The sequence below is a fragment of the Dysidea avara genome, chromosome 4 (genome assembly GCF_963678975.1).
Source record: "Dysidea avara chromosome 4, odDysAvar1.4, whole genome shotgun sequence".
NCBI classification, from domain to species: domain Eukaryota; kingdom Metazoa; phylum Porifera; class Demospongiae; order Dictyoceratida; family Dysideidae; genus Dysidea; species Dysidea avara.
This window is the reverse complement of record NC_089275.1, coordinates 6,873,655-6,945,743: the sequence shown is the minus strand read 5'-3', so window position 1 is coordinate 6,945,743 and position 72,089 is coordinate 6,873,655. Positions and strand designations below refer to the sequence as shown.

At 37.5% G+C, this 72,089-nt stretch overlaps 6 protein-coding genes across 17 annotated transcripts; 2 read left to right on the top strand and 4 right to left on the bottom strand.

Moving 5' to 3' along the window:
- Window positions 1-11,203: 11,203 nt before the first annotated feature.
- LOC136253023 (uncharacterized) lies at window positions 11,204-24,993 on the bottom strand. The gene is made up of 7 exons (XM_066045608.1): window positions 24,851-24,993; window positions 21,573-21,613; window positions 18,109-18,685; window positions 17,420-17,586; window positions 15,988-16,618; window positions 13,104-14,970; window positions 11,204-12,160 (listed from the first exon to the last, which is right to left on the bottom strand). The coding sequence occupies exons 2-7, from the start codon at window positions 21,585-21,587 to the stop codon at window positions 11,581-11,583; spliced, it is 3,837 nt and encodes a 1,278-aa protein (XP_065901680.1). The 5' UTR covers window positions 21,588-21,613; window positions 24,851-24,993; the 3' UTR covers window positions 11,204-11,580.
- Window positions 24,994-25,049: 56 nt separating this feature from the next.
- Window positions 25,050-26,732, top strand: LOC136253022 (TNF receptor-associated factor 4-like). Its single transcript, XM_066045605.1, has one exon. The coding sequence runs from the start codon at window positions 25,198-25,200 to the stop codon at window positions 26,590-26,592; it is 1,395 nt and encodes a 464-aa protein (XP_065901677.1). The 5' UTR covers window positions 25,050-25,197; the 3' UTR covers window positions 26,593-26,732.
- A 4,165-nt stretch (window positions 26,733-30,897) lies between these two features.
- On the top strand, window positions 30,898-32,564 carry LOC136252963 (TNF receptor-associated factor 4-like). The gene has a single exon (XM_066045547.1). The coding sequence runs from the start codon at window positions 31,060-31,062 to the stop codon at window positions 32,467-32,469; it is 1,410 nt and encodes a 469-aa protein (XP_065901619.1). The 5' UTR covers window positions 30,898-31,059; the 3' UTR covers window positions 32,470-32,564.
- Window positions 32,565-40,151: 7,587 nt separating this feature from the next.
- On the bottom strand, window positions 40,152-46,795 carry LOC136253035 (TNF receptor-associated factor 4-like). The gene is made up of 2 exons (XM_066045619.1): window positions 46,682-46,795; window positions 40,152-41,666 (listed from the first exon to the last, which is right to left on the bottom strand). The coding sequence occupies exon 2, from the start codon at window positions 41,629-41,631 to the stop codon at window positions 40,276-40,278; it is 1,356 nt and encodes a 451-aa protein (XP_065901691.1). The 5' UTR covers window positions 41,632-41,666; window positions 46,682-46,795; the 3' UTR covers window positions 40,152-40,275.
- A 9,492-nt stretch (window positions 46,796-56,287) lies between these two features.
- LOC136253330 (NACHT, LRR and PYD domains-containing protein 3-like) lies at window positions 56,288-59,948 on the bottom strand. 5 transcript variants are annotated; one of them, XM_066045978.1, is made up of 10 exons: window positions 59,834-59,948; window positions 59,479-59,773; window positions 59,138-59,428; window positions 57,657-59,084; window positions 57,405-57,545; window positions 56,906-57,312; window positions 56,778-56,855; window positions 56,640-56,721; window positions 56,553-56,586; window positions 56,288-56,493 (listed from the first exon to the last, which is right to left on the bottom strand). In XM_066045978.1, exons 2-10 carry the CDS (start codon window positions 59,759-59,761, stop codon window positions 56,460-56,462), a joined length of 2,778 nt encoding a protein of 925 aa, XP_065902050.1. In that variant the 5' UTR covers window positions 59,762-59,773; window positions 59,834-59,948; the 3' UTR covers window positions 56,288-56,459. The 5 variants fall into 5 exon arrangements, with proteins under 5 accessions (XP_065902050.1, XP_065902047.1, XP_065902049.1 ...); XM_066045975.1 differs by having other exon boundaries at window positions 59,479-59,797; window positions 59,844-59,948; XM_066045977.1 differs by having other exon boundaries at window positions 59,844-59,948.
- Window positions 59,949-67,763: 7,815 nt separating this feature from the next.
- LOC136253239 (NACHT, LRR and PYD domains-containing protein 3-like) lies at window positions 67,764-71,668 on the bottom strand. Of its 8 annotated transcripts, none has more exons than XM_066045866.1 (10): window positions 71,290-71,668; window positions 70,937-71,231; window positions 70,598-70,888; window positions 69,117-70,544; window positions 68,865-69,005; window positions 68,357-68,763; window positions 68,238-68,306; window positions 68,110-68,188; window positions 68,022-68,061; window positions 67,764-67,970 (listed from the first exon to the last, which is right to left on the bottom strand). In XM_066045866.1, exons 2-10 carry the CDS (start codon window positions 71,217-71,219, stop codon window positions 67,937-67,939), a joined length of 2,772 nt encoding a protein of 923 aa, XP_065901938.1. In that variant the 5' UTR covers window positions 71,220-71,231; window positions 71,290-71,668; the 3' UTR covers window positions 67,764-67,936. The 8 variants fall into 8 exon arrangements, with proteins under 8 accessions (XP_065901938.1, XP_065901942.1, XP_065901941.1 ...); XM_066045870.1 differs by having other exon boundaries at window positions 68,110-68,179; window positions 71,290-71,667; XM_066045869.1 differs by having other exon boundaries at window positions 68,028-68,061; window positions 71,290-71,665.
- Between the last annotated feature and the right edge of the window lie 421 nt (window positions 71,669-72,089).

The window sequence follows — 72,089 nt, the reverse complement described above, 5'->3', positions numbered from 1 at the left end:
ATTTCCTCCAACAATTTTAGGTTATCAGATAAAATCATTCATGGCAAAGGTGCAATGGTTTCATAAAAGCTAACACAAACTACACTAAACATACAGGTATATTATGCTGTTCTAAACTTGACAGCAATGAAGACAATGTTATAGGTTAGGGATTGTGCCTGTTTATTATGATGAGCAAACAATAAAGTCCAGCAAACAGTAACTTATTATACATGCATGAAAATAATTATAATAAATTACTCAGGATGAAAATTTGAAACACAAGTTATAGCTACATTGAGATAGTGGTGCAATTAGCTACAGATATTCCATTTGCTACACAATACCATAAAGAAGTGCACTAGTTATACCTAAAATACGCCACATCAAAAATTATGAATTAAGACATATCAAACAACATGATGTCCAATATGAATGGCTGACAATGTACATAGTTAAGTATTTTATTCAAATAGTGAAAATATGATGAAACAAATAGCAGTCACCACCCTCTTATAATGTCTAATTGGTATTCATACTAGTGAATAATACTGAAACTTCCCACATTTCTAATATGAAGCTGGGCAGTTCTCCTAAATAATAACACTACTGCTACCAACAAGAATTAATAGTAGAGGTATATAATAAGGATTACGACATGCAGGAAGGAGGTCGAGGATAGCAAAATGTCAAAATTGGCACACTAGTACATAAAATTATATAGTTACGTGACACATGCAGATTTAAAACCAACAGAAACTTGTACATTACTGTACATCACAACAGTCTAGGCTAGCTTCAGTGGCTTGAGTCACATGTACCCATAAAACTGATCATGAAATGTATATGTATGTCTGGCTTTCACTGTGTTTACAACATGGACTGATAATCAACACGGAACTCACACCAAAGTGTTAAATGATGCACACTAATCCTTCCTGTTATAATAAAGTCACTGAAGTGCTGCAATAACACTGATGTGACTTCAAAATTTCATTAGTGTAAGGATTTAATAGCATGTTGACTTGCCAAGTCATCAGTCTAACTGTTCACTACGATATTCAACAATTTGAAAAAATGTCTCTTATAATAGATCACCTTATAGCACTGTAGTGTAGTTTGTAATGTTTGCAAAGAACATGTAGATCACTGTCGCAAAGAAATTAATTGTAGATTTAATGTATGCATACATACTGGGAAAAGGTGAAAACGCAAATGAGTTAATCTTCTGTAGTATAACTTAGGCTACACATTATATTAGTAAGAAGAAAATGTCCTGACTGCCTGGCAGACTCCTGTAAGCGTTTGAGCGTTAATCAGATGGCTGCAGGTTTGAGGCCGCCCAGGTCCATCATGGATTTTTTCTTCTTTCTCCTACTTTTCAAACATACTTAGTGAAGTTAATATAAACATCTTAGGCCTTTATAAGGCCTTCTGGTATACAGGCTCTTCCTTTACCAAGTACTTTAATCATAATAATCAATCATAATCATAATTAACACTTTAGGTGTCATAATTATTATAGTGACTGCACTACATCTGTATACGTGTGGTAGGCATAATGTAGTCACACTATGAAGTATTTCGATTGCTTTTATGCAATTGGGGTGAAAAATCAAGTTGTGCCAAGGGTTGAATATCTATAATGGATGTTAACTGCTATTTCTTGCTACTGAAATACTGTGGCAGCTACAAGTTTTTGCTGTGGTAATTTGTCAATACAGCAAAACCATAAATGCTACTGAGCTAAAAATTAATTTAAAAAGGAGTTTCAGTAAAAACCACAGATCCGCCACTAAGTCGTGCACTGCCAGGGATGGGGGTCCTATTTAGGTATCTAAGTTTATAGGGATGGGGGTCCTATTTAGGTATCTAAGTTTATATGCCAGGATCCTAACACACCATGGTTTGGCAGCACAAAAGCTACGAGTGAGTAACTGCAAATCTTTATGGATATAGCTATTATGACACTGTGATGTTTTGTGTGGTGCTGATTGTGGTTATATTTAATTTACCACCACACTTGGTTATAAATGAACACCTCTCAAATGGAAACCATAATAAAGACATAGCAGACATGTCCATGCATATTGAGAAAAATTGTAAGGCTTATACACAGCATTAGGAATGACAAGTTCAGTACAGTTCATAATGAGACAGAACATTTCACAAAATTAATGCAAAACAGCTGGTAAGGCATGTATCTTAATTGAAAACAGTCTTGGGCAAGAAGCAATTTAATACCACTGTAGGTTGCCTCCAAGACTATTATCTCATCACCTATATGTATCACACTAAGTAAACGGGAAGCATATTGGTTGTATGTACATGTTTTCTGAGAGATATTCATGGCAGTACCAACTGCAGTAAATAACTACAAGAGTTAGTGTAGAAATAATGACACACAAAGAAACAAAAAGTGGGAATGTAGGGATATTGGTTGCAGAACTGACTAAAACGTGACCCAAAACCAGTCTTGTGTAGCCTTTCCAGATACCCACACCTGACAGCTGATAATTTCTCATGTCTTTATTGAATCTACACACATGAAACTTTTCTAATGTTAGTGCTTTGCAACAGCTTCACACAGTCAGAGTGTCAAATTACTACCTTATTCACAGCACAAGTTATGATTTGTCAAGTCATGCATGCCATGCCATTTGAAAAGGATATAGCTGCAACTGGTTTTGCTAAACATGCATGGTTGCAAATGTAGATAACTATACTCAACATAAGGCAATATAGTTTACTTTTAGTGAAACACAACATCCTATACTATAGCACACGACTTCTGTAACAGAACTATACAATAATAATAATGCTAGCTAGTTTATGAAAACTTAATGTCTGTTTATACCTTATAGTAGCCCTTCAATGTTGCTCTCTTTATAAAATTTGAATCTGCCAACATCAAAATTCACCTTTACCACATGTGCCTTTTTGTATCAAACGGTATAGTTATTTTATGTGTTATTGTGCATGGTAGCTATTGCATTTGGCACTGCCATAATTAAACTTGGTGAGCTAGCTAGCGAACTAGCTGGCATCTTGTGTAGTTGTACTGCAGTAGTTCGTGAGTTAATTAGTTAAAGTAGAATTATAATTATGTACAAATAAAAGCATCAACATTATTTTTTTTTTAATTTGGTAGTTAGCTGTACATAGCTATTGCTGCCAGCAGTTGTATAGTGCAACTTTCTATTCAGTTGATAAAATGCATGTACAATATCATAATCAGCATTATTGTATTGTCCTCATGTACACATTAAAGTCAAACCCCACCCCCCATAGGTCCACTTGTACTACCGGGGGATAACACATTCATATCTGCCCCTGGGGTTACAGTAGTAGTTGGTTTTTCTTTTTCTTTTTTTTTTTGACTTGTATAGTTGCATGTGTATTTGTGTCAATTGCAATTGGCAGTGTTTGTTTGTTGTGTATGGAGCCAAAATGATCAGAACTGTTGACAGTTGCTGTACAGGTACATAGCTTTATCAGAATAGCAAAACTTGTTCATGCACGATGTATAGAGCAGACCTATGAAGCCAGTATTTGGTACAATATTTAACTAAACACTTGTATATTACATTAATACCAAAACAGCCAAAAAGCTGCGGTATAAAAGGGTGCAGCCCTCCAAAAATGAAGGTGGCGGCCAAGAAATGGCTGCAATGATGCTAAATGATACCAATCATTTTTAATGATGATGGTATAATCCTTAAAATGATTGGTATTAGCATCGCTGTCACCTAACTTTTTTTCACTGTGGCCATTTTGGAGGGCTGTGCCCTTTATTCACAGCTTGGCTGTTTTGGTATAGATATTTTTTTTCTAGTTGTAAGCCCCATGGCCAGCCTATATGAGGCTTCCCTTTAACTTATATTTTTCTTTACTATAGGAAAGATCGAAGACTATTTGTGTGAATCTATAATTGTATTTATTGTAAATTTGAAACTGAATAAAATGACTATATATATCATGTAGCTAGTAGGGTGACCTGCACAAATGAACCCTGCATGTACTAAAAGTTTTAGTTTAGTTCTACTAGCTGTAAGCAATTATTAGTGGTTCTTAAACTTAAAAACAACATGCACTTATAAAGTATAGCTCTGATCTAGTTTTAAAATAGCTAATCTGTAAATTGAATAATTACAATAAAGTATGATATTCTCAGCACCAGTTCTATAACTGATACTTACTCAATTGCAGGTACTATAATGCTAACAAAAATTTTTCAGCCTTGGATCCTAGAGCTAACATAGTTTCTAACATTATAGAACTGATACTAACTAAAATTGTTTTAAATAATGAATACTAGAAGTGATAGCTACTAACTAAAAACTAGAACTAATAGTAGTTTTAAACAACAAACTGCAAATATATTAACAAAACATGTTAATTAAGGTATAAATGTTAAGGATAATTATAACTATTTATATGGTACAGTAGTTTTTAACACTACGGCAAAGCATAATATTATTATGTACTGTATTATATGAAAGCATTATTTCTGTCATGAACTAGAACAATACGTTTGTACTAGAAAAACACTAATTGAATAAGATGTACTTTGAAGGCGCATATCTATATAGTGTTGGGAGTAACGCGCTACATAATATTATTACTTTTGTGGTAACTAAGTAATAATATGAAATACGCTATAAAAACAGGTAATATAATTCAAGTTGCTTTACTTACAAATGTAACGCGTTACCTAAGTAATATAGTTACTGTAACGAATCTAAATTACATAATAGTATTACTGCAAATAATGAAGTTACTAATCTTGTTAGTAATCCACTGAGTAACGCCTAGCCACAACGAAGTAATGAAGACTACTGAATGAGGCTTATTCACCAGCTTCTTACTTATAATCAAGATTTGCACATTGTCCAACAATGCAATTGTGTCACGTGATAAGGTGGTAGTTTCAAATGTGACAGCTTAAGGCTGTGGGCACAAAGTAATATAATATGTAATATTATAACAGTTACTTTATTTTATTGGTAATATGTAACTGTAACTAAATAGTTCAACTGCAAGTAATATGTAATATGTAACTAGTTACTTTTAAAAAGTAACTTGCCCATCACTGGCTATATACTTAGCTATTGACGTATTCATTATTAATTTATACAGTGTCAACTTTGCAAACGAATTAAGACTTTACACAGGGGAGGGGGAGAATCAATACAATTACATCATACCTTATAAAATTACAAGTTTACTGACCGTATATGAGTAGGTTTTTAGAGTGGTTGATGACAGTATTGGTTTGATATAATTTGGCAGGTTGTTCCAGATTTTACAGGCGTATGAGTAAGGTATCAGTTTCATAGGCGTAGCAAAATATTTTAGATAGGGGGCTCTGTTCCATGCAAGGTAGTTGTAAAGCACAGTCAGCATGTGAAGCATGATTTCTCTAGGGGGGTCTGGAGGGCATACCCCTACAGGAAATTTTTGAAGATTTAGCCTTTTCAGCTGAGGGTAAGTTTACACACTGACTGTTCTATTAGAGTATTTCGATCTTATTGCAAACTTAAAAAAAAAAACTAAAAGCAAAAAAAATGATTGTGTGTGTGAGGGGGGTGCTACGCGTAGGAGTTCTTGCAAATGGGATTGCACATGCATTGTTCACATCAGACCTGGTTGTTATATATGCCAGTGGTGGTGGGTACTATTGCTGTTAGGCCACTCCAAATTGACTTCCTGTTTCTCGTCCTGGCTAAACAAACTTTGCCATGCGGGCGGGTGGAAAATTCCATTATTCCATTATACTAACTACTATATACCCATGTACATAGTTACAGACTGTTTTTTCATGTCTGCTACATAGCTACAAGGTGGACAATTCATGTCAACATGGATAAAGTTGCTAGTAAATTAGTCCGATTAACCGTCATGCTTACCTGCTTCGTAAGAATCCAGACTAAAACAATCACGTGGTACACAGAATACGTCAATTTACGGAATAATGGAATTTTCTGCCTTGGCTAAAATACCATGCGGGCAGAGGACGAGAAACAGGAAATCAATTTGGAGTGGCCTTATAATATAGCTATGAGACTGTAGCGCTATATGTTCCTGTATGTAATCACCTGGGTCACCTATCAGCCTAGCTGCATGCAGTACCCATGATGATGCATATTAATAATAATCTCAGTGATGGCTAAGCGCAGGGCCGCCCAGAGAAATTAAGGGGCCCAGGGCAAAGAGTTAAAGTGGGGCCCCAGAGGCAAGGAGGTTTCCATTCTGAATCACAACTTCACCCAAGCTGTAAGTTGAAGTCCAAAAAAAAAAAAAAAAGGTCACAACCTGCTGACATGACAATAACTACCCCTCACCAACCATATCTATAAGCTTTTGCACTGCTCCTCTGAAGAATACTGTGACTGCTCTATTAGAGTATTAGAGTATATCGATCTTTTTAATAGATTTCCAACTAAATTAAATAATTAACATTCCATACATTCATTGGTATGACAAATATCGTGCATTTTTCCAGGGTCATTTTAGTGCAAACCCCACCTCAATCAGTGGTTCCTATCAAAAGGTATAAGGAAAAGAAGTTGACAGTGTGATGATTTTTGTCTACAGCATTTTCCCTGCTTTTTATGTATATTGCATGGCACCAAACACAATATTCAAAGTATCATAAATCTAGATAGGAAACTAATAACGACATGAATTTTTACCACATATCTATTTTATGAAGAACAGCATATGAACTAAGTAAAACCTCTCAAAAGTGACCACTTCTTTGTAGACTGACCACTCAGAATACTACATGAATAAAGCAAGTGATTCACAGATAAAACTGTGTGTATTGTGTAATACTAAGTATACACAGGTACCTAATGCATTTTCAGGGATAAATAACTAGAAAAATCAGTAATATTTTATAACATGGCAAGTACTAGAATCACAAGTCACAATTAACACATACTTCGGAAACATGACAATCAGATAACACAATGTAAGAGCAACATTATTTTTAAAATAGATTTGTTTGGACACTGCTCAGCTTTATTTGTCACATTATAAGCAGTAAGGATGATAATTATTATATAACACAATGACATCATTATACTACCAAGAGAAATTATAAATAGTTTCTGATCAAAATTACAATCACTGAAGCTGCTATAAAATGGATCAAAAACAGCAGTAAATACACCAGAATATAACAACAGGTAAGTGTGAAGCCATGTAAGGTTGGTATCACATGCCAGTCTCCACTTTTGAAAAGATTATGCTCAACCTTGAACCTTATTTTGCAATTCCGCGCAAGACAACAAACTGCTCACCTTCAAACTATACTTGCATCGATGCAGGGGGATGCCTTGAAGCCCAGGGTGATTGTAATGCTGAATTCTGAGCAGTGCTAGATGGCGATTTACCTTTAAAAGGGCCATATTTCCATCGCAATCCAACATTAATCGTCCTCCAATCAAAAAACACATGGCAAAATCGAAATCAGCATATACGGTTTGCCCAGAACCACTTTCTTCGTCCTCATCAGCAGCAGATTCAAGCGGAAACACTCGGAAACTTCGGCTATCACAGGTGCCACATTCTTCCAATTAGAATTACGTACGCAATTATTTGTATGGGCTCCCTATGGGGATTTTTATTTCTCAAACTTTGATTTGCTGTATTTCAATAAATACCTCATGGATTTTAATCCAGTAAAGTGCATTACAAAGTACGAAGCATTGGCTACCATTTACTGGAACGGAAGCTTGTGAAATGTTTATTGAAGGTGTATAATTTAAGTAGCAAAAATATGTGTGAAAAATTGGTAGGTTGGAAATCGCTACTTTTAAACAGGTATTCAAGGGGTCTTTCGTGGGGCCTTCTGGGGCCCCTTTCAGGCTGGGGCCCGGGGCAAAATGCCTCAGTTGCCCCCCCTGTGGGCGGCCCTGGCTAAGCGGATTCAACTCAAATTTGGAATAGGTGCCAGTAGCCACAGTTTCCACATGCAGCGTTCGGGCACTATTGAGCTACGGATTCGTAATAACTGAACGCAATTGTCTGTCGCCCGCCAGCACTGCATGGCTGTACTTGGCCGTACGACGCACGACACAGACACCATTGGGTGCATGACTTGACGTGGCGTCATCATACCGCGTATCATGAGGTCATTTTATTGTCAGGAACGCATGCGTCATATTACTATTATCAAAAGAAAGGGTCACGAGACAGGTGTACACAGGGACGCACAGTTCATAGAATATAAAACGATTTCTTGCTGGCATGACCTTCAGAACGCTGTAGCTAGTTTTAATTGATACTTGACAACTTCGAGAGCGTTATGGACTTCGACACAGTGGTAGTTTCGTTAGATGTTCACTATGACGAAAACAGCAATTCTTATTCTCTTTACAAACCCCAGCCACCGCTACACAAAGACGGCAACAGCGTGTGTCACGGGCCAGGCGGATACGATGAGTACCAATTCATTGATTCACGCGGACTGTTTAGCACGCTGCTTCCAACGATAAAGGACATGATGTTGTGCAAAATATGTCACTTAATCAGCAGGGATCCTTACCTTAGCTGTTGCTGCGGACACACGTTTTGTAAATCTTGCCTCGACGTTTTACAAGCGACTGCTGGTGATTCATACGTGATGTGTCCTATGTGCAGGGAGAAAGATTTCCAGACGGTTAAAAACAAGCAGGTGGATAGGGCCATCAAGAGTCTTCGTGTATCATGCACTAACTCAAGGACTGGTTGCAATTGGCAGGGAGAACTGAACTATATCAAGGCTCATCTTGTGAGCTGTCAGTTTGAGAAGGTGGCTTGCAATGAATGTCGCTATACAATGGAACAAGGACATCTTGATTATCATCTAAAGAATGAATGCCAAGGTCCCAAATTGATGCACCCAGTATTCTGGCAAAAAAGTTCTTAGCTTATTTAACATGATAGCTAAAGAGCATATACGCATGCTATCTTCACATTGAGAGAACAGAAGAAGCTCTAGCCATGTAGTTATGTGCGTAAAACATTAAGATGCTGCACTGAGAACATTATAATTGAAAAGTTATAATGTATGTATATGTTGCATGTATGATATTATTTGCGATCTTATAGTAATCTGCAGTATGTATAGCTAGTATATGTACGTGTTGAACTGAATCCTCAAAAACATTTAATAACTCATGGATGCGTGTGTTTGAGCTCAAACTTTGCTCAGTCTATGATAGGTAAACCATACTCATTCATCCCTTGGGACATGTGGATAAAGACATGCAATTACACACGATCTTGAAATTTGGCACACTTGTAGTATACTGCGGTGGCTTGACCTGCTAAAAACCTTTTCGTTCAAAAGTCTGACATAACATTTACAGCCAATCAAAATCTCCACCATACATTTCCTATGGGGAAGCCACAAAAGTGCAGTGTCCATTGTAGTCTTTCCCGAACTTGCAATGAAACCAAATTGTACGTCTCTGTTCTTGACACATTTGCTGTCACCATTAACTATCTTGTTGGCTGAAATGTTTACTCTCTTGAGAAAAAATCCACTTTTCATTTTTAGCTGTTTTTCAGGATTCAGCTCAATTTGTACATACTATAGCATGTGTAACAAGTGTATACTGTACATTTGTACTGCTTATAGCACATCATAAGGAAATGTGGGCCGATTCGGCCAAATACAGTATAAGGTTTTGAACAAAATCCAATTATACAAGTATGCATGCAGTTTCACTATGGAATGGATAGATATAGGCAGCTATATGAAAAGTTACATCACCAATTCATGCTACTATGCATGTGTGTACAAAAAATGAACATAGAAATGACCAAACTATATGCTATATAGACATATACATGCTACACACACCCACTATGCATGTATAATCTAACTATATCTGCCACACAACTAAGCCAGATACATGTATGTGGTTGAAGGAAAAATTAATATCAGTGTGGGTACGATGCATATTATGAGGGAAATGTATAACAATTTCCTTATCCTTCGCAGCACATGTGCAGGAATTACCTCCAACCTTCTAGGTTATCAGATAAAATCATTCATGGCAAAAAAACCCAATGGTTTCATAAAAGCTAACAAACACGAACCACTGAACACAGTATAATATACAGCAAAACCATGTGCACTATAATCGATTAATCCGACACTCATTAGTATAAGAAAGTTGTGTTGCTTTAGCAAGGATGTCGGATTATTGAGGTAGTATTACATAGAAAAAGTCTTTATGGGATACAAAATAATTTCAGATTATATAGGTATTCTGGATTACAGAGGTGTCAGATTAATGGTTTCAGTGTACTGTTCTAAACTTGAAAGTGACAAGTTCTTAATATTTAATGCATACTATTGCTGATGCATGCATAATAAACAGGCACAATCTCTATCCTACATTGTTTACAAAATCATCAAAATTAATGATGTTTTAGCTGTGTGCCCATCCTCAGTTTAACCAGACCTACAAGTGGTTACAACTACTACAGATATTGAGATAATAGCGATTATAGCTATAGCAATAGGATGACTATAGCTATATAATCTATATTACATAATATTGTATAAAAATGGCACTTACTATAATATATATAGTACATACGTACATGCATCACTTTGAAAATAAACTTAGAATTAAGTGTTGAATTATGTATCAACAATTATGTACATATGTAGATAAAGTATTTTATTCAAATAGTGAAAATGCGATGAGCCACCTGTACCACCCTTTTGTGATGTGCTATTCATAGTGAATAATCCTGATAGTGAATAATACTGAAACTTTGCACATATCCAATATGAACAGTTATAAATAAAAACACTAGCTATGAACATATATAGTGTATAGTACTAAGTATGTGCTACATTAGCAAACTATACAGCTAGTTGCAATTGTATAGCATCACAAAACACTCAAGCATAATATATGCATTAGAGGTGCACAATACATATACTAGACTATAGCTTCTGCATGTGGCTTCAATCACATGATACCCAAATATGTAGCCATACACTATACCAACATACATGTCAGCATGGCTTTCACATATGCTAATGATAATAATCAAAAAGGAATTTCACCTACTTTATAGAAGTGTAATGATGCACATTATTACTTCCTGAAGTCACTTAAGTACTACAATAACATGTGGTTTAAAAGTTTACATTAGTAAGGATTTGTATGTTAAGTCTTCAAATTTATGAAGAAGGTTATCAACCTAATAGTTCATATACACTAAAGTTCTTTGCAATATTATATACAATCTCACCAAATTACACAACAGAAAATTAATTAATTCATTGAAACACCATTACTGAGATTCAGAAAAACTATTTGTAGATGATGTAATACTCAACACATCATAATGTAGTAAAACATTTGCATCATAGCTGTGTTCTAGGAAAAGGTGTTCCATTGAAACTGCATACCCTAGACACTTTAATCTACTGTTACAGTTATACATTAAGCACTTTAAGTAATAAAAAAACAGAGAACTATAAATTGTTGCATGTTACAGCAAGCTTATAATATAGGTTCAACCATGATAAAACTAAATATGCATGCTATTACCAATATTAACATGCTCTGTCTAGCTGGCAGATCATATCAGATCTTGTAGGGAATTAAGTCCTCTAGCTGCTAAAGCCATGAGTACAAGATTCTTTATTTCCGATGTAGATCGACGTCTTGCAATTGCTTCATCAGCATCTTTGGATGAAGCGTAAACCATCACCTCCACTGGGTGCAAGTCATCGCCAACAAAGAATTCCATACTCTGCTGTTCTTTCAGTGTACGAAGGTAATAGACAATGTACACTTTATTTTTGGGATAATAGACACTCCCATCACCCACTGCAAACACCATATCAATCATGCAGTATTGACCACTCGAGAGCTCTCCTTGAATATGTAAGTATAAGAGTTCTTTGTGGGTATCTTCAATATGCCGGGAATGAAATTGAGATCCAGGAATAGATTCTGATGGGGACCATACTTTAAAAACAAGAGGGGGTGAATCATCTTTGCCAAACAACTGACAAGACTGACTACAAAACTTTAGCACAATGTTGTCATCCTTCCGAATGGTAAAGCCAAAAGATGATGGCTTTAGACACACTTCACAAAGATCCTTACAATACCAACAAGGCTCCTGACACTTTATGTCATAGCTGGGTACGTCACTGTAAAATATATAAACATATTATTAGTGGTACATTATACCAATAGATGCATCCATTATACAATGTGGAACATGTAACTTTATAACACACTAAGAAACTTCAAAGGAACAGTGTTGACATGCACAGTTCTACATATTTGGCAAGACATGGGACCAATATTCGTTCTAAAATGAGCTGTAATATTGTTCACATTTTTTAAAGAGTTTCAATATCTACACACTTGAGAAGATTAACAGTAGCAACATCAGAGTAGTTGCATTAATTTCAACAAATCCAGCTAGGAACTGTGCTAAGCAACTATTCAGCAATATTTATATACACAAACTATAAAGCTATAACCATACATGTTGACTGGTATGGCATGTTGACTGGTATGATTTATGTATCTGTATGGGAACTAAACCTCTAGTTTAGCTAACAGTAGTATAGTGAAAGGTAATAGTTACTATACAAAACACAAATGTATATATATACCACACCACATCAAAGGGTCTGTAAAGTAACTTCCTAAATACTTCCTATCACTGGGAAGACAGTGTCAAGTTCCTATGTCAACCAAACTCTCTTATATATATTAAAAAAATAGCTACTACGTACATATTATCCTATCTGGCCAAAAAGGAATGGGAACAACAATGATGGTAGTTCTTAAAACAATCACCATTCAACAATAACACTTAATTTCACCACTGTTCTTAAGCAGAATAGATCATTCATAAAAAAGGTATAATGGACAATTATCACAACTTGGCTTGCTGTTAAGATATGCAAAGCATTGTAGCTCTTATCAGGAATACTACAGTACACAACAACTTTTGAAGTACCATTCATAGCACCCAATAATCTCCAATTTACACCTATTTATTATGTACATAGACTACTACATATGTCAGTTATGACTTCTAATTTTCTATCAGCATTAAGTATAATTTTTTTCACTGACCTTGACACGTGTGCTTGCTTGTGACTTTGAACACGTTTTAGCAGTGATGAACAATTAAGAATGCCCTTTATTTGAAGTGTCTCAGCAAGCATTTCATGGCAGACTTCTCTGATGCTTTCAATTACATTCCATACTAATTTTTCTTTTAGCTCTTTTGTCCACATATCGGGAAGAAAGTCCTGTGCTGAAAGATCAACGGGTGAAACAAAAAAGCCAACATTGATATTAATATTGTTCTCGTAATGATGGTAAATGAGGTAAGGCTTCTCCAAGGAATACGGTGCCTTCTCCCCAACAGCTAAAAATATGGTCATTCCACTCTCTTTCTTATCGTTGCTGTAATAGTTTCTGTGTATTATAATTCTATGGCCTTGGGGGAGATGTACTGATGATGGAGAGTGAGGTGGTCGAATCACAAACTGATCAGGCAAAAAGTCAAATCTTCTTACTTCACCAGAAGTGCTTGTTGAAATGGCAGTAGTAGCTGTGTCACAGCTACTTTCAGAGAGTTTGAGTATTTGGTCAGCAAAAGCTGCAAATGCCTTTTTGCTACTATCAATAAGCCTGAAAGTTTTCTTCATTGCCTCATTTGGCTCATGCAGTTTCTTTGCTTCAAATGCTTGTACATCTCTTTCTGATTTTGCAAGGATCTCCTTTTCACTTGCCAATGCCAGGCATTGAAAATTCTTCCAAATCCCCAGAGGCAATTTATCTGCTCTTTCTTTATCTGCTGCCACCAGAAATACTCCACCTTCAGGACTTATCATGTTGTCAATTGGAACGCCTGCAAACTCTGAACTCTCTACAGGAACAACAATGTTGATCATTCCAAAATGAATCATGAAGCAGTGAACACGGTGAGGACGACTAAGAACATCACCGTAGAGTGGGCACTGAAGGTACATATATTCCAAGACAGTGTTCAATACTTTTACCATATAAGGATATTGATAATCTTGTGGACGTGCTTCTGATGGATTAATGAAGATAGCAACTTGAAGTCTGTCCAGTGACTCAGGAGAGTAGAAAGGAAACGATTTTGGTGAAAAGCTACAGATGATCTGTCGGCATCTTTGCAGCAGTAAATACAGCTGAGAATTGTTTATGCATATGTCATCATAATTTATGATGATTCCTCTGAAAACAACACCAATGCAAAACTGATATAACCATTCCTTGTAAGCAATCTTTTGCTCAATGGTGTATCGATTAGGGTCAGCCTCATCATAGATTTTCCAGAAAAACTGTGGCTTAAACTGAGTCTCTCCATACCTTGCAAGGTGTCCTTCACAACTATCACAAAACAAAGAGAGCACCATTTGCTTTGAGGACTTACTGACACCATGGTTGGCAAATCCTGAGGTGGAATTAAACAATTTTCTGTCATCAGGTACTACCAGTCCCTTAGTAAATTCATCCAAGAGTGACTTTGGAAAATAATGGCTTTTCCTTAATTTGCGCTTTTGAAGACAAAGAAAGCATCTGCCAGTATCTTTACCCTCTTCCACAACATAGTCCATAAGCAGCAGATCAAGCATCCTCATCCCTTCGCAGTCTTCAAGAGGGTTTAGTACAGCCTTGTCCAATGTCTCACCAAGTAGGTCAATAGCAGATCTAGCCAGCCCATAGCATTCTTTATGCAGTACCTGGTACTCTTGTGTGAACTTCACTTGCAAATTTCTCATCCGTTTTAGCTGGAACTGCAGTCTCTGATAAATGTGAAATTTAGATTTGCCAATAAGACATTTTGCATTGTAACTTTGTTCATGTTCGCTGTTGCTGATCTTTGTACTAACCCGGACACATTCCTCAAAGTGAGAGTATTGGTAACAGTTCTCAGCATATTTCAACGACTTTTTGACATCACCTATAGGAACACATAATCATTAAGAGGAAGAAATTACCTAGTCCAAATGTAATATTTAGATACTCCTTAACATATATAATAATGACAAGTTGAGATTACTGCACCAACTAGTATCCATGTATCATGCAGGGCTGGTGTTTAGTGATCCCGGGGTCCTAGGCAAAAAACTTTCTGGTGCCCATATAATACACTGTTTGTAAGTAAATGAATCGGGAACAAATTACAGTAGAGAGCTAAAATGGTAGTGACAGGCATTAAATTAACACAGTGAGCAAAGCACACTGTTCATGCATGCTTCTGCTAGGGTGGTCTGGGAGCTCCACACACTCACAGGAAAATTATGAAAATTAAACTCTTTGAAATCAGCAGCTCTTACTAAATCAGTCTGAAGAAAATAAAAATACAGAAACTTATTAGAAGGTTTGGGATTACTCTGAAAATATGAGCTTGGCTTTGGCTAACCAATACTGCCAAGCTTTTATGTAGGAAAAGTGAGGCTGGATTTTGGATGAAAATTACCCGTAAACATCAAGTAGTGCAGGCTGTATATAGTTATATCTGCTAAGTTTAATTTACAGGTTTTATTTCTTAAACATATAGACTTTTTATCAAAAGAAAAGTAGCTAGGTACAGTTACTGACTATTCTAATAGAGTGTCTGACTGTTCTATTAAAGTATATCAACCATTAGTAGCTAATGCATTACTCTTGTTAGCTCAGTGCTATAACTTGTACTTTGTGTTGTGCAGCATGCATGGACTATACACATTTTACTGTTTGAGGCTTGTACCACATCTGGAGTTTTTGGGGTCGTAGGTCTGGGATCCCCTAAATGCTGAGGCCCCTAGGTGGCTACCCATTTTGCCTACCCTAAAGTTTGGCCCTATTTGCTTAAAACTATTGGTTACCTGTACATAACTAGCTGTAGTGGCTATTATAAAAAAGTAAACTACAACAGACTTCCCAATCATTGGCTAAATACTACATTACAACTAATTTAAAAATTCTGCATACTTACTTTTGGAATCAATGAGGAACAGAAGAGAAGACGTGACAGATACCAGATTTGTGTCATCTGACTCCAGAAGGGAGATAAGACACTCCTTGATAGGATGATCACATGAAGAAATCTCATTTTTAAACTCTTGTGTGAATTTCTGTGAAACAAGAATACTCCATAGGAACTGGCAACAAGCTCGTTGCTCAAGTTTACTCCCACAAGCCAAAAATGTCAGCATTGATGGAACAATATCCATTTTCATAAGAAGTGTGCAAATCTCGGAATTCATAAGCAAGTTTTTCAGAGAATGGAGTGCAATTGGGATTGAGAAAACTGAGTCAGAAACTTTAACCTCATGGCTATTGTCAGTTGTACTGTTTTCAAGTGATGTGATGAAACAAGTCATGTCTGCAATAGACAATTTTAGCAACTCATCAATCTCTTTTTGAGAAAGGAGGGCAGACAAGAACCCCAAAATGAAAACTGCATGAAGTCGTATACTGAAATCTGAAGAGTTTGCAAATGGTTTGAAAATTGGAACACAATCAAATTCTGGTGCACGAAAGTAGCCGCTGATGTCTGTTGAGCAAGCACAATTGTGTATAACACCGAGGTTTATTCCGACGAGCATCTTTACCAACTGTTGATTCTAAAATAGGAAGACATAGATCATCTAAACACTCAGTTTTTAAGCGTTCATAAAGTTAATTTGATAACCATTAAAAACAAACTATTGAGGTTACCGTTTGGAATAAAAATTTGTTTGGAAAAGCATGCAATATATTCTATAGAGGTGTACCGATATGGGTTTTTGGCATGTACCAATATCCGATATTGATGCCACCAGAAGAAGCCGATAACCGATAGTCGATCTGATACTTGCATTACAGTTTTAAGCAAACAAAAGTGTACATTTATCTACCCTACAACATGTGCATGTATTCATTGCTATACTCTGCCTGTGGTGGTAGTTTGGGTTTCTATTGTGCAATCCAGACAATTAGGCACCCACAAACATTTTTATGTACACTCCCATGAAGCCTTAAACAGATATTTCTGCATTACTCTGCATTTTAATGGCTTGTGAGAAAGCTGGTACAGCAAATTTCCTTGGTTATCTTGTGATCCTACTTTTTATTACAAGGTACTGTGGCTTCTAGTAGCGTAGTGCTTGTTTCAGAGTGAACAATAAGTCACTGGCACTAAAGAGCCACATGAATAATGTAGAAAACCAATGCATAATCCATAATATATCGGTAGCGATATTGGTTCTCCTGCTGTTCTGTACCGATACCGATATTGGTAAAATAACCATATTAGTGACCGATACTTTAGCTGATCCGATTATCGGTAGGCCTCTAATATTCTAACAAGACATCAAACTACTCTAATAGAACAATCATTTGTAATTCATCAAACGTTAGAATACATAAACACTAATATTACTCACAGTGCTGGTAGATCTCATCTTACACAACTCATCAATGTGCTCCATCATGAGGCCATTATGGACAATGTAGTGGCAGAATTGGTCACTGTGGCCGGTCAAAAGCTCCACTAGACCGAGTATCATAAACAAGCTCTCAGTATGGCAAGGATCAACCCCTTCTCTTAATGCTACAAGGGAATTAATACTCTATAGATAACAATCTGTACTATAACAGCTGGCCATTACCAATAACCATTTTCTGATGAATTTCAGACTTTTATGGGTCAACCAAATCCAGCCAATGTATTCAATGAGGAAGCCAATTTTATGAGCTTGAATTCACACATTTGAAGCTGACATTATTACTAGCTGTAATTTTAAAATAGTCTGTGTGTTAGCAGGTCATAGCATGACTTAATGATCTGCCAAAGTATGTATGTAATATCATTCAATGTTTGTTGTGGCTGATAAACCATTTTTGTGATGTTTTAACTGATTCAATGGTACAGGTTTGTTTGTACATTTTTAATAAGCAGCATTACAGTAGAGTATCATACTAGTTTGCAGGCGATATACGTAGTCAATAATGATTTGAATTTAGTGAAGAAAGGTAGTATACTGGCAATCAAATAGTGAAATGGCTATGTTACAAATCCAGCTACCTATCTGGGTTCTCTACAACATATTTAGCCTATACTTTACGCACTAACCTTCAAACATTAGTACAAGAAATGCATACAACTTTTCCATTATGACTGTCTTTTCTACAAGAATGGAGCACATTTCTTTAGCTGACTGCTCGTCTGAACCATCCACACAAGACACAAGAATTCGTAAATCTTGTAGGATACCAGTTACCAAATGTTTCTTCAGCTTAACAATTCTAGAGTCAGCCAAATACACTTGGATCTTTCCAGTAACAGATTTTACTGCAGTACCAAACACAGAATTGGAGCAGTGCTGGTTATCAGCATCAAAGCTTTTTGAATCGACTTTATCTTTTAAAGTGGAAGTTGCATTAGCTTCATCGGTAGCAGCAGAAGAAGTAGGGTGAAGTGTTTTGTCATCATCACCGCCATCTTCTGATGTATGATTCTTAGAATTCATGTCACCTGTAGCAGTTGAAATGAATGAGTTGCTAGACACTTTACTCTTTGCATCAGTTACTGACAAGCCAGTCTTGATGTCTGCTTCCAGTGATGATATCATGTCACCTTCACCTTCAGTTGTAGTAACAGCCATGTGAGATTTTGGTTCCTCAGTTTGGAATTCTCCATGCGTAGAAATCTGTAAATCACAAAGTACCATTAAATACTACACACTAATTGTCCCACCCTCATCTTCACTATAATCATAGATTATAATGCTTAAGTATATTGAGTATCTAAATTAATTACTTGATAATTTGTTTATTACAGATATACTTCATGCATACATGCACATACATACACGTAGCTACATACACACTAATCACAAAGCATACAGCCGCATATAAAAAAATATTGGCAAGCTAAAATATTGGTTGTGCCAAAATACTTCTGGTATCACGTTAGCTAATCAAACTATATTGAAAGCAGTGAGACATACACTCACGTAGTGCAGTGTGTAGTTAGCTGTCATTGAGACAATCAAGACAGCAATATGCACATTGTTAAAAAAAGACAGACTTTGAATAAAGAGAACTATCACAAAAGATCAAGATAATAAAAAGTCACACTAACTAGATTCTAATAAAGCAAACTTTGTGCCCAGAGTCACTCCATCCACAGACCAAGCTCTTTCTGGCACTACTCCTGTATATTTGAGTTGTTTCTATGTGCACGTGGACTCTAGCTTTGTGAGGAACACTACTGTGCGAAAGAGGCAGTGGAAACCTAATTATTGGTACAATAATAGTAGCTACTTTGTCAATTGTCGTCTAATATTAAATGTTCCCATGAACTCTTGTTGGCTTGAAAGGTTATCAGAGACAAAACTGCTGATATATAAGCAACTGCCACAACAAGTAGAGATCCATTGTAAGCTATAAAACTTCTAACTTGGAGCACTATAAGTAGCGAAAGTGAAAAGACTCATGAATGGAGCTATTCCACTAGTGAATAATTCAGAACTATGCCTAGTTAAGTTTGGTGTGATTTTTATTCGGTAGTTGATTAAAATCTTGCCAAACTGTAAAACTGGTATCACTGCCACATGTACGGTGTAGTGATGCCACGATATATTGTATATCGTGATAATCATGATAGAAACATTTCATGATAATCATGATAGAGATATAAAAACACAAATTATTTAGTGAAAAGTGACTTGATATTCGCAAATACAAGGATATTTCTCTGTCTGGCAACATGTGGTGATGTATAAAACACAAGCGTCAACTTTGTCAAATCATCGTTGTAAATTTTTGATTGAATAAAACTTGTCCTGTGAAAACAATAACATATTCGATTCATTTAATGTAATCGTGACTATTGTGATATAAGTCCCATGATATTGTGATTATTGTGATATCAAAAATTTTATATTGTGGCATCACTAGTACGGTGTACAGTATGCGCATGTACCCCAGTACATGATACACATTAGAGCTGTGCGATTATATCGATTATGCAATTAATCGATTGCAGCACTAATCATGATATGCAATAATCACAAAAAGTTGAATTAATCGGTTAATCGAAAATAGTACTGTCAAGAGCCATATTATTATATTAGACTTTTAACCAATTGCTGTCACCATAGAACCAACCTGTACCATAAGTAATGCTAGTAAAGGAAGCCTCATGACACAAAATATAGATGAGTGACTGTTAATAAATCTAAAAGCATTCAGCTCAGAATACACTACAGAATGCAATTAATCACACAATCGTGATAGCTGGGTAGTTATCACTGGCAATTGCAATTGTTGTCACAGTCGCACAGCCCTAATACACATGTATCTGTACTTATATGATAAAATCATACATTAGGGCTGGGAGATAATTTAGATAAAGGATTATACAGTATATACTAGAATCACCTATCGTAAATAAGAAAAGAAATTTGTTTATCGAGATAAAAGTACACCATTGTCAACTGAAAGGTGTCAAACTAGTTGCGAAAGTGAAAAAATTTTTCTGACATAACAAGCTCTACTTGACTTTATGTAAATAAATAGATAAAACAAGTCTCATGATGTCACATGATCATTGAGTAATATTGATTATTGAGACAAAATTGTTAACTGTCACTTATTAAGGCTATTATAGGTTTCACAGCGTATATATTACAGTGAACTACAACTGACCTGGATCACTCACTGATCCAGAAAGCACCCTGGATCTGACTTGGTTAAATAAAAAAGAGGTAGACATCAAGAGCTAAATTTCTAGCTTGACGTCTGTCTCCACTGACATAGTTAAACCAACACTAACACGTACAGGTAATTATAATCAACGATCAATAAGTGGACTTGACTCCATCATGGCTGTAATTATGTCTCAAGACAGCAAACAGTTTCCTGGTAAGTGGGTGTGGCTCCACATGCAGCAACACACCTAACCAATAAATGGGATGCCTAACAGATAAATGGGAATTGCTCCATGTATGCTACAGGCAATAGCACATGTTCCCAATCATATACATAGCTATGCTTACACAAATTCCTGACATGTGGGCGTGGCTCCACATATACCCACAGACAGGAACACATAAAATGGCAATGGACCACGAACAAAGCTGTGCTGCTGGTGGAGTAAGCTACAACATGTGCGTCAACGAACTTATTTGTATGTCATACATTATTTTCGCAGTTTTCTTGCTACAGTACGTACCGCTGTTGTCTCGCAAGAGTGAGAGCAATTAGAAAACTCACTAATTAAAGGGCATGGTACCCATTTAGCTAACAAGTATTCATCCCAAACTAAATGGGATGAATACATGCAAGTACCGCTCCCTAAGCTTTTTAATTGCTTGAACTCTCGCAAGGTGACGTTGCATTTGAGCGATACAGTATGTCTGTACCACATATTTCACACTCACAGTCACACTTGTCAGAAGCATTTGTAATCGTGACATCTCAATGATGGTTCACATGTGGCATAAGACCCAGATGACCCAGAAAAATGTGACCTAGTTGACCGCACATACATACATACATACAGAAAAGTAATGCTGTGTATAAATGTTTTACCTTATGATCATCCATAAAGACTGGAAATAAATCTCAGAAACCTAAAATACAAAATCATATAAGCTTCATCTACCAAGCATACAAGTGAATAGCTTCTTACACTAATAACATTGTAATGCATATTTTGAGGCATGCGCTGGATGTTACTTTACTTATTGGACAGAACTGCCACAACTTAAGGGAATAGTCTTGGTAAAAGTTGAATCAGTTTCACTTACTATGTTATGACATGATATGAAAAGATGCTAATTACATATACACACAACTGAAATGAAATAAATTGCATTCACAAAACACTACAGCTTATATTTTATGTTATCTAAATCCAAGTGGAACAACTTTTTCCTACCCTCACTGGTGATATTCAACTATATCTATTACTCTTGTTAAAAGCACTGAATCAACTGGATAGGTGTTGTGCATTAATAAGAATAACAGTTAGTCTGATGCATTGTGCTTACATTGTCAGTATCATTACATAGTAGACCATGTGATGTACACATGTAGCAACAAGTATACAGTAAAGATGACTATTAAACTCTCCAAAAGACACAACTACCTTGTTTAAAGGTTTACATATTATAGTCTCACATTCTCCCAACCTCCTGCTATATCAACGTGATGAGATATTTGCAACATTTTCATTTCAGATTTAGTCATACGTACCATAAACTCTTACTCTCGTCTTGTGTAAACAAGCTAATAATAGTAGCAAGAGTTTATGGTACGTATGACTAAATCTGAAATGAAAATGTTGCAAATATCTCATCACGTTGATATAGCAGGAGGTTGGGAGAATGTGAGACTATAATATGTAAAGCTTAAATCTGAATGAAAATATTGCAAATACTTGTGTACTACACATGCTTGTGTACTACACAAGCAAACAAGAATATCCAAATATGGGTAGCTAGTTTGCCAAATATGGATAGTAACATTGCAAATTTGCTATAAGTTTTTGGACTTATAAGAACAACTTTTCAATAGCAACTACTATTTTTATCAACAGTGGCCAGCACTGAAGGTCTACAGCAACTTGTGCTGCAGCTTTAGAATTACCTAACCTAATGTACAGGACTTCTAAACTTTGACAGTACATGGCAAAACTGCCAAAGGAAAAAATCCTTTCAACCTCAGGATTCAAACTGCAGGTCTGTTCACCATATCAGTGTATTCACCTTATCTTTTTGATATACTCACAAAGACATGTACCATATTTCACTGTAAGGCATTGAGTAATGCAAGTACTTGTTTTCATCAGCAGTGTGAATAACTATCACTATGGTAATGTTATCATGCTTGTACAGCCATGTAGCATTGGATAGAGAAATCCAAGGACTTTCTTTATTGTATGGTGTGCTGTAGAGAATTTGTCAGTTAAAGGTTGTAAATTTGGGTTTTTGTATGTAGTGTAAAATAGGCCATCGTCATTATATTGTTTGTTTCCCATCACCCAATGGAACAAAAACCGATGCGGGTGGGAGATGATTATTAATTATACACTTGACTCTTGTTATTTCAGTCCCTGAATGCTCTACTAGAGTATCTCGATCTTGAAGGCTACCAGGACTGTACACTACATACACCCTATTGGACAAGGGACTTCCACCCTTCTGCTATGTTTATATGCACAGCTAATGCATTTACCTTACAACTCGGCCACTCTGTGCCTCCTTCTATCATGAAACAGTGCATTCATGTGATCTATAACCAAATAATTAAAATTTAGTGCGGCTAGCTAAAAATTGATGCGGGCGGTGACAGGAAACAAGGAATTTAATAATGATGGCCATATATACGTGTATTTTGCATTGGACAAGGGCTTGCAAGTAATGATTATCAGCCTGTTGTGACTAGCTGAGATTGCAAAAAGGATATAATTGTGACTGGATGTGACAAAAGAAATTCATCCAATTCAATTCTTTGACACATATCCAATTCTTTGACTTTAACTACATGTAACTTGACCACCAAGTATGCTATTGACCAACAATTTTTCACACAATGTTTTTGTATGCAGCATTGAGTTATGGGCCTTAAATCTGGATGTGTCTGGAAGCCTGGTTTTGTCAAATTTGGTCACAATCCTAATACTTGGCATTTTGGGAAATTTAAATTTTGACTGTGCTTGATTTGACAAATTCAAGGAGTGACACCTTTGTAATCTGCATGTGACTTGAAATCCCCAGGACACATCCCATACGATGATGTGTATGATTATGTTTAATAATACTGTTCTATAGACAACAAGGAAAAAGGGGGTGGGGCAAGTCATATGACCTAAGCTGACCTCTAGCAATGGTCAGCTGCAGATCATTATTGTCAGTGACAGGAAAAATGGGGACTAAATATCAAATTGGAATTATTCTGTGACAAGAATTTCCTATCTTTGTGCTAGTGGTTACTACACGAATTGCACTGTTCACAGGAAGTTATGGCACAGACTGCAGGGACAGGAAAAGGAGGAACAAGCATTAAAGAATATAAACTCTTGTTCACGCAGACATTTCGATATAACATAAACTATAGATACTACACCTCCCGGGATTGGAAACTACGCATACTCCCCATACAAAAATTTGCCACATCCACACCTCCAGTTGATTGGTGTTAACTCGGAAGAACTTTCTTTAACTTCTGTAATACAATGCATATTGAGTTGTGTGAAGTTGAAATTTGATTCTTTTGGTGAACCATCACTGTCAGCCTTTTTTGAACGTCAGACAGGACGGTAAGGAAGATTACTCCTGTGGCCGCTCTCAAACTTTTGCTAGCTCTAAGTCTCAAATGGCGGTTTCTACAAAAGCCAATTTTGTACTGTGCAGGTAACTTGATACGACGAATCGAACCATCATAATTGTAAAGAGCTTCCTTCATCACAAAGGCGTTTTTCAGCTTTTGCACTCCGCCCAGGTCTTCTTCTTTTGCTAGCCCTAGCATAACGAATCGATATCCTGTGGAAGTTATCGTTTCAGATCCTGATATATAAGAAATCAATTAATCGAACCAGCACAGTCTGAAGCTCAACTAAAGCCTTGAAAACAAAAAAAAATCTGTTTAAAAAAGTCACTACACGTGTCAACTGCACAAAATATTACTGTTTCAGTTGAACGCAACCACTTTGGTGCTTCCTTGAAAGTTTCTTTTACTGTTACTGCTTCGTTATTGTGACTACGGTATCGGCAGTGGGAAGATAACTTGGGGCAGAGCATAGATTTATTTCATGTAGAGAGAGGAGGTGCGGATAGAGGTGTCGTAGTATCTATGCGTAAACTCACGATTAAATTCCACTGCAAAGGAGATACGATACATTAAGTCGTTGCTGATACTTGATTGTCGTCTTCGTCTTTTACAACCCAAGTACGGATTTCCTCTTAGAGCTCGTCTCATTAGAGGCGCACTTTCACTCCTCTTTTAATCCCTTCCGGTTATCCTTGTGGATCACGACTATCCGCATCTCGATCCGCATATGGTCTAACACGTGCTTGGCGGGAGCGAGTATCATTCAGTCGACAGGTCGTACTGGGGTCGTACGGTAGTTGCAATTTTCAATAGTCAGGCTAGATTTGAGGTGCTGAGTAGTTACTCGTTTGAATACCGCCAAATACTGAGGTCATACCAAAAAATGGCTGGTGAAACCAGCGAAAGTTCCAACAAAAGCGGCCTGGGTGGACACGACCACCGATACGTTGATTCTCCACCAGAACGACTCGTCTGTGTGTTGTGTTACCTTCCCTGTCGGGATCCTTTCCTGAGTGTGTGCTGTGGACATAACTTTTGTAGGTCTTGTATGGATGGCTGCAAGGAAGTTGCTTCCGCTGTCTCAGTGATGCCAAGTACTTGCCCAGTTTGCCGCCATGAAGAATTTGTCACATTTCCCAACAAACAAGCTGACCGTGAGATCAAGAGTCTTCATGTGATGTGTACTAACGAGGAGAGAGGTTGTGAGTGGCAGGATGAGCTGAATGACATCAACAATCACCTTGGAAACAGTGATGGTTGTCAGTTTGAGGATGTGAAGTGTTCCAATGAGTGTGGGAAGATGTTACAACGACAATATCTAACCAGTCATGTTGAGACTGAGTGTCCATGTCGTAAGGTTGACTGTCAGTACTGCCACATTACAGGAGAACATCAGTTTATTGAGGGAGAACACAAGGAACAGTGTCCCAAGTTTCCTTTACCTTGTCCAAATGATTGTTCCCGTGGTCATAAAAGACAAACACACCTTTATCGCCTAAGAGCAGTTAAATGTATTCCTCGTGAAGATATGGAAGCACACAGGAAAAAGTGTCCTCTAGAGGAAATTAAGTGTTCCCTTAAATGTGGGAAGATATTACAACGACAAAATCTAACCAGTCATGTTGAGACTGAGTGTCCACGTCGTAAGGTTGACTGTCAGTACTGCCACATTACAGGAGAACATCAGTTTATTGAGGGAGAACACAAGGAACAGTGTCCTAAGCTTCCCATACCTTGTCCCAACAAATGTAAAGTAAGGAGCCTCCTTCGTGAAGATATGGAGGCACACAGGAAGGGGTGTCTTCTTGAGGTGGTCCAGTGTGATTATCACAATGTGGGGTGTGAGGAGAGGATGTTGCGTAAGAGGAAGAGAGAACATGAAGAGGAGAAGATGGAGGAACACTTGATAATGACTAAACTTAAACTAACCAAAACTGAAGATAAGCTATTTGCCACTGAAGTTAAACTAACACATAGACTTGGAAATCTTGAGGTAATGTTGCATCGTTTGATTGATGCTACTGGATCTACTTGTAAGTTAGTTGACTCCTTGCAATGGTCTACTCATTTATCTACCATGGCAACAAGGGTAACAACAGTTACTCAGATATGTCCAGCAACTTTTAAAGTATCAAAGTTTACAGAAAATAAACAAAACAAAGCTTCTTGGTATAGTGATCCATTTTACACTGACAATAAAGGATATGCCTGCGCATTGATGCTTATGGAAGTGGTACTGGTGAAGATACTCACCTGTCAGTGTATGTGTACCTCATGAAGGGTCCCCATGACGATGAACTAATATGGCCACTGCAGAAAAAGTTTTTATTCACGTTATTGAACCAGATCAATGACTGTGAGCATCATTTAAAGTCAATTGGAAGAGCTACTATTCAGCTGGCTGGTAGAGTCTCTGATGGTAACAGAGCCACTATTGGCTGGGGAGAGCCACAGTTTATATCTAGTATTGACCTTCTCATGGTCACTCCCACATGTCAGTATCTCAAAGATAATTGTATCTTAATATCTGTAGACATACATTTTGGAACTAAAATTATATAGGCATGTTCCAAAATTTATTGCAATGTGTGTACAATATTCAAATTGAATGTTAATGATCTCTATTATAATACTAACCAATCAAATTAAATGCATATTCAAATCTTGATGGCAACAATCGCCGGGTTGCATAAGAACTGTTCAAGTTTTTCTAGACTGGTCTTAGCAATTCAAGGTAGAGATAAATAATTGCACTGTTAAGGAAATACAGTACAATTTTTATGCGATAGCTATATTTAAGGGCTGCGTATATAGTATATATTAACCACCTAGTGGTCTACAAAACTTTACTGCTGTACTATACTACCCAAACCCAACCTCTTAATACTAGCTGGTCCAAAATGTGACTTGTCTATTTCTAGTGCAAGTATATTAAGAGTTATAAGTTTCACAGGAAAAAAGTAGGAAAACAAGGGAGACGTGCCACTTACACCTGCAGATATAGTTTACTAGTGGACATTAATTTTAATCCCTAATTCAGTCATGGGTAGCTATTTTAATAGACTGAAGTAGGGATTAAATGTCCAGTAGGCGACCTCCGCCTTTACTTTTTTTCTATATAATCAAACCCCTTATGCTTATTTTTGTAACATTATTATGAACTGGTGAACCTGTGCATATCACATCAAAAGAAAGAATGATGTTCATATGTCAGTTACTGACTCAGACAACATACGAACACTACACAGACTTACATTGGTAGGGATATAGCTAGTGGGTATATAGCAAAGCAAAACCTGTGTGTAAATTACAAAATATATAGTTATAAGCATGCATGCAGCTAATGCCATGACAACATAATCTAAGAGAGAGGATTTGGAGTGTCAGTGTTTTGACAAACTCAAATATATGTAAATCACATGGTCTCATAAAAGGAGTGTTAATTATTAATATGGGTGTAGGCTCTAAATCATGTTGTGCGAACAGTATAGGTTAGTGACAAATGGGAATTAGGAAAGCCTGGGGCTCCCTAATTTTATTTCAAAGGGCTTTGGCTCCTAGATCAAGATACTCTAATTTATTAGAGTGGCCGTATATGTGTACTCTAATACAGTAGTCAGCTGCAGCTAAAATATTTATCTCATTTATTAGACCTACCATGCATGCAAGTCGCTAATCAGTGTAGAGGGGTATAAGTCCATGAAGCATTAGATTTATTATAATAGCGATATGGCCTATAACTATTAGTTATTTTTACTGAATAGATAGTTCCATGTTTAAATGTGTATGAGTTTATTTTTATTTAAATGTGTTGTGCATGCATATCTATATACTAGGGCTCAAACGAATAGTGGTTTTTACTATTCGAATATTCTTTATTCACAACTAACGAATACTCGAATATTCTTTTCACCATTGGTATATGGGCGAGATATCAATCCTGTTGTACAAGATGTCTCTGTAATACAATCAACATGATTTGATCACTTATGTCATAGATATGCTTATGTAGGATCAAGAATTTCCAAGTACTCTACACACTGATGTTATATATTTCCTTTGAAACGAATATTCGAATAATAGAATATTGAGCCCTAATATCTACACATGCAAATATAACCCACACAAGCTAGAGAAAGGAATTAAGGCTATAGATGTATGCATGGGCCGAAGACCACACAACCCTAGGCTGATATGTCAGGAAAAGGGAACTTAACTCATTTCAATAACTTAAGCCGGTTAATAAAAGATCGAGATACTCTAATAGAGCATTCAGCTAACTCTATAGTATAAGGTGCATGCATATATGAACCACTTGCCTGCATTGCAGTTTAAGCTAATCTGAAACATACTGAGTGGCCTTAGCACATGTGCAAAGCATTCAAATTAACTTTGTCTTCAGTTGGTACATTTGAGAGTCCCCATATTCCAACTGCATGGGGGATTTGTATATATCTTGCTTCATTCCCATTGAGGAGTTTTGACAATGGAGGTTAAAATAAATTTTATTTGAACTAAGAGGCAGGGACATATCGAGGGACAAGCTTTAATAATAGCCTCAGCCCTCAGTACTGCCGGCTGAGGGGTTTGATGAAAGAAGTTTTCAAATCTCCTGCATTACCCCGGCCATGTCGATTCAGGGCTGACCTTAGCATCCTTAGGCATAAATGGCAGAAACAAAATTGGGTATTATGGCTATGTAGATGGCGCTCATGCAAATGCTTACCATAGCTATTATAGCTGCATAAAAGGAAGTGTGGCTCTATATGAATAGCATTTTAACACATAGCTATACTAGATCTAAATTGAATCCATATAGTCAATCTAAAAGTTTGCGGCCCTTTTAATAGGATCCTGGAAGTCAAGGCCGGCTCAGTAGGGTGGGCTAGGTGGGCCATGGCCTACCCAATAATTCCTGCCTCAATATTTTAACCATAACCATAACAAACAAGTTTAATTATGCTGGCGCCTGGTTTCCAATCATCACTGAAGCGGCTGGCCATGTTTCTCCTTGTAACAGCTGCTGTTGACATTGTTTGTCATGGCTGTAGACTAGTTGTTGTAGGAGGCCGTTCACGATTGTTATCTTACACCATGGATCTGGTAAAGTAACGCCCCTGCATGGCCTTTATTTAGGACAGGCATTTATGGCATTATTCAGGCGTTTAATAGAAAACTACGTAATTGTCATAGCAACAGCTTTCCGCCATTTTGAATGGGGCCAGTATCAATTATTACGATTGCGCTACATTGAAATCCGATGATGAATAAAGCTCGAACTAGGGGGTATTGTCGAACAATTGGCCGTGGAAGTATTCAAGGTTGTAAATTGGTTAGGGGCAGGTGGTTATCAGGGTTGAACAAGGCGCAAAGCATCGACAGCCCAAATTGCCTTGTTGGCCCACACAGGAAGCACTGCGAAACAAATAGATAGTATTTTAGTTCCATTACTGCGGTAAATTATTAGTGATAGCAACTGTAGTAGCGGCTGACCATCCAGGCGCTCCCTGTACAGGTAAACAAGGGAATTAGTGTCGTCAGCGCTTCTCGCCTTGTTCATCACCTGATAATCACCTGCTTTTAGCCAGAACAAAGAATTTACAGCATTGAAAGCTTTCATGGACTACTGTTTGACAATACCACTTAGTTCGAGCTTTCTTCATCGCTGAATTTCAATGCAGTGCAGTCAGTGATATTGAAATTGGCCCCATTCAAAATGGCGTCCGAAAAGTGGGCGTGGTTTTGGATAGAGTCTAATAGGGCCTCAACATACGTGACAACACGTGTTGTCATTGAACTGGACAAGGTTCATGGTTACTGAGTTTAGCTTCCCGGCTTCATTATGATGATAAAGAACTGTTTGCCAAACTTGCCACAGGTATAGAGGTAAATGCATAGCTTAAAAGTTATACAAAAAGGTTTTTGTAGCTAAGTTTAATATTAACTGGTTGATTTACAAACTTTGCATTGCTGGCAACTTTCAACATAATGGAAAGATGGACTGGCAATAATTTTAAGCTGGATGCTATAAGAATACTGATTACGTTTAACAAATTTTCTGTCGAAATTATCATAATTTTCATTCTCAAGCATCTAAATTCAAGTTCAAAAAATTTCCTGGGGGGGGGCATGCCCTCAGACCCCCCTAGAGGGCAAAATGCTTTGCATTTTGCAAACGCAGTGACTTTTACACCTGTCAAGAATATGAACAGTTTGGCCCACCCAATGTTAAAAAAGTGAGCCGGCCCTGCCTGGAAGCCCTTTTTTCCCTGAGGTCCTAGGCAGGCTGCCTACTCAGCCTATTGTTATAAAGGCCGGCTCTGCATAGATTACACACACAGAGGGCTATATATAGCTACTGTAATCTAGCTGTGCTGCCCTGTGCATGCTGTTGGGGGATGGCAGTGATACGTAAGTGCATATAAAGTCTTAACGTAAGCTTACTGTCGACACAGACATTTTATTGTTAGTACAGCATGTAATTCCAACGCGAAGGAGATACGCCACGTACAAACGTTTCGAGACGCTTACTCGCTTCGCCTAATCTTTCTCGGATATCTTCGCGGATCACAGATGTCAGAAATTAACACGTGCTTGGCGGGAGAAACGGCAAAGCAGGTGAGCGTGCTCATCGACATGGTAGCTCGCTCAGTTCAATAGTGTTGAAAGAGTCACAACTAGGAGGTGAAGTGTTGGCTAGTGTATACGACTATTATGGACTATACGTTACTGACAAATACTAAACATGGCGATGGTCACACCAACAATGACAAGCGGGGGCGGCAAAGAGACTAGCGAAGTTCCAAGTGGATTCGATTACCAATATGTTGATTCTCCACCAGAACGACTCGTCTGTGTGTTGTGTGGCTTTCCCTGTCGAGATCCTTTCCTGAGTGTGTGTTGTGGACATAACTTTTGTAGGTCTTGTGTGGATGGCTGCAAGGAAGTTGCCGCCGCTATCTCAGTGATGAGTACTTGCCCGGTTTGTCGTGATGAAGACTTTGTCACATTTCCTAACAAACAAGCTGACCGTGAGATTAAGAGCCTTCACATGATGTGTACTAACAAGGGGAGAGGTTGTGAGTGGCAGGGTGAACTGAATGACATCAACAATCACCTTGGAAACAGTGATGGTTGTCAGTTTGAGGATGTGAAGTGTTCCAATGAGTGTGGGAAGATATTACAACGACAATATCTGATCAGTCATCTTGAGACTGAGTGTCCATATCGTAAGGTTGACTGTCAGTACTGCCACACTACAGGAGAACATCAGTTTATTGAGAGAGAACACAAGCAACAGTGTCCCAAGCTTCCCCTGCCCTGTCCCAACAAATGTGAGGTAGGGAGTGTTGCTCGTGAAGACATGGAAGCACACAGGAAGGAGTGTCCTCTTGAAATGGTCCAGTGTGATTACCACAGCGTAGGATGTACAGTAAAGGTGAATCGTGTCACTAAGAGGAAACATGATGAGGAAAAGGTAGGGGAACATCTGCTGATGATTAAACTAGCCAAAACTGAAGACAGACTAGTATCCACTGAAGCTAAATTATCCCTCACAGAAACTAGGCTTGGCAGTCTTGAAGTAATGCTGCATCGTTTAGTCAACACCACTAGATCATCAGATAACCTCATCGGTTCAACTCAGTGGTCATTCCATTTAAGCACTATATCAACGAGGGTTAAAGTAGTACCTCAAATATGTCCAGTGATTGTGAAGATGTCAGACTTTGGTGAATATAAGGAACTGCAAGTTTGCTGGTACAGTGAACCATTCTATTCTCACAATGAAGGTTACAAGTTATGCTTACGTGTTGATCCGGATGGTCACAGCAATGGTAAAGGTACTCACCTGTCAGTGTTCCTGTACCTCATGAAGGGTCCACATGACGATGAGCTAAAATGGCCACTGAGGGGAAAGTTTGAGATGAAATTGTTGAACCAGACCAGTGACTGTGAGCATCATTCAGAGATAGTGCATTTTAATGAATCTGTCCGATTTGATGTTGCTGGCAAAATAGCAAATGGTGAAAGAGCTAGTAGAGGTCGTGGTCACCAGCAGTTTATACTGAATGAAGACCTAAACAAAGTTACTCTCACACGTCAGTATCTCAAGGATGACTGCTTGTTTTTCAAAATAAATCAACTTTTGGTTTAGTGATGTATGCAGTAAAAGTATTAGGTGTTTATGTGAATGCTGATCTTTGTACTTTATAGTGTTTCAGTAAATATAATATAATAAATTATTGCTTACCTGCTGTGAACAAGTATCTTGTAATAAGTAGCACCGAGTCAGTGACTATACTACTGTGCTAAGCTACCTAACATATTTAGTCTGGCTGCTGAACACAGAAATAAATGGTACCAAAATAATTATTATAAGTTATCATTTGATGCACAATTTTCTGGAGAATATCATCTGAAATCTTCTTTGGGAATTTTCTACAATAGTTTAAATATTTGTAAACAATTATTATAAGGAACACAAAATTATCATTGTCTATTTTTCATGCTAGTTGGCAATGATTTTCAAACACTCCCAGACAACCTTACTTTATTTTTTATTTATTAGGGCTTTACAGCATAAATACTGAAGGTCTGTAGGAGACCTTGTCCTACAGCTCAGCTGTTTAAAGAAGTATATTTAAAAGGTGCAAAAAAGAGAAAAAATCCATGACTGGACATGGGCAGCCTCAATCCTGCACAGTACAGAGATCCAATTTACACCTAAATGCTTACCTTAATTGTGTATTTAAAATGTTGTGTTATAATAATTTCCACTAGTTTAAAATTGTTCTGTGCACAGATGCTTGTGCATGAGCAAAAATATTCATGATAATTACTGTTGTCAATGTAAGAAGCTACCAAAAGTGCCTCAACTTGTGCAATTTCTTCTATGTCTGCATTCTGAACAACACTTACTGAGCAATGTTCTTCTAAACAGTCTCCACAAGCTGTTACACACTTACATGTAAGTCCACATTGACTGACCATGCATTGTAGCAACGTGTTATTTTTGATACTGCATACCACATGGATCTAATAGAGTACGACATAAACTTCAGTGAGCTGTTTATGGCTGTGTTCATATATATCTGTTGTATTGGTGATATACAACACCTTAAAGCATGCATGGCACAATTTAGTAAGCGTTTGTGAGCTCCCTGCATTCTAAAGTGCATGTGACCGTAAATAAACCTGTAAACTTCAATATGCCAATACTTTCATGCTTTCCACCATATTCAATGAGTAATAGTCTTACAGTGGTGGAGGAAGGTGTGAAAAGTTGGGGTTGGGGGCTGAGTACATTGTATAGCTATTGTGGCTATACATGCACAGTGTGTGAAGTGCACTCAGGCATGCCTTCCTTCTAGGGGGTCTGGGGGCATGCCCCCCCCAGAAATTTTTTGAAAATTAAGTGCTATGAGATTGAATCTGGAGGCAGTTTTAGGCTTTTAGCCAATAATCTTAATCACAGTAATGCTAGATAAATAGTCATAAAGCAAGTAAGCATTGCTATAATTTAGCATTAAATATTTGAACTATTAGCCACTACAGTGACCTTGTAAGCAAGCTTACAAGCGTATACGGTGTTGATCACGTGATACATCTTATGATGTCACAAAATGCATTTGTTGGGGGGCTTTAGCCCCTGTAGCCCCCACCTTCCGCCGCCACTGTCTTATGTCAGCTGCTCTACCTGCTCTGTTGTTGCGCCAACAGCATCACATTCATGCACTAATCAACAGTGATATTCTTTGATTATTTAACTGGACTCTTATTTCTATAACAGGTATTTCCCTTTCCAAAGTGTCTGGCAAGTGGCAGCAATGAAGCGAATAATTAAAGGGATTTCATATACTAACTTTGGGGGTGTCTGGGGGCATATACGTGCTCACAAAAATTTTGAAATATAATTGTGACAAGGTTGAATCTGCAAAGATCTGGTATTGGGAAATAGCAAACAAAATGAAAACATGTAATTTATATATATGTAGTGATGCATTTTTTAGAGCAAACCATTATTTTTAAGGCAATTATTTTATGTCAATAGTGGACTGTATAAACAGCTAGACCAAGTGAAGCAGCATAGTGCAAATAATGGGCATCTCATGAACTTTGTGATACAATTATGAAACATTCCACACCAATTACACTCCTTATGAAATTTATTTTTGATATATGATATAGTCTAAGTGCCTCTGCAGATTTGTGACCTTTACAGCCATTTTACATTGAATATGTATTTACATTGAAATTTACCATTTTTGCATTTATTTATTTCCCTGAGGCATTCTTTTATGCTGCTAACAAATTATTAAAGGTGTTGACCTAAGAAACAAGTTGACGTTTGTTTGTAGTGAATAGCTCATTCTACTCCAAGTTATATGATCATTTTTGTTATATAATCACAAAATTCTTGAATTTATTTATCCTTGGGGTCTAAATTATCGATGAGCAGGTAACCTTATAGCTAGTTATATAAATATTAATTATTTTTATGGCTAATATAAACGGTCATAACTTTGAAGCAAAATCAGCTATTGACTTCAAACAAAAACCAACATGTTACTTTAAACAAGAGCATTAATTTGAAACCATTTAACCATGTAAAATAATGCTTCAGGAAGAAAAAAGACAAAAGGATGAATTTTCAATGCAAAGATGGCTGTAAAGGTCACCAAAAGTCAAATTTGTGATGGCATTATATGAAAAAAGAAATGAAGGAGTGCAGTTTGGTGGAAAGTTTCAGAATTGCTTGGGTATCAAAAATAATTAATGACGCAGTTTTCGCACAGTTCCGCTCTACTATGTAACCTGAGGTAACTTTAGTGGACCACAAATGAAAAACTTTTTGAAAATAGGTATATAATAATAAGATATAATTCAACTAGATTGGATCTTGAAGTACTTTCAGTCAAATCCCTGCTGTAGACTGTAAAAGAGAGTTAATGTGCACAGCACGTAATATGTAAGTTTGACTTTATTCTTTTCTGTGATAGCTTGCTATTTAATTAGTCTGACATTTACAACTATACCGCTACATAGCCCAATCACCATTTACAACTAGCCAAAAGTCATGTGCAACTAACTGTTTTGGCCACTAGCTCTTTTTTAACCTCTGGCACATCTGATAGAGACCCTATACTGTGTTACACATTCTAGTTTTATATTCAGTTACAATTTTTCAATGACTGATGCTATACCCAATTTAATATTTTCATATTCAAAAATTTCATTCTCCAATGGTACATACGTAATTTCAACACAAATATAAACCATTGCTTGAATCCCAACATTGTACCTGGCAATACTTACAGTACTAACGTGTTATCTAATACTTGTTATCTATAATTATATCCACACATTATGCTATATAGCCTAAAAACAGTGTAAGCCGACATCAGTTGAACTTCTAACCTGAACCTTTTGTTACTGAACCAATGCTACCACAGCACACTAAGTGACCTATACTCAGTGACTTAGTAGCGATGACTTCTACAGCTTTAATTCCTTGTCCACAATGCAGTACAGAACATTTTCACAATATTATATGCCTAACCAATCAAGCTTTGAAAAGGAGTACTTTTTGCTGCTCAGCTTAGCAAAACCATCACTTCAATTAGTGTTTGTGAACTGCCAACAATCAGCCTATATGTGGTCAGCTTTGGGGCTTATAATTAGGTGACCTGATTTTTAAAAACCTACCTTGGGCACTTTGGTCAGTTTTCTCTTTTATAGCTGAAATGAGACTGCATGGGTGTTTGTCTGTCTCCTTATAGCTACTTGTAGTATTTACATTAATTTGTATAGTTCCAGAAGAAAACAATCATCCCAGAAAACAGGTATTAAAATTTTTGCTTGATATCTTGTAGCATTCCAGAGATATGTAGGCCTGTGTCAAATATGCCAGCATAAAAAAACCGTAATAGGATCTGGAGTGCTATGCCAGCATAATGCTAACATGTTTCAAACTATGGAGCTTAGTTCCATGAAAATAGATCAATACTCCTTAATGGAGCACACTGTTTTTTCAGGGGTGTTCTAACTACAATTGTTGTGGTGTTCCCCTGGGGGTGCACGTGTTTAGTTACACTCCACAGGGGTGTAATGAACCTCCCTAGAGTGTTCAGTAACACTCTAAGGGTGTTTTGATATTTAAAAAATGCATTCCTTGCGAGGGTCATTGATGGTGCAAACATGAGCCAGTGCATCTATCAAGTATCACAATTATCAATGGAAATGTAACACACGTACATCAATTATCTTCTTCTTTGCTACTAAAGGTTACCAGTTTGTATTTATAATCTAACATCCAAGTGTGTACTTTGATTGTGGGTTTTTGGTAAATTTTTATTATGTATGCCCTGTCGGTGTGCTAAAATACCCCTAGTTGTACAACACACCCCTTCGGTGTGGTTAAACACCTCTAAAGGTGTAGGTGTCGTTGAACACCTCTACTATAGGGTGTAACTGAACACCACAGTTTTGACAGTGCAGTCAGTCAAAAATGCGAACTGCAATAGGGCACTCTACACATAGCTCTTTAAATTAAATTAATACTCTCTAATACAACAGTCACGTTGCAGTGAACTACTCTAATAGAGCATTCACTGTTTCAACATTACGGTAAGAAATTAAATGGTGTTGACCTATGTGTATAGCTAATGGGAGCATGAAAAGCATAATAGGCTAAATTTTGGAGAAATGCCTGAAGCAATTTGGACAAAATTTTGAGCATATTTAACTCAGGCCTAGTAGTGTTTGCTAGATAATTATAGTTAAGTGGGAAAGTTGTGGATAGGGTTGGATTGCCAGAGTCAAAGCTTTTGGTGTCTTCAGTGGAGGTGTAGTTCTACTAGGATGAGAATAATAATTATAGCATGACCCCCTAACTATATGTTGATGGAAGTAGTATTTTAATAATCAGTCTGCACATCTACCATAATATTGTACATCATAACAGTCAGGGATGATTATAACAGTTGGCCATCGGGAATTTACCAACCAATTAGCAAGATTGCCACCAGAGCTGTGAAAATATCATAACAGGTTACTGGGCAACTCATAACTGCTGGTTATCCAGTTAACTGAACTTAACGAAAATTTCTCTAATTTCTATGCTGAATTTAGATTTTAAGCACCATGCACCTTAAAATTTACAGTATAGTCTATCAGATTATACTTTTAGTGGCCAAAGTAATAGCCAACATGTCATTATACGTAAAGCTGAATCCTATACAACAAGTGTGATATCAATGTTTAAGAATGAAACAATACATTTTTGAGTGAGTATATTAGAGATCGGTTATCCAGTTATGAGAAAAAATAACTGATAACTGAATTTATAAAAATAACTGGTCGATTAATCAGTTAATTGATCAAGTTTCACAGCTCTAATTGCCACCCATTTCCTTCTTTGGTCTGACATTTGTCAGGTCAGAAAAGGTCGTGTGTAGGCTGTGGTTCTCACCTGCATGTTACTCTAGTTAACATAATAACATTGTTCTGTTGCTAAGAGATTACACTAACCAGGTGGGGTCACTGTACACCATAGTAACTATTTTGATGCAAATAGTGTTGTTGACTGATTGGCTGGCAGCCATGTCAGATTAACCATAAAACTGGTCTGACATTTGTATGGTCATTAATAATCGTTCTGAGGGCGTTGCATCTGAAATATCAAGATAATATAATAAAGCAGTCACTTCAATGCTTAGGAAATATTTATACACTTTTAATTTATTAAACACTTCAGCAATTTTGAGACAAGTGAATGTGGTACTCTCAATAGCAGCTTGATGTATTATCTTGAAATACAAATACATCAAGCGATTAGCCAATAGAATTAGTATTACACTTGTTTGTCAAGGTACTCTGACGAAAATCTGTAATAGCTACTAATCTGATAGGCTAAAATAGTGTAGTGTGTTTCTATTGGAAGTACATGTCAAGTAGTGTTACCATGGTGATAGATGCCCCACAGCATAGCAACAATATGGTTGAGGTAACCGTTGCTATCACTTTGGGACCATAGCAATGGTTGCTAAGTATGATTGATCTTTACAGTTGAATTTCTGCTGCTTAGTAACAGTTGCTATGGTTGTCGGATTAATTTGTAATAGGACAGATGGTTGTGGTATATAGGTAAACAGGCCTTGCACTATTTTACTCATTCCTGTTTACAATTCCCAGAGAAATTAAGGGGCCCAGGGCAAAGAGTTAAAGTGGGACCCCAGGAGCAAGGAGGTTTCTATTCTGAATCACAACTTCACCCAAGTTGTAAGTTGAAGACCAAAAAAAAAAAAAAAAAAAAAAAAGGTCAGTACATGCTGACAATGACAATAGCTACCCCTCACCAACCACATCTCCTTATTTATAAGCTTGTTACACTGCTCCTCTGGAGAATACGGTGACTGCTCTATTAGAGTATCTAGATCTGACTGCTCTATTAGAGTATATCGATCTTTTAAACAGGTATTTAAGGGGCCCTTCATGGGACCTCCTGGGGCCCCAGTTGCCCTCCCTGTGGACGTCCCTGAACACAGCCATCCATCCTATACATATACTAATAGGCTAGGTTTAGTGTGCGCATTGTTCTATACATATGTAATTGGTCCAAGCTTATAATTATACTATATACAAGTTGAACCGGATCCTAAAAAACAGCTAAAAATGAAAAGTGAATTTTCTCAAGAGAATAAACAGATGACTAAAGGTGACAGTAAAGGTGTCAACAGCAGACGTGCGGTTTGGCTTTACAAGTTCAGAAGAGGGCTGTAATAGACACTACACTTTTATGGCTTGCCCATAGGAAGCGTATGGTGAAAATTTAGATTGACAGTAAATTGTGTCAGGCATTTGTACGAAAAGATTAAATATTTTAGTGGGTCAAGCAGTGTTAAAAATGAGCCAAATTTCAAGATCGTGTGTACTTTATCCATAAGTTATTAAATATTATTTTTTGCATCCATGATCATGAGCTATTAAACATTTGTTTGAGGATCCAGCTCAACGGTACATACTATAGATGAGGCCATGTAGTATGGAAAATTGAGACAGGATGCAGTAGATCAGACGTTTAGTAGCCTATATATGCATCAGGAAAACTAATGTGGTATTTGAAGTGTGGAAGTTTTAACCCTTGGTTTCCCAAATGTTATAAATCCCTTTAACCATACAATTACACTCCTTGCTTTAAACCTCATAACTTTTGTATACTTGTAGCTATCATCACAATATTTTTTAAAAGCACTGCAGTATAGAATTATACACACGCAATAGTGGCACTATCAATGGGATGATCATTGAATTAGATTTATGATGTCATTAAATTTGCAAAATGGATAAATCAATGTGTATGATTCTATTACAATATAATGCATCCTATTTTACAACTTAAAAATTTTGCTGGATTGCTACGTCTTTTAGACACAAGCAGAAAAAAATTTCAGGACAAAATTGTTGTATGATGGTATTACTACAAAAATACTGTCATGGCAATGGCATGGATGTGGGAAAATAAAAATATGTAAAGACAGCTTCTTACAATTGATCCTTATAAGAATTTTTTATTTCTAATTGAGGTTACTGACCCAATAAAATGTCATGATTAAAGTTGTTTTCATCTCAAAGTAAAAAAAAATGTAGGGCAAAAATTATTGGTGGGAAACCAAGGGTTAAAAGAGAGAGTGACAAGCAGTTTATACACTGGTGCACATCATTTCAGTTATACACATGATATGAGCACAAATGATTTACTTATTTCAAAGATAAGCATGTTCAGTAACCTCATGAGAAGACAAGACAACTGCATGCACGTATATATGTGTGTATTAATTTCCTTAAAATAATATAATTGGAATCATCGCAATTCATTGTGCACTTATGACTTTTCTGTGGTCATAGCTATACAGCTAAAGCTACACTGTATGTTAATTGTAGTTCCTAAATGTAACAATGTCTACAGTTTACTAACTTGGAGGAAGATACAATCATCTTTGAGATACTGACATGTGGGAGTGACCGTGTGGAGGTCTTCATATACAATAAACTGGCGATGTCCCCAACCACCAGTTGATCTGATACAGTCAGTAACTCTACCAGCATATTCACTTGGGGTATGATCATCAAATGTCAGAGTCGTTGAATAATGTTCACAATCGCTGATCTGGTTCAACAGCTTAAACTGAAACTTCTCTGTTAATGGCCATGTGAGCTCGTCATCATGTGGACCCTTCATGAGGTACATGAACACCGACAGGTGAGTACCTTTACCTTCACTATGACCAGCAGGCTCAACTCGCAGACACATCTTGTATCCTTTATTATGAGTGTAAAAAGAGTCGCTGTACCACTGTACCTGATTGTTCTTCTTTTCACTATATCCAGCTATTTTCACAACTACTGGACACTGCTCATCACAAGATTTGATCAACATCGACTTTGTGGTTAACTCTGTCCACCATCTTGTGACTACAAAATCTGATGCTACACCACCAATACAGCTGGTGTGTCCAAGTGCCTGATTTAACAGTAACTTAAATGTGTTGATTTGTTCCATGGCAGTATCAAGTTGTGATTTGGTATCAGTCAGTGTACGTTTAGTCAATAACAAGTGCTCTTCTGTCTTCTCCTGTTCATGTTCCCTCTTCCTTTTTCGCATCATCCTCTCCTCACACCCCACATTGTGATACTCACACTTGACCATCTCAAGAGGACACTCCTTCCTGTGTGCTTCCATGTCTTCACGAGGGATACTCTCTACCTCACACTTGTTGGGACAGGAGATAGGAAGCTTAGAACAATACTCATTGTGATCTCCCTCAATAAATTGATGTTCTCCTGTAATGTGGCAGTACTGACAGTCGACTTTACGACATGGACAGTTAGTTTCAACATGACGGGTCAGATATTGTCGTTGTACCATCTCCCCACACTCATTGGAACACTTCACATCCTCGAACTGACAACCATCACTGTTTCCAAGATGATTGTTGATGTCATTCAGTTCACCCTGCCACTCACAACCTCTCTCCTTGTTAGTACACATCACATGAAGACTTCTAATCTCTCGATCAGCTTGTTTGTTGACATAAGCCACAAATTCTTCCTCACGGCAAACCGGACATACCTTACCTAGCGAAAAAGCTTTCTCAGAATCATCCAGACAAGACTTACAAAAAACATGTCCACAACATGTAGTGAGGTAAGGATCTCGACTGGGAAGGTGACAAATGTTACAAACAAGACGATCTGGTGGAGTGTCAATGAATTTGTAGTCATACCCACCATTTTCACTGGATGTAGCTATCGCCATAGCTGCTGTGAACTGTATGGCTGCCTTATCTAGACCTGGAGTGAATACAAAAATGTCATAAAGAAACACTGTACAATGTACTAGCATAGTAATACCATAGGTAAGTGGGGGAATATTTAGGTTCCGGAAACCTCTTTTGAAATTTAACTTGTGGGTTTGCAGTAGGAACACCAAAACTAAAAATACATTATAGAGTAAATGGGAACAGGGTAGGGTATATTAGAAAACTTACATTGATTCTTCAAAAGTGCATTAAGGGAGAACAAGGCCAAGAGTATTTCTTAATAAAAATGGAGATACTCTAATAGAGCAGTCAGATGTATTCAATATTCAATAGAGCAAGCTAACCACTCTAATAGAATATTCACAGACTATAATTGGTGTAAGAGTAATCATCATGTTCTAATGCATTTCATCAGCACAAACACACAATGCTAGACAGACCAGACCCTTAATATCTAATCAAAGAAGCAGCCGTACCAGACTAAATTGTGGTATACAGTTTACAGATGGCAATTGACTTGCAGTAATATTGGACCCTTGTTTCACTGCCCTGTCAGAGCCAGATAGATAGTAGACTAGAGTCTATCCTTGCCAAGTAGAAAATATAACATCCATTAGTCTTGTTGTGTAGCCAGACCATTTTCATTTTTCTTTGTGCACAGAGACAGGACCCACACACACAAAAGAAGTGAGGCCATGCGAGTCTAATGCACCTATCAATAATATTCCCCACTTTGGGGAAATGAGTTTTTGAAAAATCTAATTCTCCACCATGGGGTATGACTAATAGTCAAATCCACATAACATGGCTACAATTTTAGGAAAAATGGCCACTCCAAATAAATTCTCTGTTTCCCATCCACCGCTCGCATCTGTTTACCACCAGCTCAAAAGTTACATTATTCCATATTCTTCTGTTATTTCCAGTTTTTCTTGCATACTGTACAAGTTTAGTGAAATTGATTTTGTAAGGTTGTCAACTCACATGTCAGTATGCTGTCATGCTGGCACAAATTCACATTTGTAATGTAAATGATGAAGGTACAAACTGAAAATGTTATATGTTGTTCGCTATGGCTGTACCTAGGTAACAGCTTGAAAACTTGCCAATTTCATAATGTAAATGGATGGCCAGCTGGCCGCCCGCATAATATGCTAGTATGTCCCGGAAACAAAGAGTTAATATGGAATGGCCTATAGTATGTTCACGTTGAGCTGAATCCTGAAAAACAGCTAAAAATTAAAAGTGGATTTTTTCTCAACAGAGTTAACATTTCAGCCAACCAGGTGATTATTGCTAACAGCAAAGGTGTCAACAACAGACATGCATGGTTTGGCTCCATTACCAGTTCTGGAAAGGGCTGTAATGGACACTGTACTTATATGGCTTCTCCATAGGAAATGTATTGTGAAAATTTTGATTGGCCATAAATATTATGTCTAACATTTGAACAAAAAGATTTTGAAATATTTTTAGCGGGTTTAGCAGTACTACAAATGAGCCCAATTTCAAGATCACGTGCAATTGCATCCATGAGTTATTAAATGTTTTTGAGGGTTCAGCTCAACATGAACATACTATAATGTGTAGTTTGCAAGGTAAACAAGAAAATTTGAGTAGTCAAATGCCCTACTAGTGCGGCAGAATTTCAGACCAAAATTTATTGCTTTACAACATCAGTGCACTGTACAAAAAAATTCCTACAAACCCCCCAGTAATCCTAGGAGGGACTAAATATTGATAGGTGCATAATCATAGAGAGAAAGAGAGAACCATCATTAGGATATTTAAAACACACGACTACAATACTTCAGACACATATGACTATATAGCTACGTGCAAAATGCATAGTATGAACTAGTCTTGTGGCCAGACACTTTTCTCCATCATGGCACTTACCGATTAGAGATTATAAGTGCCTACTCAGACAAGTCTCAAGCCTCACTTATACTGAGGCCACCAGAGTCTGGTGGTGTTGATAGATTTCATGTGATGCTTGAGGAAGGTGTTGATTGCCTTGTTTTTTTTTATTCGTCATGGTTGAATGGATTAAATTACCTAAGGCTTCTGGTCAAATCACTACCTTGTCAGTGGAAAAAACGAGTGGGGCTTGAGACTTGGCCCAGACCCTTTTTCAGAGTCGGCGCTTATGATCTCTACTTGATAAGCGCTGTGATGGAGAAAAAGCGGTCTGGCCAAGGGGGCAGAAATATTTTAGGCACTACTTGCTGATGAAACACTTTTGCACGTACAGTATAGTAGCGATTCTAGCACTAGTCAAGTATGTATACTCCTAACATAACAATGTAGTCTCACATGGCCAGACCGCTTTTTTCTCTCTTTTCATTGGGTAGGGAGAAAAAGGGTCTGATCTGGTTTGAATCCCACAATCGTCTTGATACAACATGTGGTTATGTCACAAGCAGCACTATTTATGGAAACATGAAGTTTTCTGATAAAATAGTGAGATCCCTACATAGCTATATCTAAGAGTGCAGTATAAAAGTAATAATCTAGCTTATAGCTACTCCTATAGTCACTCAAATTACATTAATTATTCTTGCACTTAAAAAGCTAAAGTACATTACTAATCCATATAAGAATATTCAGCTATTTTTGTAACTCCTAATCAAGTGATTTTTCCATTAGAGTATAATTGATTGGTTTGTAAACGTGCACTTGTGATTCACAGACGCGAGTGACTACTATTTGAATACGCATCACGCTTCTTTGGTTAGCACTGTCCAATTATCAGGGTACAGTTGATTTCAGGTTGCTTGCGAATGCAATTGAACAACTCGCACACATATCAAGAAGTTTGCAGACATTTGCTACACTTTTGTTCATGGCAAAAATGCCAGCTGGAACACTAGGCATGTCCAATACATTTTGATAGTAAAACCATTAAAAATTAAATTAATTATTGTGTACCGCCTACCTCGAGTCTGTTTAGTAACTTTCCGGGTTTAATATGTGTAGAGCAACTCGTCAAAATGGCCTAAACCAACCCAGCGTAGCAAATTTCCCCATACATTTTGTATTGGGCGTTTCGGGGCATGCTACTGTATAAAAGGCGTAATAACCCGCGACATGTGATAGATACCTCAAATTCTGGACCAAATGTGGAAAGAGCAGTGAATAGCAATTACGATGAGCTATAGCAGAAGGAAATCAGAGAAACTTTAAGCGCATCATTTTAAGGTTGAAAATCACTTACTTTTCCTATTGTGAATTGAATGGCAGATATATGGAAGGGAATGCTTGGAGCTGTTTCGATGTCTTGACAGCCATTAACCTTCACTACATTAGTGTTACAATGAAACAAAAGCACTGTGAATTAGTTCTGCAGGTTAGTTCATGAAAATTACAGTGTTTCATGATTAAGCAAAATAATGTCCGTACCATGTAGCAAACTTCTTCATGTGCGTGATTTTTAATACTTACATGCAGTGTTTTAATGTATTGAATAACTACCTCAGTATGCCCCTGGCATTATCTTAGAAGGTGAATAATGTAGTTGCACTAGTGAAAGGAGCTTGGTTGAAAGGAAACAGCTCACGTGTTTGAGTAATCACGTGTGCAAAGTATTCAGCTGCATTCGCAAGCAACCTGAAATCGACTGAGTGTCAAGACGAGTGTGGGATTCGAATCAGGCCAGACCCCTACCCAATGACAAAGGTAAAAAACTCAGTCTGGCCATGCGAGACTACATAACAATGATGCCAAACGTTGTTACATAATCCACACCAGTGACGGATCCAGGATTTTTAAAAGGGGATCTCTGAAAGTTGGTATATATAGCTGAATAAGGCACCTGATGACATTTTTCCAGAAAATTTTGAGATTTTAGAAGCTTTGAGAGTGGATTTTAGGCTACTTTTAGTTAGCAATTACAATTAATCCAATGCTTTAAACTGTAAATACTATAGCTAACTATAAGGCAGAGATGGCTATAGCTTTGATTGCTTTATTAGAGTAGATACTTGACTGCTCTATTAGAGTATCTCGATTGTTTTTAATGCAGTGGGAGATGAAAAGTGAAGTGTTGCTGAGGGTTTAATATCTATAAATGGTTAGTTAAGTGCAACTGCATGCATGCTACTGAAATACAGTGGTATATAGTTGTTTGCTATGACAAATTGTCAGTACAACAATGTTTATGTATTTAGACTGCCAGAGCTAATTTTACAGGTTTTTGCAATTGAATTCGGCGACTTTGCAATTGAATTTGTCCCGTTTACAATTGAGTTCGTCGCTTTTGCAATTGAATTCGTCCCGTTTGCAATTGAATTCGTTGGTTTTGCAATTGAATTTGTTGCTTTTGCAGTTAAATTCGTCCATAACAAGAATGGCAGCTGGAGCAAACATAAAAACATGATGTAGCAGCTGCCACAAGAACTTGTTCAAGTACAACAGTAGTAAACAACTCTTTATAAGGCAATAATTCTTCCTCTACAGCCTCTCCAACAACATTCCAAATTCTACTACGCCATTCGCGATGGGTGTGGTCACTCGCGAGCAAGCTAATTAACTTGTCAGACAGCTATCAGCTTCTCGTACTACCAGCTTCAATTACCTTCTGCTGTCTCAAGTGTAACTCTCCAAGGCATAAATAGTTCATCTCTTAATGAACGGGTTGGTTTCTTGGAGCCGTTTTGTTTATGACGAATTGTAATGCAAACGCGACGAATTCAACTGCAAAACCGACGAATTCAATTGCAAAACCGACGAATTCAATTGCAAAACCGACGAATTCAATTGCAAACCGGACGAATTCAATTGCAAACGGGACGAATTCAATTGCAAAGGCGACAAATTCAATTGCAAAAACCTGTAAAAGGGGGTTTCTGTCGAAACCCCGGAAACCCATCTAGATCCGCCACTACACACATTTAGTCCCAAACTGAAGGTTTTGCATAATTCATATTACAGGCGCTTAAACGGCTCTTCCACCCACGCGAGACTAAGTACGAACATGGAAAAGTACAAAAACAAACCAGAATATGACACAAATGAACACGTACATAACATCCATGTATTTCTAACCTTTACAATGTCGTTTGCTTGATCTCTTTTCGGTCAACTTGCTTTAGGTTTAGAGAAGACTGTCACAACGAGGTCGAATCACGGACGGAACTATTAATTGTGGGTTAGTATACGAAGCCTGATCTGACTTATGGTGTGCATCAAATAGCTTTAAACTAATATAATAATTGTGTTACTTATTTGAGTATGTGTTGTTAATGTATGTTTGTCCAGGGCACAGCTGAAACTTGAAACAGCTTTAACTGATACTGTCTCCCTGTTTAAATAACAAAGAAACTAGGAAACTCTGAAGGCATTTTTGGTACAGAAACATAATTTAACATGGTTATACCCACCAATTATATCCAGTGAATTCATCCCACGTTCTTATACTACTATAAGACATGATAGAGAAACGATGGCTACGGTGGTATTCTTATGGGAATATGTAATGACCTAGTTAATGTTATTGAATGTGCAGTGGACCAAGTTTGTGACCTTCAGTGTTATAGCTCAGGCCCGTAGCCAGGGGGGGGGGGGGGGTTTGGGAGAACCGCCCTCTTGGAAAAAAAGGTCCACAATTTTAGTATACAAGTCCAAGTTTTCAGGAGCAAAAGTCCATTAGCTATACAGTTTACTAGATACCACTAATAAGAAGTTAAACCGCTAAGTGCTCCGAGTAACTCATTCAGTGCTTGTATTAAATGCAATGCAATATCGAGATACTCTAATAGAGCAGTCAATCACTCTAATAGAACAATCACTCTAATAGAACAGTCACAATTATATTGTCTTTTAAAAGCTACTTAATTTACATGCAAATTAAAGCTGAGTTTTCATTAAAATATAAGACTTTGGTGGACAAGCCTCTCCATGCAGAGCCCAAGAATAGCATCCATGCTTCAACTCCATGCAATGTGTAAATTTCATTGTTTAGGACACCCTTTGTTCTGCTCCACTGCCCCTGTTGATCATGGCAGAGTGCTCAATATTTCCCATTCTTATTCACTGTGACATTCCATTATATTATAGTTCGACACATGCATGTGCAGATGGTATAATTACAGTAGCAGTAGAGATATTTTTCCAGATATCATCCATACAGCTGGTCTTCAGCTTACCTAAAAAAATTGTTATTTTATTGACTGAAATGCCACTAAATTCAACCTTTTAGTATCTATTTTCAAAAATTTCCTGGGAGTGCATGCCCCCAGACCTCCCTAGTTTCAGCAGGGTGCACACACCATAATATAATCTGAATCATGTCATATAAAAAGGACAAGGTCCACTTTTCTTCTAAAAAGAACCTACCCAGATAAAAGTCTGACTACAGCCCTGTAACTATGTGTAAAATCTTACTCCTTTAATGTAAATCCAATTTTTCTATGTGCAGTCTACAGAGCACCCAACTCAGATCTAGCTCATTTTGAAGTTGTGATTTTGACACTTACCAACATTACTCAAAACAACCCTAATTCATCAATACGTGGGATTGCTGGTGATTTCAACCTTACAATTATTAATTGGAAAGATGGCTTGATATCTGGTCATAATTACCTTCATATTTTTGCTGCTTGACTTCGCTAGTTAGTACCTTTGGCTTCATGCAAACAGTAGACTCTCCCACTAGAAGAAACAATATTTTGGACTTCTTCTTCAAAAACCGACCATCTCTGGTGATCTCATGTAACATCATTCCAGGTTTTAGTGATCATGTAATTGTCCATGTTTCCACCTATTTATCAAATCTAAAACTAGATCTATTCCTCTCTGGCATGAGGCTGACTTTGATCTAATAGGAGATATCATCTTAAACTTCAATAACTATTTCTTAAATGAATATACCATTGACACCCCGGTCAATGCAAATTATGCAATATTCTTTGGGAGAACTATAAATCTCTGTGTGATAGATGCTTAGCACTTGTCCCACAAATGCAAATATCTGATAAACATCGGATCACAAAACAAATTAGAAGACTATCAAAACAAAAACAACATAGATACAGCACTGCCCGTTCCACCAACCTTTCTAAAGATTGGGAAAGTTATTATAACTTGAAGAAAGAACTACAGTGGGACCTCTCTATTACGGACATTTTGGGACCCAGAATTTTTGGTCAATTTTTGCTGTAATATAGAGGTTTTCCTCTTTCAGAGGTAAAAATGTATTAACCAGACCTGTATATGTTGGGACCAAAATTGTTGTCCTTATTATAGAGGTTTCTCCCTTTAATTCGGGGAGTATGTTAAGAGAGGTTCCACTGTACAATGTGTGTGTCGAAACTCTCACAATAATTATCTTTCCTCTCTACTAAACTCTCACAACAAACTTACTAAACAATTTTGGTCATTTATTCAAAATAAACGCAAAGATCAAGACCTTATGTTCTCATGTAAGCTAAAGTGGATGTTCTAAACAATTATTTTTCATTGGTATTTACTAAGGAAAACTTAACCTCACTTCCTACTATAGATAGAGATCCAACACCAGATATTCCCTTACTAAACACTGACCATATTGGAGTACAAAAACTATTAGAAGATCTAGATGTCCACAAAACACCAGGACCAGATAATATACCACCTAGACTATTAAATGACACTGCCAGCCTTATGGCTCCTCTAGTTACTTTATTTTCAAACTTCTATTCAGCAGGGATTAGTCTCTGATGAGTGGAAGAAAGCCAATATTGTTCCAATTCACAAAAAAGGACCTAGAAACAACCCAGGGAATTACCGACCAATCTCCTTGACTAGCATTTGTTGTAAAACACTTGAACATATGATTTACACATTTATCTTCTCCCACCTTAACAAATACAATGTTTTATGCGATAAACAACACGGATTTCGTTCTAAACAGTAATGTGAAACTCAGTTATTGGGTGTAGTTAATGATTTTGTTGAAGCACTTAATTCTGGAGATCAAATTGACTCATTATTTCTAGACTTTTCTAAAGCCTTTGACAAAGTTCCACATGAAAGACTGTATCTCAAACTATCACATTATGGAATTAATGGATGTTTATTAGATTGGATTGATAGCTATTTATGTGGACAAACTCAAACAGTAGTTATTGACGGTGACAACAGCAAACCCTCTACCATACTCTTAGGAGTGCCCCAAGAGACAGTGTTAACCCCCTTATTATTCCTTATCTTTACCAACGACATGCATTATACAAGATCTATATTGTACTACTAGACTATAATTATGCAGATGACATCCTAATCTACTTTACCATCCACACTCCTGAGGACTGTGTCCTTCTTCAACATGACCTAATCTCTCTACAAACCTGGGCTGAAAAGTGTTCATCCCATCTAAATGTATGCATCTCACAATTTCTAACAAACACCACACCATCAAACGTAGTTATTACATATCCTAATACAGAAGGTTTCTAATGCAAAGTATTTAGGAGTAATTTTTGATGAACATCTCACCTTAGCAGTAACTCCAAGAGTATTTATTCATTGTGTAACGTGCTACAGTATGTTGTACCTTTTCTATCGCAGAGACATCTACTTGTGAGTGAGGTGCCCATATTGGAGATGCATATTCAAGAATAGGTCTGACAAAGGTTTTTTTGTAACAGTTGGATTTAATGTGTCTTGGGCAGTAGTTGATATTTCTTCTATTAAAAGCTTGAGTAGCATTGGCCTTGGTACAGATGTCATGAATGTGATTTTTCCTGATTAACTCACTTAATTGGCCTTCTCTTGATTCACGTCATACCTACTTCAAGCTAATTATGTTTTACAAGATAATTATTAATGATCTCATTATTGTCCCATCTATATCATTAACTCCAATGTCCACATCCACCTGAGATCACTCTCAACGTTTTAGAACACCATAATGCCAGGATTAACACTTACCCTTTCTCCTTCTTGCCTTCAACTATTAAATTATGAAACAATCTCCCAGAACACATAGTCAACCAGCCATCTTTGAATGATTTTAAAGAATTATTGTATAGTTACTTATTTTAGATGATGTAGATTTAATCACTTTGTATCTGTGTGTCATGCTCTGTAGAGTTTCTACACAGTATTAAATAAATAAATTATCAGAACCGATTGGCTATTCAGGACTGCACTGGATATCAATTACGTAGGTTGACAGAGATCCAGACTATTCAACATATGACACTAAATTTTTCTTCATAGTGCCTGGTGGCTGGGCATGCCTGAACTGTTGGAGTTCCTCATACTGACCGAGTCTAACAAAAAACCAAATAAAATACTCATGAAAAGTCAGGTTTTTATTGGTAACTTTAATCAGTGGCTATGAAAATGTAGCTATGCATTTTTGCAGGATAATTTTATGATAGCTATGCTATACAGTGACTAGCTAGGATTCTTTGCCAGAAAATCCAATGTCCTGGAAAACATGAATGAAAGCTCAATAAATTACAAAAATTCACTTGTCAAGAAATTTTCACTGATAATTCTCAAAGCATCTTCATTGAGTTTTATCTTGCAAAATGCATTTTCTGCATACTGGCGGCGCCACTGATGAAAACTTTACTTTTTATGTTGTTTTTTTCATTGGTTTTCTCCAGTAGTACACTCTGATATTCTATGCACCTTCCCTATTTCTCTGCTGTCTTAAAACATCAGCCAACAGACCCTATTTCCTCTTTGTGGAATGAGCCAGCTACATGGGGGTGAAAACCATTCTTTCATTTCGGCAATGGCTAATAATTGACCCTTCACCTTTGTTGCTGTGTTGCTACCCAAACCATATAGCTATATAAAATGATTAGATTATACCCTATTGAGATTCACTCTCATGGGTGCATGGCTTCAGGCATTTTGTTGACCAGTTTCCAATCCAGATTAACTATACTGTAGCTATAGGGCTTAACTATAGCTAGCTATACAGCTATATAGCTATATAAAAGTATAATTATGTTATATATATCATATATGGTGGCCAGAGAAACACATAATTATCAAATATTAATTTAATGAATCTGCATGTGGGGATTGCTCCCCTAGGGAAATTGAAAGGCAAATCATTAAGTTCATGATCTCAGCAGTTTTATCACCATTAATAAGTGATTGACTGTTATTAGGGTGACTGCTGTATATAAACCAGTACTAAGGGTAATAGTGCTTGACCAATTTCTGGAAACTCTCCCCTATTGCATCCACCCCTAATTCTTAATTGGAGCCAAAAGTAACGAGGATGTCACTATACCTATAGGTCAGTGTATACAGAAATTGAGAAGGAAATCAATTTTATCTAGTAACTCTGCTAATAATATATAGAATCTATGCTCAGTGGAATATTGATATATAAGGAGATCATGAAGGTATGTGATTTCTTAGCTTAGATATCAACCTGAAACTAGCACCATTTTACCCGATGGAATCTTGGAAATAGTAAATAAGATGATCAATCCCAGTTGGTCTGAAATATACACTTTTAATAAAATACAGTTGATTTACTAAATATAGCTATAGAAGGCACTTAAAATATTCCTGGAGTAAATTTAAATTTAAAGATTGTGTTATTGTTGCTCCTGTTAATATCACAACTTTAATTCATTCTGTAGCTTTGTACATATATTACGTAGCAGTAGAGCATACAGTTAGTACACCACATAACATTATAGTTTTATTAAAATGTTAAGGCAGTTCATGCATATACATGAGTTCAGTTTATATTCTTGATGAGGCATACGGAAATACTTGTGCTGACTTTTGCAGCTATGGGGCAACCAAATTATACAGTATCTTAGTTCACCTCTACCATTCATTGGGGCGTGGACTTGTTTGAAGTATTATATGCATGTACAGCCCTCATACAGGGAGGGACCATGACATATACAGCTAACAGACATGAAGGTGATCAGAAATCTTCCAAGTAGTGTTGTTTTAGTTAACTAAAACTAAAAGTGGTTTTAGTAGGAGCTTTTACTTTCTGAAACTAAAACTAAAACTGAAGGTTTTATGAATTTTAAAAAGACTAAAACTAAAAGTGCTTCAATTTTTACATAGAAACTTATACTAAAACTAGCTTAATTTTTACAATAACTGAATTTAAAACTAAAAGAAATTACTACTTATACAATTAATTCTAAAAGTACTTACCACCTACAATAATATATTTAAATGAGTGACCTCTTCTGGTTTGTTGTATACTTAGCTATCATGAAAAGAAAAGTTGACCAGATATTTTTTCCTACTGTAGGAGTACTTCTGGATTCAGTGGACAATAAAGTAGTGCTTTGGAACTGTCATGGTGCCATTTTTGTTAAAGCCCAAAAGTACATAATATATTGTAGCAACACTTGAACACATATAGCTCATTCACTATACATGCACATAGCTATCTGCCAATAAATATAAAAGTAACTATTTTGATATTAATTAAATAGTCATCACAAGGGTTTAATGGTAAAAAGCTACTACTGCGATGTTTTCAAGCAGGTCGTACCTGTAGCTATTTGCAACTATCACAAAATTTAACAATAAGAGCTTTTAAAAATTGTATAGTGAAATCATGTACACTCACTGCACTGTATCTCTGAAAAGAATCATGGGGTTGAAAGTGTGCAAATGCATGTGCATCAAATTATCAAAGGGTATAGCATGCATGCAGGGTAAAATAGTCACTAAAAGTCACATAAAAATCACACAGGATAAAAAACACACATTTAGTCACAGATTCATAAAATAGTTACTAAAAAGTTGGTGAGTGCTGCAGGAAGATGTATAATTGATAAAATTTAGATCCTGTGATGAGCAATCACAAAATCAAAGGAACTGTGACTTGCTGAGCTCATAAATGTGACTGAAAAATAGGGCATGTGGGCACAACCCAGCACATATTTTGCCTACTTTTTCAAATTTCACAACCTATCACTTATTATCCCATAGTCAGCACTTTTTGATAAAATTACCAAAGAGAGAATCACTATAATTAATTTTTACTCACCTTAGTAATTATTTAAAGTTAGATTTTCTAATTTTTTGGGACAAGCTAGTCCCTTGGGAAACATCAGCAGCGCTGCCTGCCCAGTATCAAATAAACAATTATAAATGTGACTGGGCCTGCAAAAATAAGGCATGTGGGCACAAACCGCACCCTGTCACACAACAGGACATATCTCAGTATGGGAATAAAATATTAGCGTTCTGCAATATAAAGCCAATTAATTGCTTAATAGCTGCGGAAAATTCAAAGCTACAGCATGATGGCACAAAAATGTATGGGTGGTAAAAATTTGAAAAAGTTGTGAACTTTTATGTGCCCACATGCCCTAATTTTGCAGGCCCGGTCATAAATATAATACAGAATTTAAACAGGCTGTAGGACCAGGTGTCCTACAGACCTTCAGCACTTGTGCTGTAAAGCCTTAATAAATAAACTAATATCCATTTGGTTCCACACGGGGTACTTTGAGATAATAAGTCACTCTAAGAGTTCCTATGGATACATATACATGAAAATGACAAGGAGAAAACATCCTGACCGCCTGGCAGACTCCTGTAAGCCTTCGAGTGTTAATCGGATGGCTGCAGGTTCGAGGCTGCCTAGGTCCAGTCATGGATTTTTTTTCTCCTTTCTCCACATTTTCAAACACACTTTCTGTAACAACTGTAGACAGGCTGTAGGACCGGGACCTTCAGCACTTGTGCTGTAAAGCCTTAATAAATAAATAAAAAAATAAATAAAAATAAAAGAATGCAAATACTCTATGCCAGATAACCTTTTATGTAATACAGTATAGTTTGTCCCCATATGCCCTGTTATTGTGGGCCTGGTCACAATATTGATTTTTATTACATTGCATAATAATTTAGCTAGCTAAAAAGTTCCCCAATTTCAAAACATGTGGTCAAAATATTGTAATCCATAGTTATGTTTCAAAAGTAAACCATAAAAGGAGATATTTAAACCACAAACATGTTGAACAGTTTTTGTTAACTGAAATTGCGAGTCCTGCATTCCCATACTCTAACAGATTACATTCCGAGAACTTCATTCTGGTGGCAGAAAAGAGCACTACATGCCAAGCAGGTTGAGGTGGGTGTAGCTAGCATATCACATGACCTTACAGACCCTCCCTTACAAGCTGAACAAGTGCATGTGAGAATGGAAAGAGAACGTTATCGATGATTATCAGAACATTGCATGTCTTCATAAAGGTAGTGAACACTAATGACCAATTATAATAAAATAAACATGTTAAATCTTCAAAATTAATGAACGTGTATACAAATGGAGACATGCGTATAATACTGATAAAGTGTGGGTATATTTTGAGTAACCAGTGCTTGATCTAGTCTGCCAGGGAATGTCCTCACCATGCCTGTCATGGCACATCTACCAGACTGTTTGTTAACTCTTTAATTGACAACTGCTCTACAACTCTACAATGTACTCTGTTATGCACTGGATCCAGTGAACTAGCAGGGTTATACTGATCATGCGTTCTGTATTGGTTACTAACTATGCTAGACCGTTGTTAACAGCAGCGTGTTGTCGTCTAGTTGGTGTTACTGTGTCAGTAGATGTGGCATCTTACTGGACTACCTGAGACATTATGAAGGGGTGTGGTTGCTGAAGAATGTAGATACGGCTTAACCAGCAATTATAGTTAATAGAAAAACACATGCATAGCTGGTGAGTCAAGAGGAGTACATGACAGTGGCTATAAAAACTAATTTTTACAAATAGCCCTAACTTGACACAGGAGGAGGGGGTACACATTTTAATTGCCAGTAAAGAGGAAAACTGTAGGGATTTCTGTCTAACTGGTGAGGTCTGCGGCCATATACTTCTCCAGGAAAACTTTTGAAATACAAGCAAGATTGAATCTGGAAGTAATTTTAGAGAAATGATTGAGATCTGAAAGTAATTAGCAAGGTGAATAGATAAAATTTAAAAATAAGAACTATGCATATAATTATGTTCATGCGGTAAGCGTTGTTCATCAGATTTTAAGACTGAAAGAAGGAAAGTTAAAACTAGTTGAATTGTAAGGCAATTGTTAATTAAAAAGGGTAAATCACAAAATGGAAAATTTTTGAAACTACTTTCTCAAGATTGGATCTTGAGGTACTTTTAGCTAAATATGTGTAGTAAATTGTAAAAGAATTGAGATGTATACAACACGTAAGCACATATAACTTTAAGCTTATAATTTTCTGTGGTACAGCAGGCTAAGTTTTACAACTAGCCCAATCACCGTTTACAACTAGCCAAGTCATTTACAACTAGCTTTTTGGCCACAACTAGCCCCTTTTTTAGCCCCTGGACTACATGACCTCATGGGTATAGAGGTACACGTCCATGAATAAATTTATAAATGCTTTCATGGTAAAATCAGATTTTAGAAGCTCTGAGATGTTTTTATAAATAGGCCATTTTTGCTTTGGTACAGTATAACTATTATAAAGTGACTGTTCTATCAACTTTCTGATAAATAACACACTCATGATCCTTCAATAAAATTAGGGAAAGATGGTGTATACCCCATGCACCCCCACCCCCACCACCTGTGTACTATATAAATCACAAGGTGTGTATGTGCTGATGTCCACATTAACGTAGCTCATGTGATCTCATGAGAGATGACATGTTCCATCTCATGATACACAAAATTTACCATGATCTAATTCTAATCACCATAATAACTATTGACACACACAAAATTAATTAATGTTCTGTAACAACTTGTGTAAAATGATAACATCTTTCTATAGGTAATTAGAACATGTTAATATTATAACTGTTGAGTGTGTAGCTTACATCATCTGGGTGGGTGTGGTCAGTCTACATGATACTACACTTCTTGTGGTGACATGTCCTATTACCATGACAACAGTAATCACCATGACAACAGTGACACACTTATAATACCCATACCTGGATACTCCACTATTCAGCTGCACATTCTGACCTGTTGTCATGGTAACTCATGGTTACATTACATTACACAACACATCCTCCTACCTGTGGTCTCCTCTTGTCTTATGAGTTGATCATCATCTTCACTATTAGTATTGTGTTGTTGTGTGTTCTCCTGTTGTAACTTCTGTAACCATGACAACAATCATTATGTATATTGCACAACACAACCTCCTGTCTTACAAGTTGGTCATCATCTTCACTACATGTAACATATTCTTCATCACTTTCCTGCTCTGTGGTCTCTTTTAGTCTTGACGTCTGTTACCATTACAATCTGTATTACAATATGTAGCACAATCTCTTATTACCTCTTGTATCTTCCTCTGTTCCAATATGATCATCATCCTCTTCACTTCATCATCATTTTGGTAGTCTTCATCACCCCTTAGTTTACTGAACACCTTATGATAAATAACAACTTCTTGACAGACTCCATTGTTCACAGCTGACTGTAGTATCAGACGAGCTCCCTCCACAGTGATGGGATTACCTGACACATCTAGTATCCTAACATTGTTGTTGACTAGTAATCGTTCTGCAAGTGAACTTGCTCCAGTAAGAGTAATGTCACACTTACTAATATACAGTTTACTAATCTGACTGCAACTAAGTGCTCCTGCAATGGCTGTGATGCCATCATCACCAATTTTATTGTCTGAAATCTCAAGGACTTGTAGCAAACACTTCTCCAACACTTCACTGATACAAATGGCACCTGTAGTGATCATGACAGCAATAATTAGCTATGATAAGAAACCATATAAATTAACAACGCAATTTGTTGTAATCCATACACCACCAGCATACCTTTTGCTGTTAATCCACAGACTGGTACCCTAAGCTCAGTCAGAACATTATTGTATTGGAGTTCACTTGATATTATTGACATCCCATCATCACTGATATTAGGATTAACATGAAAATTTAACACTCTTAATGAGGCACTGCCTGTAATGATAACAGTAGACATCATAAACACATACAGCTCAGTAAGGTGTGGTCAATTTACTAAACACACAATGGTCACTCAGTGTATCAACAGCTAATAGTCAGGCTTACTTGTCTTCACAATCTTCATTATGTGTACTAGCCCATCAATAGTGAGATCGTTGCTATAAACGTCTAACATTTCCAGTAGTTGACCAGTAGCATTCTTGTCGGGGTAATGCTTTACTAACAATTCAGCTCCTTTATCTCCAATATGACACTCTTTGATGTGCAACTCATAAACTGGATAACATGACATCACATGGGAAATACACACAATATCGTAAGGTAGTAAACTGCCTCTTATCTTCAGTCTGATGGGTGTGACTGGTTGAGGTGGACTAGTTTGTTGACTTTCATACAAACACTTCACTGCTGTTATACAATCACTACATTCTCCAGAAAACACAAACCGGAACATTTCACAGGACATTATTCCTGTTACTCCACACAAAAATATGAAAACATTAGGATAGTCACTAAAGTGTGTAGTCAGTAGACGTTGCTGTTCTTCTTGTGATAAGGTTGAAATATAAACAGCACACAAGAACTCCTGGATGGTTAAGTGTGAAAAATTGTATGTGATAGTGTTAGTGGGTAACTGGCGTGTGTGTGTAGCTTTGAAAAGACCATATCCGTCCCACTCAGCTGTCACCTCTTCTATACCACACTCCTTCAGGTCTGCCACAGTAAAGATAATCTTTGGATCTTTCCACTTAGTCCATCTTCTTTCAGAGTACCAGTCAAAGAAACCACGATAAGCTAACCTACACAATAACAATAATGTCCTCACTGCTTCTTTGGGGACGCCTGCTAATACTTTACACAATTCTTCCACAACACTATTAGCTGCTGTGACAGTTGAACACACTTGTTTCCTCTCATTCTCCTTCTTAACTTGTCTCTCTAGTGTCATCACAATGAACAGTTGGTACAGTTGTGTAATGGTGGATGGAAGCTTCTTCTCACTAGACTCAAATATATCAACTATCATTGCTAAATTCATAGGAACATACGACAAACTCTCTAAATGAGGATACTCCTTTAGCTGCTGTGAAAACTCCTCAACACATTTCACGTTATTGGTAAATGACTTCTCCACATACTCTTGGATTTCTTCTTTACCAAATCCTACCACTTCTACTTTCCTGCCTGCATCCAGCTTCTCACAAGCATGTGGTCTTGATGTAATTATTAATATGGCTTCCTCCAACAATGTACACTCCTTTAACACACGTACTAAAAATGGATCACTCTCTCGACGTTCAGCTGCCATCTCATCCAATCCTTCAAAGATCACTAGACATTTGCTACCTGCTGACTTCTTCACTTGCTCATATGTCTCCTCCCCAATGTGCTCCATCATCACTTCTTCAATTGACCTTTGCTGGACTGACCGTAATGGTATTAGGATCACTATATCAAAGTCCTCAGCTAAAAATCCATCCCCCTTAGCCCACTTCACACAGATCTCATTAGCAAGGGTTGTCTTGCCTATACCTGCACAACTCATAATTATTACATCACTACTACGAATACTTTGTAATACTCACCTGGGCCTCCCATTATTAGTACCAGTCGAGGACAAGGTTTGTTCTGGTAGTGGAAGATGTCCCTCAGTTCACTAAGTTGCTCCTTTTTCAACAATATTTCATCAACTTGTCCTTGTAATGTTAGCCTTGTCATCTCTTCCAAGTCCTTATCTGCTCTTGTCACCTTTTTCCCTTTCACCAGAGCCAGTCGAACATAATAGTGTGGCCAGTCAGTGGACAAGTATCTGAGGTACCTGGCCTGTAACCTTCTAACAACCAATGCATCGTACTTCACAGTAGGACGTTTGTTACCTGTAGGGTGCAAATGACACAATTATTATGTAGTACATCTCCTTACTCACATTTCTCCAATTCTTCTACTATGAACGTTTGTCGTTTTTTCCTCCTCAAAACCTCACAAAACTTCTCCAGCATGCCTGGTCCAGCGATACTTAGTTGATCAACAATAATTCTATTCTTGTCCACTCTAGTCATCCCCTCCAGCTGTACCCGTTGCGTAGCATCGCGGCCGATCATCTTCTCCTGAACTAGCTCATCAATCACGTCGTCAGCGTCCAGATTATCAACAATGAATTCGCGGTTGCTAGTCAACACTCTCTTCTGTTCCTGCAAGCTCATTTCCATCGTCTAGTTCCTCTACCAAATGGATCATACCATTATCTAAACGTGAATCCGAATCAATCGCTAGCTGCTCACCCGTGCTCACCTGCTAGAATCAACGGGTGCGGCCAGATTCACTGGACTATCCCGCCTCTCGATAAGTTCCCTCCCAACGAAATGACAATCCGTCAAAATGAACACTCGTATTTACTTATTTATTTATTTATGTATTTATTTATTTATTTTCGATTTATTTATGAATACTGTGAAACTACACAAATAGAAGGTTAAACCATAGATTTATAAACCCCAGGTACGGTTAAAGTTTAGCTATTAATTGCAAAGTAATGATTACGCATTGCATGTGGATTTGAACTGGTCAAGTGTCTGCGATTCAAGGAGTACTTGTAAGCATAGATTATATATTCCTTAAGGAATATATAATCTATGTTGTAAGTAGCTATCTGTTTTACAAAATGATTCTAACAGTCATAGCATGATCAGGCTTGTCTGTAAATGGTGCTGTGATGTCTGGAGGTAGAAATCAGGTATGTATTCGGGTGGTAAGTAAACGTTTTGGTTGAGAATATTGTACAACATAATTCAAATTGTTCCGGCTCTTCGAGATGTTGAGTTCGTTGAGCATCTGTACATGCTGTTACACTGGCATCACGAGTGTATACTTCTTTAACGTATCTTACAGCATGCCTCTGGACCCTCTCTAAAGTGATTTTATTTTTTTCCCCAGGATAGATGGACTGCCCTTGCCACCACCCCCAGCACTAGGTGTTAAAGTGCTGGACAGCTGGAAAGACCAGCAATCAAACAAGGCCACTAGACTCCAAGCGACCCTCGGAGGAATCCAGATCAATATTTGATATTGAAGGACTGCGATTCGAAGAGCAATGATCCCGCAAACACATCACTGAAGATCTTAACAAAGCCTACATTGCAGCCAGTATATAAGCATTTGCTGTAATTAATGCTACGCTTCTCAACCAACATAGAAGCAAGCTTCCTAAAAACTGTTGTAGCAGTGGGCCCCATGCCACCAGTAGCTGCAAACACCAATGGTGAAAAGCAAGCTCTCAACCTCTCTAACACGCTCATCATAAGCCCATCTTTTCTCACGTTCACGAAGCAGATAACATCTAGACAATGGGGAACAAAAATAGGAGCTCGCAAAAGGGTTAAACACCTGGACATTGAAAAACGCACGCTGCCTATTTCGATCCCAAAAGACCCTGGCAACAACATCAAAACGGGCACCATCTTCTCTATTGGCAGTAGCAAATTGCAAAGTGATTTTATTTGGCAGTTGTTAGGTGTGGGTTCCAGGAGGTACTTAAGCCACTTTGTAAGTGCTCGAGTCAAGGGTGCTTGAAGTATTTTAGCCAAGTGTTTGCTCCATGTTTGCCTGTAACTTCTACTAATTTCTAAAAATTGGAGGGGGGCACTTCAATATCACAGACGCATCCATCCTTTGTGTGTGTGTGTGTGTGTGTGTGTGTGTGTGTGTGTGTGTGCGTACGTGTGTGTGTGTGCTGAATTGTCTGGGCGGTTAGCTAGGGCAGCTAGGATGTTTGGATGTTTCTGACAGTCAATCCTTGCCAATAAGTCTTTGTGTTCATAGGTGTGTGTATTTTTCTACTGTGGTGGCCACTTTGTTATATCGGAGTGAAACTTGGGCTGTGAAGGCAGATCAGACAAGAAGAATTGAGATGTTTCACAATTGTTGTGTAAGGGGGATGTTAGGGGTTTCCCGGCATCAACAGTGGAGGGAGGGCATCTCTTCTGAGCAGTTGGCTGTGGAATTTGGAATGACTGATGGGGTTGGAGTGTTACTGGTGCAGCATCGCCTGCGCTGGTTGGGTCATGTGGCAAGGATGGATGATGATCGTTTACCTAAGCGGAGAACTATTAACTACTAAACCTTTTCACGGAACTAAGCTGCGGTGGAGAGATGTAGTTTTGAGGGATGTTCAGAGGATGGGGTTGGATGCTCGCAGTTGGTATGAGGTAGCCCAGGATCGTTCAAGGTGGCATGATTTGTGCAAACCATTTTGTCAGAAGGAGTTGCTAAGGGTCCCACTGTGGTCACTGGCTCTTTTGTCTGTGGTTGTGGGAGAACTTTTAATCGCTCTGGAGATTTAACTAGGCACCATAAGTACTGTCTCCTCCGCCAAAACAAACAGAGTTCTACTGTGGATGTGGTAGAATATTCCATCGTAAAGGTGATCTCACCCGGCACCAGCATTACTGTTCAAGCTGAGATTGTGCCAGGTCCAGTTCTTCCATGATCCGGGACCCTGCTATTGTCAAGAGACAGGCCGATAAGGTGGTAAGGTGTGTGTGTGTGTTGTGGGAATGTGGGCATTGCATGTATGTATACTTGCATGTATGATTAGTAACTAGGTTATATGCAAAAAACCACTCTTAATGTTTTAATGGAGCTGTATTGTACATGTATAATTATAGCCAGCAAAACATGTTAATAAAATGTGACCGGGCCTGCAAAAATAGGGCATGTGAGCACAAACTACACCAGTGGCGGATCCAGGATGGGGCATTTGGGGCAAATGCCCCCCCCCCCCCCCCCCCTCCTTCAAGAAATTGCATACAAGATCGAGATACTCTAATAGAGCAGTCAATTACTCTAATAAAGCAGTCACAATGTTCATGAGGCAGTGTAGCTTACCTATGAAGCTATAAATAGGATTTTATTTTACATAACAGACGTGATATAGTTGGTAAGGATAACTAGCTATTATTGTCGTGACCTTTATATATTTTTTTTTTGGTCTTCAACTGGTTTTCAGCAAGTTTTTTTGGTCTTCAACTGTTTTTTAGAAAGGTGCCCCCCCTCTTTCCAAACTCTGGATCCGCCCCTGTACACTCCATCATATAACAGATCATGTCTCATGGAATGTCTGTATTCTGTAACTTGCATTGTAAATTAAAGCCAATTAAATGTTTAATGTAGGTTGACAAAAACCACAATAATACCAGAGTGTCGGTTGTACTAATTATATGGTGCAATCAAAGTAACCTAATTATGTGGCTGTTGTGTAAATGTGCAGTGCCTGTCAGACAGGTGCTCTCTACCAGTGACACTTTATATTTTTCCTCAAAAGGTAAAAAGGTGAGTATACATGTACAAAGGTTATAATTTATGCCTATAGGGGGTATCATTTCAATTCACATTATGAAAACTGTACTTCCCACTTTCGTGCTTTTTTTGAGAAAGCCTTCACTGTAAAAAATAAGTAGTGAATACTGTGGCATGCAAATAGTGAACATCACTGTACATTTTAGTGACCCTCACTAAGAATTTGCAATGATGTTCATTGTTTGTCACAGTATTCACTATTCAGTGTTGATGACAAAATAATAATAGTGTTTACCTGGCCTAATTGGTCTTCAATCTTTCACTGTAAAAACAACCTATATAGTGGTATTAGTTTTTTTCCCAAATGGCCTGTGATGGGAGGCTTAGCTACTGCCACATTGGTCAACAATGCTTGATAGAATTTGTCACATGTGGTATAATGATGCTTGAATTAATTTTGTGCAGTATCAGTAGTAGAAGATGATGACTACACCTGATCATATATTCACCAGCTGGTGGGGTCTGCCCCTTCCAGTGTTATGGGACATGCGCTGCCTAGATCAGTTTGGACTTTAAATTAGTCTAAGCTCTTTTCAAACAACAGTGTGGTGAAACATTTAATGGTGTTATCATGACAACATGTGACTAACCACGCCCTTCCATTTGGAAAGAGGGTGGGCGAAGTGCCAAAACATGGTTGTTGCACTCATGAATCTGATTTTCACGACTTAGCTAGCTAGGTGATCAGTTCTTGGTCAGTCAAATTACTCATAACTACGTTGGACTGTGAGATTTGAAGACAAGCCTCATTTAGGCCACATCAAGTCAAACCTTAGTTTCTGGTCACCCGCCTGCATGGAAAACCTGGAACCCCAGTTTATGAGGACTATTAATAATATTGCAGGTGCTTAAGTGCATGTAATCCAGAAAAAAACTAAGGACACTGATTTTTTGAACATTGCAAAAGATCAAGATACTGTAATAGAGCAATCAGAGATTTGTAATAGAGCAGTCACATTATATCCTTAACAACAGTCATGTATATATTATGCTGTATTACTAAAACATTCTGACTAGTTTTGTTCTTGATTATAGCTATACCAAACTTCAACTTTTCCATGACTGTATGTTCCTAGATTAGCAAGTGGCAACCCTTATTTAAAGCATCAACTTTCCCACATGATCACTGAAAAACTAGCCTGGAGCACTCAATGACCAAACCATGTTGTTCTCAAGGTTTACTGAATAGAAGGCTGGAAACACATATGTAGTGGGCTAAGACTTCGCATTTGAATGAAGAGTTTCTGATGTGTAAATATAGTTTAATTTTATTTTGGATCATTTGACTAATAAATAATACTTTCCCGACATAGCTAATGAGACTCACTTGGAAAGCAAAAGTAGCTACATGAGCAGCACAGTACGTGTATATTACTGGTGTATATGTAGGAGTCTATACAGTCCTAATCATCCACCTGCCCACTTCCGATTTTGTTGGCTAGGAAGTGACCAGAAACTAAGGTATGAGTTGGAGTGGCCTTAATAATGGAAGCCACGCCCATAAATAATACTAACAAATAATGGTGGCCTGGGTGCGACTACAGATAAACTTCCTGATTGTGTTGGTAAAATATGCCACTTTCCCTGTAAAGATCTCTATCTGAGTGTGTGTTGTGGACAAGTTTTCTGCAAATCCTGTCTGAATAAGAGAAATGCACTGACCACTTGCCCAATTTGTCGTAGTGAGGAGTTAGTTCATAGCCTTTCCCAACAAGCAACTTGATAGAGAGATTAGGGGTCTTCTGTTCATGTGATGTGTGCTAACAAGGAGAGAGGTTGTGAGTGGCAGGGTGAACTCACTGATAGGCATCAGGGAAATATGCTCCAAATTTTCATCATTATTCTATTCTGAATTTCTCCAAAACTCCTTTCATTATGCTTTTGTTATTCCCAAAATGTGCTCATTTTTCTCAACATTATTCCCATTTCATATATACAAATATTTCTTGAGTTTTGCAATTTCAATATTTAGCAAAAGTTTGAGCCAGAAAATTAGTGTTTTTAGCAATGAAGCTTTATTTTTAGCTGGCAAGATGCTTGGTGACCATTGCACAAGGGTACAATATTGCATGGGTGACTGATTTAATTGAGCAAGTGACAACTCTATCAGAATTTTTAAATCTTTATTGCATATTATGCTAGTTATGCCCAAATTGCTTCAAAGTGTTGGAATAATTCACAATTCTTTTATCCCATCGTTATTCCCAAAATTACGCTGGCATAATTCCCTGAGGCTAACTCACTGAACTTAATTACATCAATATTCACCTTGGAACAGTGATGGTTGTCAGTTTAAGGATGTGAAGTGTTCCAGTGAATGTGGGAAGCTGTTACAACGACAATATCTGACCAGTCATGTTGAGACTGAGTGTCCACGTCATAAGGTTGACTGTCAGTACTGCCACATTACAGGAGAACATCAGTATATCAAGGGAGAACATCTGATTCAGTATAATTGAGGGAGAACATAAAAAATTAATAGTGGTACAAGTGTGTCCCAAGTTACCACTGGTTTGTCCAAAAAAGTGTGAGGTAGAAATCCTCGGCTCACTTGCTGGCTAGAAAACACACAGGAAGGAGTGTCCTCTTGAGATGGTCCAGTGGGAGTATCACAATGTGAGGTGTGAGGAGAGGATGATGCATAAGGACCACACCCTGTATTGTTTGAAGTACACTTATCTCTTAAGCTAAGTCACAGTGATGACAAATGTATACTAAGGCAAGCAAAGTTTATTTCCCATGAAGGTCTCTGTAAAGTCACTCCCACAAATCAGTACATTAAAGATGATTCTGTGTACTTCCAAATTAGTAAACTTTAGATGTGGCCTGAATTATATGAGTGTATGCATGTCTAGCTAAAATTTCTTCTGTTGCATGATCAGGATGCAGTTAGTATACATTTTAACTTTTATATAGAAATTTGTGCGGCCTGCAAAACTAACCATTACGAATTAAAATTTGAATCTGCATGGACATGCATGCAGTATTGGTAAATAGGGTGAATTTGTTCATGAAGATTTACTATCACGTGTGCAGTTTGTCTTCAGCTATACATGTTTCTATCTATTAATTTATGTCATATGCTATTGATGGGGTGCTTATTTGTTTATTCAATAAGTCAATGTATATCAATGTGTAACTAACGACTGAAGTTTAGTTACTTAACACATGGTGTTATACTGACACCACTTGCAGCACCACAGAAAAAAGGTTATACTGGCCATGGCCTCTGTAAATTAAGGCTTGAAATATGAAAAATGGATTTTGGACTTACATGGATTTAAGCTATGGGGTAGTTTTATCAAAAAAATGTGAGATTTTCATTCCATCACATCACTAGAGATAATTCAATGAAATCCCTGTGAAAAGCTAGCTAGTAATTATCATTATGAAAATGTACGTAGTTACTGAAATTACATTTTCACATGTACATTCTAATTAGACATTTTGTCCATGAAAATTCATTGAAAAATTTGTACAACCTGTGAATGTTGAGTGGACAAAATTTTCATAGCATTTTCATAAACTGAAATTCAATGAAAACGTAAAATGAAAATCCAGTGAATTTTTACTTTTCATTGGTGCCAATTTTGATTAGTTTTGCCCTACAAAAAATCTAGTAGTGACACCTACCATCAAAACTTCTCAACATGAAAATAATCATTGTGGCTATATCTGTACAGCACTACTATAGCGTGTATACACTACCATTGATGTTATCATATCACCTCACCCTGCGAGTGTTAAAGGATTTGATGGCTGATAAGTTACTAAAATTGACTGCTCTTTTTGAACACATCACAAGTAAAGGGTGTGGCACTTGCATGCATGGCTGATGAGTAAAGAGGAGTACATGTCCTCATGGGTATAGAGCTTTTAAGGTACATGTCCATGAATAAATTAAAAGCTTTCATGGATTTTAGAAGCTCTGAGATGGTTTTTTAAAATAAATAGGCCATATTATAGTACAATTATTATGAAGTGACTGTTCTATAGTATGTACAAGTTGAGCTGGATCCTGAAAAACAGCTAAAAATTAAAAATAAATTTTTCTCAAGTGAGTTAACATTTCAGCCAACCAGATGAGAAGTGATGACAGCAAAAAGGTGTCAACAACAGACATGCACCATCCATTACAAGTTGGGAAAGGGCTGTATTAGAGACCACATTTTATGGTTTCCACATAGGAAATGTATGGTGAAAATTTTGATTGGCCGTAAATACTGTCAGATATTTAAACAAAAAGATTTTGAAATATTTTTAGTGGGTCAAGAGGTGCTACAAATAAGCCAAATTTCAAGATCATGTGTAATTGCATCTGTAAGTTATTAAATGATCAGTTCAAAGCATACATACTATATCAACTTTATGATACATAATACACTCGTGATACTTCAATAAAAGTATATAGGGGAAAATGGTGTATACCCCTCCCCCACCACTACACAAATCACAAGCCACTTTAATGTAGCTCATGTGATCTCATGAGAGATGACATGTTGATCTCATGATACATACCTGCATCAGTGGCAGATTTAGGGGGGTTTCAAGGTTTCCACGGAAACCCCCTTTGAAAAATGATTGCATAACAATTATATGTTTTAAATATTGCAGCGTGCGCCTCGATCGAGATACTCTAATAGAGCATTCACAGTAGCTATTAAAGCAGTGTGTAGCAAGTTATTTAAGGTATTTTATATACTATCAATAGGCTGTGACCTTTTTTTTTTTGGTCTCACCTTACCAAACCAGACAATGTAGAGCAAACTTCTGCATATCTCATGTCAGTGTATATCTCCACCTTCTAAACTGGAAACCCCCTTTATAAATTCCTAGATCCGCCACTGCTCATCAAAATTACCTTCATCCAATTCTAATCATAAATCATAATCACCATAACAACTATTAACACATACAAATTTAATGTTCTGTTATAAAATTTTTGATGATAGCATCTTTCTACAGGTAATTAGAACATGTCAATATTACACAAGTGTACAGTTCACATCATCTGGATGGGTGTGGTCAGCCTACATGATGCTACATTTCTTGTGGTGACATGTCCTATTACCATGACAATGGTAATCACCATGATGACAACAGAGTCACACTTACCCATACCTGGATATTCCACTATTCAACTGGACATTCTGATCTGTTGTCATGGTAATTAATGGTTATATCACACAACACAACTTCCTACCTGTGGTCTCCTCTTGTCTTATAAGTTGATCGTCATCTTCACTGTTTGTATTGTGTTGTTGTGTGTTCTCCTGTTGTAACTTTTGTTACAATGACAACAATCATACACAACCCAACCTCTTGTCTTACAAGTTGGCCATCATCTTCACTACATGTAACATATTCTTCATCACTTTCCTGCTCTTTTAGTCTTGACATCTGTTACCATTACAATCTGTATTACAATATGTAGCACAATCTCTTATTACCTCTTGTATCTTCCTCTGTTCCAATGTGGTCATCATCCTCTGCACTTCATCATCATTTCGGTAGTCTTCATCACCCCTTAGCTTACTGAACACATTGTGATAAATTAAAACTTCTTGACAGACTCCATTGTCCACAGCTGACTGTAGTATTAGACGAGCTCCCTCCACAGTGATGGGATTACCTGTCACATCTAATATTCTAACATTATTGTTAACTAGTAATTGTTCTGCAAGTGAACTTGCTCCAGTAAGAGTAATGTCACACTTACAAATGCACAGTTTACTAATCTGACTGCAACTAAGTGCTCCTGCAATGGCTGTAATGCCATCATCACCAATTTTATTGTATGAAATCTCAAGGACTTGTAGCGAACACTTCTCCAACACTTTACTGATACAAATGGCACCTGCAGTGATCATAACAGCAATTAATCAGGGTTGTAAAAAAGAAAACCATATAAATTAACTGCAACACAATTTGTTGTAACCCCAAACATCACAAGTATACTTTTTGCTGTTAATCCACAGACTGGTACCCTCAGCTCAGTCAGAATGTTATTGTATTGGAGTTCACTTGATATTAATGACATCCCATCATCACTGATATTAGGATTAACACGAAAATTTAACAATTTTAATGAGGCACTACCTGTAATGATAACAGTAGACATCATAAACACATACAGCTCAGTAAGGTGTGGTCAATTCACTAAACACAGAATGGTAACTCAGTGTATCAACAGCTAATAGTGGGGCTTACATGTCTTCACAATCTTCATTATGTGTACCAGCCCATCAATAGTGAGATCGTTGTTATAAACATCTAACATTTCCAGTAGTTGACCAGTAGTATTCTTGTTGGGGTAATGCTTTACTAACAATTCAGCTCCCTTGTCTCCAATATGACTCTCTGTGATATGCAACTCATAAACTGGATAACATGACATCACATGGGAAATACACACAATATCGTAAGGTAGTAAACTGCCTCTTATCTTTAGTCTGATGGGTGTGACTGGTTGAGGTGGACTAGTTTGCTGACTCTCATACAAACACTTTACTGCTGTTATACAATCACTACATTCCCCATAAAATGCAAGCTGGAACATTTCACAGGACACTATTCCAGTTACTCCACACAAAAATATGAAAACATTAGGATAGTCACTAAAGTTTGTAGTCAGTAGACGTTGCTGTTCTTCTTGTGATAAGGTTGAAATATAAACAGCGCACAAGAACTCCTGGATGGTTAAGTGTGAAAAATTGTATGTGATAGTGTTAGTGGGTAACTGGCGTGTGTGTGTAGCTTTGAAAAGGCCATATCCGTCCCACTCAGCTGTCACCTCTTCTATACCACACTCCTTCAGGTCTGCCACAGTAAAGATGATCTTTGGATCCTTCCATTTAGTCCATCTTCTTTCAGAGTACCAGTCAAAGAAACCATGATAAGCTAACCTACACAATAACAATAATGTCCTCACTGCTTCTTTGGGGACACCTGCTAATACTTCACACAATTTTTCCACAACACTATTAGCTGCTGTGACAGTTGAACACACTTGTTTCCTCTCATTCTCCTTCCTAACTTGTCTATCTAGGGTCATCACTATGAACAGTCGGTACAGTTGTGTAATGGTGGATGGAAGCTTCTTCTCACTAGACTCAAATATATCAACTATCATTGCTAAATTCATAGGCACATATGACAAACTCTCTAGATGAGGATACTCCTTCAGCTGCTGTGAAAACTCCTCAACACATTTCACATCATTGGTAAATGACTTCTCCACAAACTCTCGGATTTCTTCTTTGCCAAATCCTACCACTTCTACTTTCCTGTTAGCATCCAGCTTCTCACAAGCATGCGGTCTTGATGTAATTATTATTATGGCTTCCTCCAACAATGTACACTCCTTTAACACACGTACTAAAAATGGATCACTCTCTCGACGTTCAGCTGCCATCTCATCCAATCCTTCAAGGATCACTAGACATTTGCTACCTGCTGACTTCTTCACTTGCTCATATGTCTCCTCCCCAATGTGCTCCATCATCACTTCTTCAATTGACCTTTGCTGGACTGACCTTAATGGTATCAGGATCACTATATCAAAGTCCTCAGCTAAAAATCCACCCCCCTTAGCCCACTTCACACAGATCTCATTGGCAAGGGTTGTCTTGCCTATACCTGCACAACTCATAATTATTACATCACTTCTACTAATACTTTGTACTACTCACCTGGGCCTCCCATTATTAGTATCAGTCGAGGACAAGGTTTGTTCTGGTAGTGGAAGATGTCCCTCAGTTCACCAAGTTGCTCCTTTTTCAACAATATTTCATCAACTTGTCCTTGTAATGTTAGCATTGTTATCTCTTCCAAGTCCTTATCTGCTCTTGTCACCTTTTTTCCTTTTACCAGAGCCAGTCGAACATAATAGTGTGGCCAGTCAGTGGACAAGTATCTGAGGTACCTGGCCTGTAACCTTCTAACAACCAATGCATTGTACTTCACAGCAGGACGTTTGCTACCTGCAGGGTACAAAATGACCATGGCATGTTGTATATCTTCGTACTCACATTTCTCCAATTCTTCTGCTATGAACGTTTGTCGCTTTTTCCTCCTCAAAATCTCACAAAACTTCTCCAGCATACCTGGTCCAGCGATACTTAGTTGATCAACAATAATTCTATTCTTGTCCACTCTAGTCATCACCTCCAGTTGTACCCGTTGCGCAGCATCGCGGCCGATCATCTTCTCCTGAACTAGCTCGTCAATCACGTCGTCAGCGTCCAGATTATCAACAATGAATTCACGGTTGCTAGTCAACACTCTCTTCTGTTCCTGCAAGCTCATTTCCATCGTCTAGTTCCTCTACCAAATAGATAACCATTATCTAAACGTCAATCCGAATTAGTCGCTAGCTGCTCACCCGTGCTCACCTGCTAGAATTAGCGGGTGTGGCCTGACTCACTGGACTATCCCGCCTCGCGATAAGTTCCCTCGATCCCACAATCCGTTAAAATGATCACTCGTATTTATTTATTTAATTAATTTATTTATCATCAATTCTGTGGTGAAACTACACAAATAGAAGGTTAAGCTACGTAGTGCATGTGGATTTGAACTGGTCATGTCTGCGATTCAAAAATGTGGCGAGGTAGTAAATTCCATTGTCTTGATGTAGAAGGTAGCTACGAAGGAGTACTGAGTACGAGTGTCTGAGTATCAGTGTAATGATTCTAACAGTCTAAACGCATGGCATGATCTTGTCTGTACTGAATTGGTACTGTGATGTCTGGAGGTTGAACTCAGGTATGTATTCGGGTGGTAAGTAAACGTTTTGGTTGAGAATATTTCATAACACAATTATGAAAAATTGTTCTGACTCCCACCTGAGTTCGTTGAACATCTGTACATGTGTTACACTGGCATCATAAGTGTATACCTCTTTAACGTATCTTGCAGCATGCCTCTGGACCCTCTCTAAAGTGATTTTATCAGCAGTTGTTAGGTGTGGGTTCCAAACTGTAGTTGCATATTCAAGTACAGTTTGAAACCCACACCTAACAACTGATAAAATCACTTTAGAGAGGGTACAGAGGCGTGCTGCAAGATAGGGTAATGTCTATGTATATACATATCGCTAATGTAAAGTGATAATGAAGTATAGCTAGTCTTGCCCCGGCATGGCCAGACTTTACTTTTTCCAGGTGGTGCATATTGATTATA

Excerpts from the sequence above, each read along its gene's own strand:
- LOC136253023 (XM_066045608.1), bottom strand. Across the intron at positions 17,587-18,108 it reads TCTTGTACTAATGTTTGAAG|CATTAAGAGAAGGGGTTGAT; the intron begins GTTAGTGCGTAA and ends ATTCCCTTGTAG. Across the intron at positions 12,161-13,103 it reads AAGCAAGCACACGTGTCAAG|TGACGTACCCAGCTATGACA; the intron begins GTCAGTGAAAAA and ends TATATTTTACAG.
- LOC136253022 (XM_066045605.1), top strand. The coding sequence starts at position 25,198 with ATGGCTGGTGAAACCAGCGAAAGTTCCAACAAAAGCGGCCTGGGTGGA.
- LOC136252963 (XM_066045547.1), top strand. The coding sequence starts at position 31,060 with ATGGCGATGGTCACACCAACAATGACAAGCGGGGGCGGCAAAGAGACT.
- LOC136253035 (XM_066045619.1), bottom strand. The coding sequence starts at position 41,631 with ATGGCGATAGCTACATCCAGTGAAAATGGTGGGTATGACTACAAATTC.
- LOC136253330 (XM_066045978.1), bottom strand. The coding sequence starts at position 59,761 with ATGGAAATGAGCTTGCAGGAACAGAAGAGAGTGTTGACTAGCAACCGC. Across the intron at positions 57,313-57,404 it reads CTGTGGATTAACAGCAAAAG|GTGCCATTTGTATCAGTGAA; the intron begins GTATGCTGGTGG and ends TGATCACTACAG. Across the intron at positions 56,722-56,777 it reads GTGAAGATGATGACCAACTT|AAGTTACAACAGGAGAACAC; the intron begins GTAAGACAGGAG and ends TCATGGTTACAG.
- LOC136253239 (XM_066045865.1), bottom strand. The coding sequence starts at position 71,219 with ATGGAAATGAGCTTGCAGGAACAGAAGAGAGTGTTGACTAGCAACCGT. Across the intron at positions 70,889-70,936 it reads AGCAGAAGAATTGGAGAAAT|GTAGCAAACGTCCTGCTGTG; the intron begins GTGAGTACGAAG and ends TGTACCCTGCAG. Across the intron at positions 70,545-70,597 it reads ACTAATAATGGGAGGCCCAG|GTATAGGCAAGACAACCCTT; the intron begins GTGAGTAGTACA and ends TGAGTTGTGCAG.